Here is a 60,948-nt window from a genome sequence, read left to right on the forward strand (position 1 = left end):
CATCTCGCCAGTGTCACCTACAGATTGGCACTTGCCATCTGCCTCTACAAGGATCAAATTAAGAGCTGCTGTAGCTGCTGACCTTCAACACCCCCTGAAAGGAGTTCAGAGTGGAGATCAGGAATGAGGCACTCTGTGCTCTGGGAAAAACTGGCAGAACAGGTTTTCAGACAGATATTTTCAGGAGACGATTTTATGAGCCCAATTCTTCATGTCCTCGTATCTAGAAAAGCATAAAATCCTCCATGGTGACATCTGCCCCTCATGACTAGCAGTAACCTTCTGCAAGAAATATGTGCTTGATTGTGTGTACTCCCCCTTCACCAAAATCACATATATACTGACCTTCCCCCCAGTCTCTTTGGAACAGTTTTTCAGATCTATCTGAAATGCTGTCTCCTGGGCTGTAGTCCTCATTTTGCCCCGAATAAAACTTAACTCACAACTCTCATGTTGTGGATTTTTTTCAGTCAACACCAGGCACTTTTCAAAATCACAGTGCTGATCATGCTGCTTGACCACGGGAGAGCCTACAATGGCTCCTCTTCATCTACACCTGCAAAATAAGGCCCAGCCTCGGCACTGTCACCCCAGGCCCTTCACAATTTGGCCCAACCTTCACCTTTTCAATCCTGTCTTACAGTCCCTGCTGTCTGCTGCTCTGTACTCCTGTGTTCAGTTCCACCATTCAGCCCCCTTTCTTTGGAACAGGGATCTTGATTTTACCACTTGCTAAGTCTATGACCTTGGGCAAGTGATTTAACTTCTGAGTCTCAGTTTCCTCAGCTGTCAGAAACCAATATGTAAAGAGATCTGAAAAATGAGCTTATGGCACCTGTTCATGCCCAGACTTGTGCTCAAACCACTCCTTTCCCTGAACCAGCAGCCCTCCCAAGTCCAGTCCTTCAAAGCTCAGTTCCAGTCCCATCCTGCACCTAGCCGTCCCACATTCCCCGCAGCTCCAGAGTTGGCCACGCTCTCGCCTGCCTCCCTGTGCACTTGGTACTGTCACTGTGCTATATTCTAGCCTGCCTGTACAAGAGTTCTCTTTGATATGTTTCCCAAAACCTGTTCCTCTCCTTCATCTCCAAAAATCCACCCAGCCTCTCAGGCCAGAAACCTAGGATCATTCTTGTGTGGCCTCTGTTTCTCCACATACTCTCCCACCTCCCCGTGCTCTAGTTCAAAAATAGACCCACATCTGCTCTTTTCTCCAGGTTTGCACTGTCACCCTAGTCCAAGATGCCATCATCTGTGGCCTGGATCATGACCATAGCTTCCTGATCGACATCCCTGCTTTCACTCTTTCCCCCACATTCTGTTTTTCACAGTGCAGCCAGAATAATTGTCTTAAATATAAATCAGATAATGTCACTCCTGGGCTTAAACTCCTTCAGAGGCTTCCAATAACTCATAAGAACATCTAAACTCATCCTTATGACCTTTATGGCCCTACATAACCAAGACCCTGCCTGCGTCTGCAGCCCCACTTCCTGCCACAGCAGTCCTCAGGTCGCTCCAACCGTGCTGGCCTGGTCTCCACCCCTGGAACGTACCAAGCTCATTCCCCCCTCTAGATTTTGGATTAGCTCTTCCTTCTGTCTGGAATGCCATTCCCTGGGCTCTTCACTGGCTAGCTTCTCCTTGCCATCCAGGTCTCAGTTCAAATATCTCCTCCTTGGGTGGGGGAGGGGGACATTCTTTGACACCACAAATACAGTAGCATTGCCCCTACACACATTCTAGTCATCCATGGTATCACTATGTCTCATTCTTTCGTAACACTTGTCATTACTTGAATTGTCCTCTTTAAAGTTTACATGTAAATTGTAGGATTGTCCTTTTCTTATTCACTCCTCTATCCTCCGTGCCTAGAATAGTGCCTGGCATGAGTTCAATAACTATTATAGTTATTATTAGTAGTAGTATCCTGTATTGAATGCTTACTAGGTGCCAAGCATTGTGCTAAGTACAGTGTGTTTCATTTTCACCACAGTCCTTTGACATAGATACTATATTACCCATTTATAATCAGGAGCTGAGGCTGAGAGAGGCTAAGTGACTTCCCAACTATCAAAAGGAAATGCAGAAGGCAGGATTTGAAGCCAGGTCCACAACCTTTTAACTACTCAGTACTTAGGAGTTGGTAGGTCTTATCTTCTTTACCTTTGTAAACCAGCCTACCCCCACCCCCGCCCACATAGACAGTTCAAAAAACTGGTGGAATCGAATTGCAAAATCTCAGAAAGGAAGAAGCCCTGTAGTCTGGGTTGAAGGTCAAGGGAGAGAGAAGAGTGACACCTGGCTTGCAAACTGGAGCCGTGTGAGGCACGCTCATTCTACTCCACAAACATTAACCTGTTGAGTTCCCACCATTTGCCAGGCTCTGTTCTAGGTGCTGAGGATTAAGCTATGAGAATTTCACACCCCAGCCCCGGGCTCTGCCCATCACAGGGCTCATACGAGGACATTCTATTGGATGTCTGTGCTATTTGGGGGCAAGGGTATCCAAGTCATCTCTCAGGCAGTCAGAGACCAGCCAAAGCCAAGTCGAGGGCTGTGCCTCGGAAGACCTGCAGCAGGACCAGGTGTGTTGATTTTGGAGAGGGCTGGGTAAAATGGAGATCAGGATCTTCCAAAGACTGAAAAACAATTAACTCATTTCCAAAACCTCAGCTACCTGAAGCAGACAGAGGTGGGTGGAGAAGTTCCTGTTTCTGTTTCAGCTTTAGCCAAAGGGGGAAACTTGGATTCCAGCCCTTTTTAGAGCACAGAGTACTTTCCTGAGTTCATGGAAGCCCCGTGGTGAGGCATAGCTTGGTAATGGAAGGACCATCCACTGGAAACTATGGCCACCCATGGAGACACATCATTCCCTCTAGGCCTCCTGTCTCAGCACCAAGCTCCAGTATTGCTTACTGAGAAGGAATACCAATACCCACTTAATTATTATGGAATTAATTCTCTTTGATTCTGACTAGATTCAGTTCCAAAATTTAAATTCCAGTTGCATGCCTTGGATCAGAGCGTGATTTGTAGCTTTCCACAGAACCAACAGAAAAATGAGAACAGCAGACAATTGGCCACACTCCCCTTCCATTATAGGATCATACGGAGGCTGCATTGATACGTTCTATTCCCATAAACTATTCAGGACAACGACAAAAAGAGCTAGTCTTATAGGGGGGTTAATGGACCACATGTGAAGAGTCTAAATAGATTCTGTTGAGTTCTGTGACAGGGAAAAATATTATGACAGAAAAGAAGACAAATTCCAGAAGGCATCAAATTCGGGGGTTTTTCTCTGCAGAATAAACATGCAGCAGCCTTTTCTGCATCTTACAGAGCAGAGGGTTTCTCAAATTAAGAGTTCCCTGTTAGGCAAACCTGGCTCGACACAGCCTCACGTGAAACCCTTGCTTCCCATGTCTCTCCCGCTCTCACTCCACATTCCAACCACATGCACTGTCTCTCATCACTCAGCGTGCTGTCCTCAGTCATCTCTGGACCTTGACGTGTGCTGTTCCCTCTGCCTACATGGATCTCTGTCTAGACAAGGTTAGGTCTCTCAGCTCTGTACTCCCCTGGCGCCTGGTACTGCCCCATCATCCCACGTTATTGTAACTGCTTGTTTAACTCTCTGCTCTCCCCCTAGACACCGTGGAGGGGGGGATCCTATCTGTCTAGTTTGCCTCTGAATCCCCAGAGCCTGGTACAGTTCCGAGCACAAAGTAGAAGGATGAAATGGACTCGTCAAGTTAGATATTGCCAATCTGAATGATCTGTGTGTTGCCTTCAAAGCCTGGAATAAATACACTAAGAAATGAAGACAGGTGGGAAAGTGAGAGAGCTGCCTGAAAGGAGGGGAAGGGGTGCACCCCTCCTCCCTTTCTCTAAAAGCTTACCCAGCTCCTGAACTTACCAGCAAAATCCATGGATTTTTTTTTTTTTTTTTTTTTTGCTGACCACGGTAACAGAGACTATAAAATTCAGCTTTCCATCTGGTTCTTCATGGTCCAAGAGAATACAGCAATTTCAAACTCCAGGGAGACCAACACTCAAATCATGAAAGCTTAAACCTAGCCTGTCTCAGAACCCCCTAAGAGTAGTATGAATTTGACTCAAGAAGAAAAGTGAAGAAAACATCATTTACTCTGTAAGGATCGGTTCCCTGGTGGTCCTCAGAGGGCTTGAGTTTGATGTTTCCTCATAGCGATTTTCCCCCTCTGGCCTTCAAAGCCAACCTGCTCAATTCAACAGCTGGTCCTTGCTTCCCTTTCTTTCTACTCACACCAACGTGCTCCTTATCATGAGGCCCATCATCGGTCAGTGCTTCACAGACTGGGTGGAAAGGAAGCTGGCCTTCCAATGGGAGCACTTTAACATCTGTCCTCATCCGCTGTCCAAAACTGGCTGCTACTTCAATGCAAAGAGGATGAGTTTGCTTTTTAATGTTTTATGTTAGAATCAGGGTTAACTGAGAATTGCTGGTGAGAGATAAAATAAGAATTGGCTCCTCCTTTATCTAGAAACATCATGTGAGGCACTTGGCATACTCAGGAGTCTGCCTGATTGCATTTCCCTGGCCATCGGCACACCTCTGCTCCTGGCAGGAAGAAAAACAGGGCAAAGGTTCTGAAAAGCTCTCGGTATTTGGGGCTCAATGGGAGAAGGGAATTTTCAAAACTGTGCTGGAAACGCCAGCTCAGGAGAGATTTTACGGCCAGTTTGAAGGCTTCAGGCAGTTTGGATAAGCATCTGGACTCTGGGTATATTTCTCAGCCTGCTCTGTGATCCCTTTGAAGTTTATCCAACTTGAATAAACCTTCCAGAAAGCTGGGGCCAGTAAAAAGGCTTTCTTTGGAAGTCCCTCTGGATGTGCCCTGTTGATTTCTCACAGAGCAACCAGCCCATCAGGACAAGAGATCTGAAAAGCGGAAAAGGAAGAAGCTTGAGATAGAACGTTTCTGTAATATTCAACTTGCTGTCTTTTTTTTTCTCTTCCTAGCCTTTTTACATATGGAGAAGGAGGCAGCAGATAGATCACCAAAGTCCCAGTGGACTTTGAGGACAATGAATTCAGATCTGATCGTGGCTTGCCCATGACCCCTTTGCACTGATGCAATCTGTTTCTGAAGGCCTAGACTGAGAGGTACAGGAAAAGCACCACACGAGCTAGATTAACAAAGAATAACGAAAGATGTCATGCGCCATCCAGGAGAGCTGGTGACAGGGCCATGCACTGGTACAGGCAGGAGTTTCCATGTCATTTCCTGGAGAAGCAGCAGTCCCTCGTTGCCTGGGCCAGGGGCTGCGGCCTATTGTTCCTCCTGTTTGCACAGGCTTTCTAATCATGGAATTACTGGAGCCGCAAGAAGAGACCGTGCATGCTTGGAGGTGCCGCCAGGCAGATGAATGCACCTCAGCAGCAAGTGGCAGTTCCCAAGGGGCACCTGGATTGGCTTTGGGTCACACCCAAGAAGAGATGGGTGGGGTACCAAACACTGGTTTCTTTAGGGAAGCAAATAGGGAGGGGCCTTTATGAGCTGCAAGCAGGGTCTTCAAACCCGCCTTTGGCTCACCCATGGGAAGAGGCTGAGTGATGCCCCGTCTCTGACTTGGAGAAGTGTGCCATGAAGGATAGGACACAAGGTCCAGAGGCCCAAAGGTTGACTCAGAAGTATCTGGAGAGGAGAGCTGAGCTGGGGGCCCCCTATATAGCAGCATCCCACAGCTTGACTGGTTGACCACAGACGATGAAGGAAATGCCCTCTTTTGACCCTGGGACCAAGTGACAAGAGGAGGATGACAGGGAGATGCAGCTGCAGCCCCAGAGAAACCCCACTGGAAGTGAGATTGCAGATAGTTTTGTTTCTTTGTTTATTGATAAAAAAATATTAATAGCAATTGAAAACCCAAAACATTCACAACCCATCCAGAATCCTATAAGTTTTAGCCATTTGTTCCCAATGGAGTCCTTCATCTGATGGAAATGGTGATTTCAGCCAAAAGGCCCCTTCATGTTTTTCATGGGTGGGTACTGTTGCTCCATTGGCATGGCCCCAAAGCAGTCAGAGGGGCTACAGTGGCCGGCCTTGCCCGGCGGGCCCATGGAGCCTGGGGGGCCAGGGATGCCAGGAATGCCTTGCTGGCCCATCGGCCCAGTTGCACCCATCTTGCCGTATCCTGGAGGACCTTGAGGACCTAGGGAGGAAGGAGTCAGAGAAGGAAAATCAGGAAACCCAGACAAGAAAAGAAAAGATAATAGTCATGGTAAATAATACCTTACATTTGATAAATATTTCTCCGGTTACGCCACATTTTCATGAAGACCTGATCTGATCCTTACATTAGTTTAACGATAACAATAATACTACTGGCTAGTTTTATTCAGAGTTTCCACGTGCCAGGCACAAGGCAAGTGCTTTTTCTGCATTATTCATCGAATCTTCACAACAGTTCCATGAGAAAGAAACTATTTTCTCATTTTGGAGACGAGGACACAGGCTCAAAGAGGTCACCCCCCTGGTAAGTGGTGAAGCTACATCTCAGAGCCAGGTTATCAAGCTTTAGTCATTTCTCTCTTAGGCTCGTCAAGGTCACAGAGCCAGTAAGAGGATGAGCAGGACCTGGACTTGCATTCCCTGGCCCCACCACATCCAGCTCTCTTCCACTGCGTGGTGCTAGCCCAGGTTAGGACTTGAGGGCAGGCACTGGGTCTTCCACCGCATCTCCAACACCCGCCCCCCTCCCCACGCACACTCACACACACGCCCTCGTAGAGTATCTTACACGCAGTGGCATTACTCTAAATGATGGTTGATAGGCCTGTGGTTACTTCAGGTTCTACACAACTATGTTATAGAAGGAACATAAAGAAAGGCGATCTCAACTGCTCCAGATTCATGGTCTCAAAGGCTGGCTTCTCCTACCTGGGGGGCCGGGGAGACCAACTTCTCCTGCAATGCCAACACCAATGTCTCCCTTTTCACCTTTGGTACCAGGCAATCCTGGAACAAAAGAAATAAAATAAGAGGCCCCATCCCTGAGTAGAACAATGACACACCCAGTAGGACTATTTGAAACACACGTATACACGCAAATGCCATATTCACAACAGACCTCATGCAATGCTCGTGTTTGCCCCCAAGAGCTAGGTATGCACCTCAATAACCAGACGGCAGACCTACCTCTCAACCCGGGCAAGCCCTGCCGACCTTCTCTGCCAATCTGACCAGGGAGCCCAGGTGATCCCGGGGCACCTGGCCGGCCCGGGGGACCGTCCTTCCCTGGGGGCCCTGGTCGTCCCGGAGCTGCTGCCATCTCCATGGGAAACTGCATCCTGGAGGTGTAGTAAGCCATCCTCTCTGTAAGAAAGGACGGGGACAGGTCACAGGGCGCCCCCAGGGACTCAGAACGACTGCAGATGCTACAGACAGGCCCCCAGCATGGAATCCAAGACAGCCTTTCTTCAGAGGGATGTCAGAGCAAGGAACGTGTGGGTGGATCTCTTAAGTGGTCTCCTGTGCCCTAGCCCCACCTTGCTCTCCTCCGTGAGCTTCCTGAAGCAGAGATCTGATTACAGCATCTCTCTTCTCCAGTGGCCTTCCTGAGTTCACCACTGGCTTCAGAATAAAGTTCAGACTCCTTGCTTGGCATTCAAGGTCTGCTTCCCAAGCAAGATGTCTAGCCCCTTCTGGAAAGGTCCATGTTTTCCCCAGTCCCTAGCCTGTCAATTTTGGACAAACAAATGAACAGGAAAAAAAGCTTAAAATGAAACCACAGCAGCCTTCTTAGAGCTGCTGCTTGCCCCTTTATTTAGAGCTCACTCTATGCGACTCATTTGATATCAATTTTCTCGGCTGTCTCCTCTGCTCCAGTGGGGGCTTGGGGAGGGCAGAAGGGAATCATTCTGTCTCTGAACTGAGCAGGTGACAGGAAAGGCTGAAGCCTAATTGAGCATATGCCTATAAGTGGGAGAGCAAGGTAAGTAGGGGTGGGGGTGGGGAGGAGGATATTGAGCTTTAAGGAAAAGGAGGCCGGGGCGGGGTGGAGAAGCAGCTGGGAAGGGCGAGCAGCGCCCACTGCCACCCAGCCGGCTGCCAATTACCATCAAACATTTTAATGATCTCTTGTCTGATGAACCTCTTGATTTCATCATAATTCACCATGTCTCCCTGAGGAAAGAGAAGAAACCTGCCTCAATTATACTTCCAAGCCTGGGGCTCATCTCCCCTGGGGATGGACTTCATGGAAGTAAAGGATGGGAAGGGAGGCAAGGGTCCCAGGAGCCTCCTACAGATACTTAACCCACTGTCCTAACCCCCTAAAGTGGTACAAAACATTTCACAAGTCAGTGCATTTTTCTGGGGAAAGGGTCCCCAATCCCCTCAACTCGCCCACACAGTTAAGAACCACCCATAAGGGGCTCATGCTCTTTCCTGTAGAGTGTCAGCAAGAGCTTCTAAAATGGTCCACGCTCTACCCCGCATGCCTGCTCTGTGGGCCAGTGCCCATGGCTGCCAGCCTCCCCGCCTTACCATGGAGCCAGGTACCCCGGGCAGACCAGGGCTCCCTGCAGGTCCCGGAGATCCAGGGTGGCCTCTCTCTCCTGCAGGACCCGGCGGCCCAGAAGGTCCCATGGAGCCACTCTTGCCAGGCCCGCCAGGCATGCCAGCTCTTCCCTTCTCCCCTGCCTGGCCCTTCTGCCCGGAAGGTCCCAGGTCACCCTACAAGGACAGGAAGCACAGTCCAGCATTGCCGAGTACTGTCAAGCCTCCCTCACGATGTCTCAGCAATCTGCTCCTGTCTTCAGCCCCCTACCTGGCCCCCAGCGTCTCCCTCTGGACTGTGGCCACAGGATCTTGACAGGTTGCCCCATGTCGCTGCCCCCAAAGCAGTCCTTCTAAAGGACAGTTTTCATGTTGTTACTCCCTACTTAGAAATTCTGATGGCTCCCAACTGCCCTCAGGATAAAGGTTGAATTCCTTGGCCAGGCATTCAAGGCCATTCATGATGCGGTCCTGACCACATCTTCTCCAGCCTCGTTGCACCTCCAGCCACACCTCACTGGTTATGATTCTGACTCGGCCATGTGTCTTAGTCCTCCCTGCCTGGACTGCCTTCCCCTCCTCTCTCTGCGGTGCACTCCTCCTACTCAGCTGAAATGTCCCTGTTCCCTGTGCAGCCTCCCTGACGCCCCAGGCTGAGCTGATTGCTCCCTCCCTCTGATCCCACGGTGCTACGTCTAATCTTCTTCGGTAAAACCTGCCACGCTCCAGTGTAAGTGTGACTGGACTAAGTGGGCACCTATTGTTCAGGGACCTCTGTTTGCCCAAGGTTAGGACAGAGGGCCTGGCGGGTAAGCAAGGCCAAGTGGATGCTCGCAGAATGAATGAATGAATCAGTCAATCAGGATTGAATGAACCTTGGAACAGCCCCACGAGAGAAGTTGTCAGAGACGAGGTTGCTCCAAGTTCTGCGCACTTTCTTCCCTGCCCACTGGCCTTCCTGTGTCTCCCCTCCATGGCTAAAGTCAGAGCTTAGAGTTGGGCTTAATCAACTCATGAGCTTCTCCTCTCAAACCCGGCCAGTGCCCACTCACCTTTGGACCAGGGGGTCCGTAGATTCCCTGTTTTCCAGGGGGTCCCTAGAAGAAAGCAAAAGTCAGGGATCAAGTCTGGGCAGCGTCTCCAAGCTGTCCAGGAAAGACAGGTGCCGTGAAAGGACCTCCCACAGTGTTAGGTCCCCAGGCCGTGTCCACTGGGCTCTGTGTGAGAAAGGATGCCAACCTCCCTGCCAGCAAGAGCGGGGACATCTGGAAGGGAGACTCATGTTCCTGGGGTGTGGCCGTGTATGATCGTGTTGGTTGGGTTTCTTGTCACAGACAAAAAGAGGTGAGAAATCAGAATGAAAGGTAGGGCCTGGCTAGAGCTGGTGCCCAAGAAATGTTTATTTGGAGTATTATTATTATTATTGGCTCTTTTTGACCAAGTATATGGTAAAAAAGAAAAAGGGTGAAAAACAAGGCTCACTCTCATCCTTCTCCCCTAGTCCCCAATCCCTCTCCCCAGAAGAACAAGGGCCCCGGTTTCCTGTATATCTGTCCAGAGATAGTCTGTGCATACAGGGAGCATTTACTGAATGAATGAAGAGGGGTCAGGGCAAAGCTAAGAGCAAGAAGAAGCATCCCCAAGAGAAAAGGAGAAGCCCAGCACAACGGTACCTCTTTGCCAGCTGCACCATCTGCACCAGGTTCACCCTGGGGAGTAGAGAGCAATGGAGCTGTGGTGAGTGCCAACCCAGCTTGGCATTTCATGCCTCACTTCGCCCACCAGGCATGGCCAGCCCCAGTTCCACCAAGGAGTCACGATCCTCCCCACCTCCCCCCAACACTCTAGGCACAGGCTGTGGAAACTCAGACCCCACCCCACCCTCCAGCCTGCTCCCGGCCGCCCCACTGACTGAGCTCTATGGGGGAAGAAGAGCAGACTGCGCCTGCCCTGCTCTTTGCTTGAGATCCTGGCGTCTCGCACATTCCCTGGCTCTGAGTGTATGTTCAATGTTTGCTGAATGAAGATGTGAACTCTGAATCTCTGGCCTTGATGAGGTCCCAGAGATCGGCCAGGGCAGCCTCAGTGTCCGCTCCCTCCCCAAAACAGGAGAGGCTGCCTCCAGGGCCCTGCCCATTTCTAGTGGGATGCTGGGGAAGAGGAATCTGTGATTGCAAGGCAACTGGCAGATTCATCCCGGGACCCTGGAGGCTCCTGAGCCTGTAGGCAGGAGGGATGGAGGGTTGGCGGGACCTCCCTGCCCGGGGTCCGCAGCAGGAATCAGATGAGTGGGAGGCAAGGCTCGGCCCTCTTGGCAGATGGGCCGACCGATTACTCCTGCATGGGCTAGAGTCATCCGCCCCCCATTCCAGGGCACCAGCCCCAGGGGCATTGCTACTGCTCCCCAGAAGGAAGTCTGCTTGGGTGGAAAACACCCTGACCTGGGGGCTAGGAGACCTGGGTCCCTGCCTCAGTCCCCGGGGAGATTTTTCATCCCTGAGACTGGCAGTCAGTTCCACCTGATGTGGCCACCCGTCTGGAACCTTTGAAAGAGAAAGTGTCGCAGAGTGGCTCCGGACACAAGTTCTGGGGTCAGGCAGCCTCTTCCACTCACTAGCTGTGTGACTCTGGACAACCTACTTAACCTTGCTGAGCCCTGGTTTCCTCATCTGTAAAATGGGGACAATCAGACCTACTAAATAGGGTTGCGGTACAGATTAAATGACAAAATGTCAAGCACGTAGGTCACCATTCAGCACATTGTCAGTGACCAATATATCACAGCTCTTAGTATAAACTCTAGCTGAAACTAAGGAGCGGTTTCTGAGCTGTTGCAAGAGCTCCAGCAGTAGCGCAGCGTTTCTGGTGCCTGACATTTACAGGTTTTCTGTGGTTACCAACAAGCTCCCCTGGGGAGGGGGGCAGGGGTGGAACAGGGGCCAGTCTCCCCTGTCCGACACCTAGTGGGGGGATCTGTACAGCGGTGCATGGCGGGAAGCAGCGGTCGGCTGTGTGGTCGGCCCAGTGCTGGCCTGTACAGCTTGTCCTTTTTTCCAAATAGGACATGACCCTCAGGCACAATCTCCGAGCTGCCATCGTCCGTGCTAAATGCCTCTCCTTCCCTGGAGACCCCGGAAGTGCAGGGCTGCGCGCAACTGACAAAGCCCACTGGCCCTTTCCCCCGGGCTGTGCCGCAAGATGTAGGGTCTTACCGGGGGGCCAGGGTGTCCAGGGGGACCAGGCTGGCCCGGAAGACCTGAAAGGCCCCTTTCTCCAGTGGATCCTCGGTCTCCTTTCGGGCCCTAGGGAAAAAGACAGGGATGGTGAGAGGGAAGAGTGAACCCCACGCAGCCAGAGGCAGACACTGTGCGCCAGGGACCATGGCCCCCACCCTAAGGCCGCACACGGGGAGGTGGCGCTGCCCGAACTTGGGGAAGGGCCCTGGGATGGCCTCCAGGCTTCTCCAAAGGTCTTCATGACAGGCCAGTGAGGGAGATGTCTGGACGCAGGAGAGGCCGATGCCAGGGAAGGAGGGGGGCTGGGGACATGCTGCTCTCCAGCCCTCACCCCCCACCCCACGCGGCTCCCTTTGCGAGGAGCCTGCAGCAGAGCAGGGCCAAACTCCGGGGAGGGAGGGACAAGGGGAGCACGCCACTCACCACTGCAGAGATCCCAGCTGGGCCTGGCTGGCCTGGAGACCCCGGGGGCCCCTAAAGAGAGCCAAGTCAGTGGGATGGAAAGAGGCTCCAGTAATAAGGCCCCGGAGGCAGCGAAGGACCAACAGCAAGAACACGTCCTAACCTTGTTATGACTGCTCCATTCTCTTCCCCGAACCCTCCTTCCTTCTGCTCTTGCATTTGACCCGTGCCAGAGCTGAGGCCTGGGGGGCCCTGAACACACAAGACCCTCATGCCTGCCGCAGGCCGAGTGGTACCTCTGGGGCCTGCACGGAGGGGATGATCTGGGAGCCAGAGCCAAGTGCAGAGGGCGTAAAGTACATGGTACGTGGGCCTGGGTGTCTTCTGAGTTCCCCCCCCACCCCCTGCCGCCTTCCTTCTGTTCTCTGGGAAGAGCAGAGACCAGGAGCTTTCCTCTGCGCAGCAGGGGTGAGGGGCAAGGGCTCAGCACCAACTCCAACGTCCTCGCAGAGAAGCCCCAAGCTCCCTGGTCTCCTGCCGCTCACCTACCGCTGGAGGGCCATGAGCCTGAAACACGCAGGAGGGCTCCGGCCTGCCCCATCTCTCCACATCCTGCCCCTGAGGCTCAGCTCAAATGTCACCGCCCTGGTGGTCAGAGCTACACTTTCTCTGAACCCCAGGGCACCCAGGTCTCTCTCAGAGCACTTCCCTCCATGCTCCCAGATGGAAAGTTCCAGAGGCACAGGCTCTGTTCTACTCATCTCAAGCCTCCTAAGGCAGGAATGTCCAGCACTGGGACTGGCACACAGCAGGGGGCTGGGCTGGATGGACAGAGGTGGGAAGAGGAACCCTGCACAGCCCCAACCCCCCAGGGGGTCTCCGATGTGGACACAATTCAGAGTGTGTGATTCCTTCTTTCATCTGTAACATGGAGGGGACAGGGCTAGACCTGGGGTCCCCAATCCAAGGTCTCTGGACACCTTGAGATCCATAAAAATAGTGATGAGGACCCGAGAATTCCTTTTTTGGGGTTCTGCACTATTCTTAACATTTCCAAAAGCCTTCTGGAAAGTGTACAGCCAGCCTCAATAGGGCTCTCTGGAATCCCACCCAGCTCGGCATGGTCACACTGATCAAAGGCGCCCACTGGCAGTCATCTGTGTTGCAGATGAGTGAAGTAGACGGGAAAGCCATTATTGCTTAATAAACATCCTCTGCAAGTCACCCTTTCTCAGTAAATACACCACCCACTCACCCAGCTGCCCAAGCCGAACAGGAGTCACCCTTGATTCCTCTCCTTCTACCGCCTCCTGCCCCCTCGCCATCCAGGTCATGAGCAAGTCCTCTATCTACCTCCAGACACTTGCGGGATCTGTCCACTGCCACCAGCTCCACCGCCATCATCCCTCCGCTGACACCTCTGCTGTCATTTGCGCGCCCTCCCCCTCCTGCCCATGCCCCCGAGGTCCTCCACCATCTGCATCACGTCCTCTCCCAGCTCAGCTTTCCCGTTCCCACTCACACCCTCCTCGGACTCCACTCCCGCCACGCTGACTCTGGGGCTCCCCAAGCCCTCCCTGCCTCAGGCCCTTTGCAGCAGATGCACCCCTGCCGGGATGCTCTTCCACCAGACTGCTCGACATCTGGCTCCGTCTTGTCATTCGGGCCTCTGCTCAAAGGCCACTTCTCCGGTAAAGTCGCCTCCCAGGCCCTCCCTATGACAGCACATCACCGCCTGATCCTTCCGCGTTAATCTGTTTGCTGTGCCTGTGTGGAAGCGCTGGGATCAGGGGACTTGTCTATCTCACTCATCACCGTAGCCCAGGGCTTGGAACAGTGCCTGGTATGGAGCAGGTGCTCAATAATTACTTGCTGAATAACTGAATGATCTTTGTTTGATAAGCAAACTCGAATGTGCCCAGAAAATAAGAAAATGGCGAAAAGCCGGGGAACCGCTGGATGGGTGCGCCCAGAGCCCCTTACTGCTCTACACGGCTGGCACTGCTGCTGCGGTCAGTTCTTTTGGGTCATCACCAGCTTGCCCACCACCACCCAGCCCAACACAGCCTGAACTCTCACAGAGACAGAGAGGAAAACAGATTAACTCACAACGTGTCCAGGGGGGCCGGGTCTTCCCTGGGGTCCCATGGCACCAGGCTCACCCTGCAGGAGGGAGAGAGAGGAAGAAACAACACAGAAACAGACTTACACACACAGACTGTGAGGTAGGAGAACGCTGAGCACAGCAGGTGGAACACCAATGGCCAGAAGAGCTGCGCTGAGCCCGGGCCTCTAGGCCTAAGCCTTCCGGGGACAGGGGACCAGCACTGCCCATGAGTATGGCTGGAGGGGGAAGGTAGAGCCCAGGCCTTTATGGGTTAATGACCCAATAGCCCGTAGGGAGAGAAAACCGGAGGAGGAAGGTCAAGATGTGCAGTGTTGGGCAAAACCTCCCCCAGAAGGCAAGGAGAGGAGGCTGCCACTTCGCCAGCGAAGGGGGAGGCAGTGGCTGCGTCCTGGACTCAGCAGAACCCAAGGGCTGTCTAAAGGCAGCACGCATAGACCCCAGGCCCTTACCTCTGCTCCGGGGCGGCCACTGCTGCCCGGGGGACCAGGCTTTCCACAGTCACCCTGCAGGAGAGAGGGGCAACTGAGGCTCACCAGACCTCCATTTGGCTCCCACACCCCAAGCTGACCCCACATCAGAGGAGTCCTGCCACATGCCCCGGCTTTGGCCAGGGGCCCTCTGATGCCCTCGGGCTGGCAGATGGCAAAGCCCCAACCCAGTCGGCCAGGCACCGGTGGCCTCAGAAGGCCTGGATGCTGGGATGGCATCTTAGCCAAGGGTCAGGTGGCACTCCACTCCGGCTAGACTGCCACATCTGCCCGGGGTCAGACCTTGAGAAAAGCCGAGAAAACCCAGTTGGCAGAAGTCACCAGGCCCTTACCTTCAGTCCTGGGAGGCCGGGATGGCCCGGTTTTCCCTTGAAGCCCTGGAAGAAAAAGCAGGAGCTGCCACGTCCCTCACCTCATGCAGAGGCCACTTCCCACTCCTCTTTCCTCAGGTTAAACAAGTCAAATCCATCCAAAGTCATAACATGTCCACAGGGGATGTGGATTTGAGCTGCCCCACCCATCAGGGCACCTGCCCAGCTTTGGAACCTCCCAGCTCCCCGCTCCTTCCTGCAGCTCAACTTACCGGGGGTCCCATGAGTCCGGGGGGGCCAGCAGGACCAGGGTCCCCCTAGGGAAAGAGACCAGGGGCACTGAGACAAGAGCTTTGTCCAGCTTGTACCCACTCATTCATCAGTCTCCCCCTTTCTCCAGCCCCTCCCCCAGCTCTCCAAGGATGGAGGGATTGTCGCATGGGGCACAGGGAAGATTCCAAGCCAGGCTCAGCCTCTGACTGGCTGTGCATTCCAAGTGAATCCCGGTCCCTTTCTGAACCTCAGTTTTCCTTCTTTTGGGTGCAGAAGGGGGTTGACCTTGATGCTCTGCCCTTTGCCATGGCCCCGTCCTTTTCAGATGCCCCAGAAAAATCAGATCCAAGGAGCCAGGGACACTCAAGTCCTTCCCTGTCTGCAGCCTATTCTTTCTGACACCCAGCCTAGTTTCTTCAGCTGATTGAGTTTCTGGGTATAAATTTACTCCCTTCACTGCCTGCCTTTGGTGAGACCCAGCTCATCCAACCTGGTTAAGGCAACTGGGAGAACAGAGAAACCAGGGGGCTCTGGTGCCATCAGAGAAGTGGGGTGTGGTGAGAGGCAGACCGAGGGAAGGTGGGGCACCTCCTGAAAGAGGTGTGGGGCAGTGGAATTCAATTCCCTTCATCAGGGTTCCCTTGACTTTGGCTCTTGGAGAAGGAAGGAGAAGGAAGGGGGTGCCCTCCTGGGCCCACCATCTCACCCTCACGCCAGGCTTGCCGTCCTTCCCATCCAGACCATCCAGACCGGCAGGGCCCTGGAAATGGGAAAAAGGCATTCCTGCACGCCTGTGCTGGAGCCCTAGGAGGTGGGAGGCCTAACCCAGCCCCTCCACCCTCTTCACCCCCTCCACCCCTCACCCAACTCCCACCCCTAAAACACACACACAGACACACACACACACATGCGTGCATGAGCACACACACATACTCACACACACACACACACCTGTCAGGCTAAGCGCGCACATGCTCACCTGAATCCCGGGAGATCCTGGTGGTCCAGGGGGACCAGGCAGGCCTGATGGACCTCGAATCCCTTCACTGCCCTGGAAATGAGCCCCCCAGCAAGGTCAGCGGGGCCTTGCCCCCCTCCCTCCCCCTGACACACACCGGCAGGACAAGAGACCCCGGCCACGGGGCCCGGTGACTACTGGAAGTCAGGACAGCTGGCTTCGAACCCCAGCTCGGTTCTGGCCTAACTGGCTGTATCCCACACACCCCTCCCCCAAGAAAATCTGTCTTCATCTGCCAAGCATCCGCCTTTCTGCACTGCTCCACGAGGAAGAGACAGAGCCTACTGGGTCCAGCGCCCTCCTCAGGGCTGACCAAGGACTGGCCTGGTGGGTGCTCGGTAATGTGGGCTGAAGTGAGGGCACACATTCAGTTCACGTTGACCCCAGCCAGGTGCCAAGCACTATGTGGCCTCTGGTTCCCCCAGATGGAAAAAGGGTGGGCCCTGCCCTCGAGGAGCTCACGGTCCAGCGAGAGTCACAGGCCCAGGACCATCAAGGGCATTGCGACAGTCCATGTGCCTTGTGTGAGAAAGGGGCCCTGGGAGTTGAGGAGAGGGAGCAGCTCACTCTGGTCGGGGGCAGGGAAAGTGTCACAGGAGAGTTAGCAGGTGCTGGGCTCTGAAGGACGGCTGGGATTTGGGTAGGTTTAGGAGAAAAGGGCATGCCACAGAGGACTTCAGAGAAGGATAAAGATTGGGAGGTGTTCACATGCTTGGTCTAGCTGGGGTGTCTGGGGAGCCCGTGTGATGTGGGGGTGGGGGGCGGAGAGGAGGCTGGAGGAGGGCCCTGAAACCCTGTACTAGATTTTATCAAACAGACCGTTAGTTTTCAAACTGTACTTCTCAGGGCCTGGGGGTTCCTGGAGGAGCCTGGAGGGGCTGGGGGCACAAAGTGGAGGCCAAGGGGGTGGGACTCCAGGACCCCTACCCTTGCCTTAGCCAGAGCAGCTCCACTTGCATCTGTTTTAGAGACTGAGCGTTCATATGAGATTTTGTGTGACAAAAAGCCTTGGGGACTACAAAATAAAGTCTGAAAAACACCACTACGGGCACTGGGGAGCCACTGATGGTTCAAAGCAGGGGAATGATGAGAGCGAACGTGTGAATTCAAATGTTTATCGGAGAAGAGAGGGGGAGGCAGGTAGCTAAGTGGGGAGGCGGCAGCATTTCCCCAGTGGGGAGAAGGTGGCTTCCCTGGGGCAGTGGCTGTGGGGGTCACCAAGGGGAAGGGATCCAGCTAGAGACCCCACGGGGGCGGGGGGGGGGGAAAGGGCTCTGGGTGGCATTGCCATGCCACCAGCTACCAGGAGGGGTCAGCACAGCCCCAGGAAATGGCAGCCCCACAGGGAGTCAGGATGGAGAACCGCTGGCCAGAGGTTTGGGAGTCTCTGCAATGACCGGCCTAAGGAGAGCAAGCAGCACTCGGGCACAGAGGCAGCACGGAAGACTCTGGCAGGGGCCGCCACTCAGGTGCCCCACAGAGAAGGGAAGGGAGGTGGCACCCGCCACTGCCTCAACCATAGCTGATAGGTGCCGGCTCTGGGGTGGGGGGACGCAGCCAGGGGCTTGAGGGTTCTCCTGAGCTGGGAGGGAAGTCTCAGCTCCGTCACTGTCTCCCTGTGCATCCCTGGGATGCCCTCAGCCTCTCTGGGCTTCATTTCCTCACCCGAACAGTGAGAACCTAGACCAAGGTGGCCCTTCTAGAAGTCCTTTCCAGCTTTCAGAGGAAAGAGGCTCCCCAAGAAGCTGCAGATCTCCTGCCCCTCCCTGTGGGCTATGATTCCCCTACCCCAAGCTTAGAAGTCAATTTGGGGCCTCATTACACTGCCCACCTGTCACACCTGGAGAGCCCAGAGGATGGGCTGAGACAAGGATGTCAGCCTCCAGAGCAAGGCATAGCTAGTCCCAAAGTTTATCTAGCCAAACCCAGGGGCGGCCAGTGCGGGGGCCCCCCAGCTGCTGCTCCTTCCCACCCTTGTCACCAGGTCACAGGCCACGCCTGCCCTCTCTGGCCCTTGGGGACACCCTGAGCATGGCTTCCCAGGAGGCCCATTCCCCTTTCCTGCTGTGGTCAGACCCAGAAGGCAAATGCCCAGACCTCCTCCTGCTGAAGGGCCCGGGGTGCCCAGTCTTGGATGTGCTTCCCTCCTTCCCTCAACTCCTCGCCCTCCCCTGGAGGAGCTGCAGCTGGCCGGGGCTGGCCTGTCGCATCTAGTGGCCCACCTCTCACTACACCCCTCTGCCTCCTCCCCACCCACGCTCTCCCATTGGGTGGGAACCTCGGCGGCACAGAGGCCAGTGGGCATCCTGGGCCCAGCTGTCAGCCCTAGGGGCCCACTGGTCTGCCCCGGCCCTGTTGCCCTACAGCAGCTGCTGGGCTCATCCTGGAGGTCTCTTTGCCCACCCTTGATGTAACTGAATTAGTCCTTGAATTTCTGATGGCTCAGAGCTGTGACTGTGGCCAACTTGGGGTCCTGCTCACCTTCTCCGCTTGGGGGCCAGGTGGGCCAGGTGCTCCAGCTTTGCCTGGGAATCCAGGGGGACCCTAAATCAACAAAGAAGCAGGCAGGAATGAAAGCGGGGCTGGAAAGCAGCTCCCCTTCCTTCTTCCTCCTGGGTGTGTTTCACCACTGTTAATGTGATGCGTTTTTGACTTCCCAGAAACACCACCCAGGAGCATTACGTCTGGCTGGGCGGCTGGGCTGGGGCCCACGCAGGAGGCCCTGCTCTCCAGGTCCTGGCTCCTGGAATCAGGCCTGGCCACCCAGGCCATTCCTCTGTTCTTCCCGTGCCTCTTCCCTCCCCTCCCTAGGCGCACCCTCACCCAGCCTGGCCTGGCCAAGCCTGCCCCTCACAGATGGGATCACATCGGACAGAGCTGGCTTTGTGTGTGCACTCACCGGTGGGCCTGGAAAGCCTGGCTGGCCTTGAAATCCCTAGGGGAAGAAAGCAAGGGACAGTTTGCTGTGCCACCCTCTCTCTCCTGCCTGGCTACCCAGGTGGAAAGAATGACAGCGTGAGGCTGCCTCAAGTCACGGGCCTTGTCCTCCACTCTGCCCCAAATGGCCAGCAGGTGAGGCTCTGGGCACGAGGTGAGAGGTTACAACTCAAGGATGGTGGGGGGTGGGAGGCTAGAGCTGGTCACTGCGCCCCCTCCCCCACCCCGCCCCGTACATGAGGGTGACCATCGGGGGAGGACAGCTAGATAGGTCCCTGCCACCACTCACCTGGTCACCTTTCTCACCCAAGTTCCCTTGGGGTCCTCGTTCTCCTCGGGGACCCTGTCACCACAGAGAACAATGCATCTAGAACCCAACCTTCCTGTCCCCAGACCCCAGGGCAGGATCAGGGATCCCCATGTCCACATCTCCCTGTCCCCTTCCCCACTCACTGCTGGGCCTGGGGGACCTGGGAGGCCTTCAGATCCTGGTGGGCCCTGGTGACAAAAAGGAGCAGAATCGGTCACTCTGACTGGGGCAGGCGGGAGACCAGGGGATGGGGCAGGGGACGGGGCACAGAGCAGAGGCAGGGACGTGGTGGGATGCCCCTCTAAGCTGCAGGATTCTTCTCCCTGGTCTGTTCAGGCTTCCCTTCCCTTGCCTGAGCTACTGAACCAGCCTCTTAACTAGTTCTGCCATCTCTTGGTTTGCTCTAATCCAGCCAGCAAGAGGCTGCCATCTCCTCTGCTTCAACACAGCTCTGATTATAATACTCTCTTGCTCCAACATCCTCCATGGCTCCCCTCTGCCAACTGAATGCTGGGTTTTGAGGCATCCTGTGATCTGATACCAACCACCCTTCCCTGCTTCACCTCCCTCTCCTTTTCTTACCTTCTGCCTGGCTTGGCCAGACTGCAGTTCCCTGAACACTATACAATCATACCACTGGGCATTTGCACAACTGTCTCCTCTACCTAGGATGCCCACCATCCCCCACCATTTCTAGGTCTCTCGAAACCTTACCAAATCATTCGATGGCTCGAATCTGTCCCTGAGGTACCCTCACCCGTGGCTTCTCCCTCTGGGATTCGCCAGCACAGACAACCATGTGCTGGTTGTCTGTGCTCCCACACACCCCCGCAGCTCCATTCAGGGCTCAGCTCAAATGCCGCCCCCTCAGAGAGGCCTCCCTGACCCTCTGTCTAATGCTTCCTGTTCATGGCTCCAGCTCCTTACCCAGCTTGATTTTCTCCACCGGTCCTACCTCTCAAAATTTATATGTAGCTGTTTACTCATCTGTTATCTACCTGGCCCACTGGAACGTGAGCTCCCTGAGGACCAAGGGCTCAACTGCCTGTTTTATCCACCAAGGCATCCTCAGAACAGAGCCTGGCACCCAGAAGGCCCACGAGAAAGACTTGTTATTGAATAAATGCACAATGGGGTTTGCTGCATCCCACCGGGGCCTCACCAGCATGTGCGAGGGGGAAGGTAAGACAAAAGACTTGGGAGGTTTGTCACAGACTTGGGTTCGAGTCCAGGCTCGGCCCTAATTCACTAACTAGCTGCAGGACCCTGGGTGAGCCACGTCACTTCGTGAGCCTCGGTGTCCCCATCTGATGACCGCCCCAGCTCCTGTGCTCAGTGTGGGGGCCCTGGCTCTCCGGCCTGTGGGCGTTGCGGGGGGAGGGAGGAGGTCCCCTGCCCGCTGACTCTGGCCCCCTGCCCCCAGGCGGCCCCTCTGCCGGTCTCCACGAAACCTGCCGGGATTCTCCTCCTCGCAGCTTCTGCCCCCGCAGCAACCAGCGGGCAGCGCCGACTGCTTGAGACGCAGCTGGAGCGAGTCAGGGGGCCGGGAGGCCGGGGTCACGTCTCCCGTTCAGGGGCGGTTGGGAAGCTCTCCAGGCGGCGGACAGGGACCGGCCATTTGAAGCCCTTCCTCCCGCCCCCGCGGAGGGAGCTGCCCTCCCGCACTCACCGATTCTCCCTTCTCTCCCGGGGAACCCGCGTAGCCGCGCTCCCCCTTGATGCCCTGACAGGCAGCAAAGAGAGAGGGAATTAGCCCCGTGGTCCGCCTGCCACGGCGCCGATGCGAGGGGTGGAGACTGCAGCAGGCACACAGACTGGCGCTTAGACGCAGAAGGCGCCCCGGACGAGGCTGGGGGGCCAGAGGGGTGGGCTGCTCCCGGAGCGGAGCGGAGCGGAGCGGGGGCGCCTCTGCGGCCTCCCACCGCCACTCAGTGGAACGGGGGTCACGTCCACCTAACAGGCGCCTCCGCTGGATCTCCCCAACTCTCCCCCGCCCCCGGGGAGGCAGACCTCTGTCCTCTCCTAGTCTGGGAGGCTCCGGGTGCTCTGAGAGTCTGGCCCTTGATGTGCAGCGACTGTGGTGGGCCCCCCAACGCGGAGAGGGAGGCCAAGCTCCACCACCAAGGGGGCTTATGGGGTGGGGGCTGCTCTGGACAGACAGCCTGGCAGAGACACCAGCTGAAATGCTCGGAAAGGAGGGAGCCCGCTGAGGATGCCCAAGCCTGGCTGGTCCTGATCACCACCCCACGGCTCGGGTAACCCCAGACCCGGCTCCCCTTACTCACAGGCAGCCCCGGGGGGCCCATGGCACCTGGGTAGCCAGGTTGCCCTGGAGGACCCTGCAAAGAAAGGGAGACATGATGGGCCAGCCCCCCAACATTTCTGTCCCCATCCCTGGCTGTGAGGGCGGCCAAGGCCCGACGGTCTGGAGCTGCCCCTCAGCAGATGCCCCGGTTACAGCCACCCCCTTGGGCCATTTCCCCCAGACCCAGCTCCCCTCGGTTGTGATCACCACCCCAGTCCTGGACGCTGGGAGCTGAGCCAGAGGAGAAGGCCCAGGGCAGGGGATGATGAGGACCCGGGTGGGGGCAGTGGAAGGGGCATGCTGAACGCTGCAGGAAGAGGGAGGGAGAAAGCCCCCAGGGATGGAGGTGTTTGCCCCTTACAGGGAGTCAGGGCACGTGGAGATCAACTTCCTTTGATCCTGAGGGATCCCCCAATACTGAGGGAATCAGGGCTGAGGGGCAAAGAGTTTCAAAAGAAGGAGTCCACCTCCCGTCTTCCACCCAGCAGCCATCCCGGGGGTCCCAACCTCCGTCTCCCCAGGGCTCTTCATCTACCTCCATCCCCTGCTGCCTCCGCTTACCGGTTCCCCCTTCTCTCCTGTCGGGCCCCTGAGGCCTCGCTCTCCTTGAAGACCCTTGGAGAGAAAAATCATGAGAAACTGCAGGGGAGGGCAGTCTCCACGCAGCCCCTGACTCCTCCCTGCAGCCCCCCAGCCCTCTGTCCCCGTTCTAGGCAAAGGTGGGGGGCTGCTGGTGGCCCCCCCTAGTGTCCCCAGAAAAATGACCATAGGGGGTGTGCCCAGAAGGGTAACTATCAGAGGTGTAAATTCCCACGTAAGGGTGCCTCTCAGGAGCATGCCCCCCGAGACAGGTCACCACAGAGATATGCCCGCCCAGTCGGGTGACCCTCAGAAGGTACTTCTCAGGCGGCTGTCATTGGTGTGCCCTACTGTGACCACTGTCTGGGGTGCACCTTTAGGAGGGTGGCACATGTGCTCCCCCTGAGGGGCAGCTGTCCAGAGAGGGGTCCCTAGAGTGATGCTTCCCAGCAAAATGTATCACCCGACTCCCAACACTTACCTCTCCAACCCCCCGCCCCAGCCAAAAACCACATTCTTTTAGGGATGCTGGGGAGGGACATGGGAAGGCTCCCTCCAGAGCAGTCCCTTCACTTTCTAGGTGGGAAGGGATATCCACTTCAATCAAAGCCAGAGCCCCCATCCCTCCTCACTCCTCGCCCTGGCCTTCGTGGATGCACCGCACCATTAAGGGGCCGTGTCTGCCCCTTCTCCCTCGTGCCCTCAAGAAACGGCACCCAAACCTTTCCACAACACAAGACAGATGGCTAGACGGACAGATGGCCCCTTCACCCAAGCAAGCAGAAACAGACAAGGTCCGGCCAGGATGAGGACGTGGGGACAGATGGAGCTGTGACAAGGAGAGGCCTTGCTCCCTGAGCCTCCATCACCAGGCCTGGGAGGAGAGGAGCTAGGCCCCAGGGACACGAAATCTGACAAACAGGAGGTTAGTTTCCATGACCCAGGAGGGAGCAACAGTGGGGATGAGGATGACTCAAACATACTTGTGACGATGACGAAGGCAGAGCAATTAACGACACCTGGCAGAAGGAGGCGGCCAAGACACTGGTCACAGAGGGGCAGGGCCCCACGACACCCAGAAGCCCTACTGCTGGCATCACGTGCCCAGCCTCAGAGCAGACTGGGACCGGAGCCAAAGAAGAGGAAAGGAAGAGGAGGAAGTTTCCTCTAGGATGATGGGAAAAGTTGCAAGCATGGCCGCCTTGAAATCCCTGGGGCGCCTCTGGACAGCCCTGCCAAGCAGCAGGGCAGCAAACCTGTGCCAGCCTGCAGTGTGAAGCCCTAAAGCTTTGGCGTCTCTGCCGGGCTCTGGGCCAGGTGCCTGGCAGGGCCCCAAGAACTACTTTCAGCAAATCTTCAGTCAACACCAAAGGTGGGAGAAGCAGGAGGCAGAGTGAGAAGGCAGGGATAAAGAGGGCCCTAGAGGCACCAGCTTAAAATAAGAAGGTAAAATAGCTCCAGAGGATTTAGGGGGAGTGATGTGTGACTGTGGGAGAGAAAAAGGGAAACGGAAGGGGGGAGAAGAGAGAAGATGAGAGAGGGAAAGCAGGAGAAGAGGGAGAAGGGAGAAATGAAAAGAAGTCAGAGACTGGGAGGCCGTCCAAGCTGCTGGGACCTCAGGGAACCTGTGTCGTTAGCTACCGAGCCTGCAGGGGGACAACGACAAACATGGAGGAGGGAGGCCAGGGCACGACAGGAAGGGAGACAAGCAAAAGCCACAGAGACCTGGCTGGCAGGGGAAGGGGAGGTCGAGCAGCGCTAGGTTCTTACAGGCAATCCGGGGGAGCCAACGGCACCAGGAAAACCTGGGGGGCCCTGGTGGGAGAAACAGGCAGGTCACATCTCACAAGCACGGTAACCCTGGGTCACAGTCTGGGGCTGAGAGGTCACGGGGAGAGGAAGTCACGGGAATATTTTCAAGGCAGCTGGAAAAGAGACTCATCCCAAGTCTTGGCCCAGAAGACATCTGCTCCTCGCCTCGGCTCCAGGAAGAATGGCTCTGCCATCAGTAGAGATGCGCAACAGCCCCCAGAGTCAAACCACCTGCCCAAGTCTTCCCGAGTCCGAGTGAATCCTGGTGCCAGAGTGGAAGCCCATCATGCCTGTTACCTGACCTCCATGGGCCCCCAGGTGGGGACTCCCTGGTTCTAAGAGGCTCCCACCAGCCATTTTTTTTTTTTCCTCCAAAGAAAGCATTTTCAGTTCTTCCAGGCTTTCCTAGTCACTTCTATGTTCCTGCCATATCAACACCACAGAGGACTCCAGGGTAGATGCTCCTAGTCTAGCCTTTGTAGGCTTGTCTTAGAGATGGCCCTACAGAGCGATAGAGGGCCGCTCCATCTTAGCCCCTGGCCCCTGTCTGAAGGTTGCCACACGCTTTCCTGGCTGTCCAGACCATGAGCCATGGGTGCAAAACACAGCAGGGACAGGGCTGCAGAAACAAGGATGCGCCCTGAGGGCCTCCTCTAAGCAGGACCACAGGCAGAGCGGGGCGGAGCAGGCCTGTTCTGGGGATTCGGTGGCGGGAGGCCACAGTCCCCGCAGATGCTCTGACGAGGGAAAGGAGAGGGAAAGGAAGTTCCCTCTTTCTGTCCTGCCCAGCTTCCCGGAGACAAGGCAGCAGAATGGTGTCTGGCTTTACAACCCCTCTGAGAGCCTCTCAAGCAGGCCAGGAAACCCACAGATACTTACAATAGGGCCTGGAGGACCCGGAGAGCCCCTCATGCCGGGCGAACCCTGCAAAGGAAGCCAGGGAATATGGATGAAGAGGCTCAGGCCCACAGCGCCCCGAGGTCTCCGCAGCCCTCCTCCCAGCCTGCCACAGACCCAGTCAACAGGCAGTGCTGTCAGAGCAGGATGTTAAAGCTGACGTTAAACCTTTCATTCGGTTCATTCAATCATCCAACAAACATTTATCGAGCAGCTATTATGTACTGGGCACTGGTCCAGGGGCTGAGGACACAACGACAAATGGAACATTAAAATCCCCACCTTGTGGCGCTTACATTCTAGGGGGAGGTGGACAGTAGTGCATGGAACAGAGGCTGGCACACAGGCGGTGCTCAGTAGACACCTGCGGCGTGTTCCCGAATGAAGGGAATACACAGGGTACCACACAGTGAGGAGTGTGGGGCAGAGAGAGGGACTGGGCATCGAGCACGGGTGTGCGAGTTCTATTTTAGAGAGGGTGGTCAGGGAGTGTCTCACCGAGAAGGTGATATGTGAGCAAAGGGCTGAAGGGGTGAAGGAGCGGGCCTTGGAGGGGAGTTGCAGGCTGAGGGAGCAGCAAGGCCAGGGGAGGAAGAGTGGCCCGGGGCCCAGCGCTGCGAGGAGGCCCGGTGCCAGGAGAGCAGGTGAGGCCAGAGCAGCGCGGGGCGCCGGTGACCTAAGGCCTCGAAGGCCCCTGAAAGACTCCCAAGAGAGGCAGGGAGCCACCGGAGGGCCCGAGAAGACTTTTGGCAGGAAGGAAACTGCCCTCGGGAACTGAGAGTTGTTGAAGCGGAGACCCCAGCCGCCTCGGGGTCCAGCCCAGGCGAGGGCCCTGCTCTTACCTCTTCTCCTCTCTGGCCGGGCAGTCCCGGAGCACCGGGCAGGCCGGGGCTCCCTACACAGCCCGGATCTCCCTCGTTGTTGTCCCCCTGGAGCGGGATGGACGGTGAGTGTGAGCAGCCCCGTGGGGCCCGGGGCAGGGGGTGAAGAGAAGACGGAGGCCCACTCACCCGGGCCTCCTCAGCTCTCGGGCGTTCCCGCTCCATGAAGCACTGCGGACGACAGCCAGAGGCCCGGTCAGCGGGGGGCAGCCCGGAGCTCGCCCTGCACCAAGGCCAGCCCGAGCCCAGCCTCCTACCCGGGCGCAGCTGTCGAGGCCTGGCACGCCGGGGATACCCTGGTCTCCCTTCTCTCCACTTTCCAGGAGGGCCGCCGGGTGGGCCGTCTGCCCCCGGACACAGTCCCCGCAGATGCTCTGATGAGACAAAGGGGGGGGGGGGTGGTGTGGCGTGGGGCCCGGGTCGGAGAAGGCCAGGGTGGGCCTCATGGGGGAAAGCCACGCCGAACTCAGCCAGGGGCACCCTGCTGGCCGGCACCCACCCACTCTCTTCCTCCCCAGCCACGTGTCTGCGGCGGCTCTGCTGTATCCTCAAGGGGACCCGATCCCAACACGGGCTTTGAGTTTCCTCCAGGAAGAAGCTCCGGTAGGGCCAAGCCAACGCCACTTTCCAGACAGGCGTGTGGGAGGAGGCAGAGGGGCCCAGGGAGGGACCATCTGTCCCGGCTGTTCCTGCAACCTGCACCCAGTGTGAGGACATGCCACGAGGAGTTAGACTGAAAAGGCCAGCTCCGAACACCAGCTTCTCTGCCCAAGGGAGCAAAGGAAACAGCTGCGGGAGGAGCCAGGCCCTTCGCAGACAGCCTCTGGGATGGGGCCTGCCCTGCACTTCCCAGTGGATCACGGCTGTTACAGGCTCCCCAGTGGGCCGGGCCTGAAGTCTTCCTGACGAGAAAGTCCTCCTCTTACCTGGAGGCTTTAAGCTCTTTGCGTCACAGACCTCTCTGAGGGTTTGATGGAAGCTGTGGGTCCGCTTCCCCTCAAAATGAAGCCTACTGGTGAAAACTAGACTACGGTTTCAGAGGACTCGGGAGCCTGGCGTCTATCCACGGCCCGGCGGGATGTCCACGGGCCCCTAGAGGAGACACTGCTCCACCTCCACTGTTCGCTGCAAAGCTCAATGATAATGGTTGTCAGTTACTCAGCCCCCACGATGCCAGCAATGGTGGCAGGCCTTGCACATTATCACATTCAACCCTGACACTGCAATGAGGCAGGTCGTCTTATAAGCGCTCTGGAGATGAGAAAGCTGAGGCTCAGAGAGACAGCATGACTTGTCTAAGGTAAGTGGGACCCTGGATCGGACCTTGGCCTGTCTCAGGGCCAAGGAAGCGCTCTGTCCACAGGCCCAGGCTTCCTCTGGGCTGTTGGTGCCCATCTGACCCCTTCCCCGGCCCACACTCAGTTCCTGTTGGGGGCCCTCCGTGGTGCGCTTGATCAAGAAGCCATCAGACAACATGTTACACAGAGAAATGTCGAATCCTGCATTTGGAGTCGCCTAATCACTTGCCCAGGGGCAGGACTTGGGGAACCCTGGCTTGCCAGAGGCCTAGGGCAGAAGAGCGGGGGTTCACTGCCACAACCCTGCCGTGATCCAACCTGTAGCTGCCGCCAGGAGGATAACCCGACCTCAGGCTGCTTCTGGAGATGACTGCTGTCCAGAGCAGCGGCGGGGCAGGCGGTCCCCATGCTCTGTCCTGACCAGGACCACTGGGGTCGTGGGAGCTCCAGGCCACTGACCAGCCAGCGCTAGAAGGGGGTGACCAGGACAGGGGCTCTGGAGGCCAAGGCGTGGGAGGGACCCCAAAGGATGCTGAGCTGGAGGAGGGAAGAGTCCTGATCTGGTCTCTAGAGGTAACTGAGCAAGGAAGCGCTGTGGCACCCGTGGTGCCCAGCGTGGGAGATCAGACCAGGTCACAGCCCTCGAGCATGGCCTTAATGCTACTGACAGACCCTGGCACAGGCCGGCTCTCCCTTCAGGCCCCAAGTCCTCTTTCTTGCCCCACTAGAATCACCTCTCAAATCCCTTCTCCTCCCTGGATTCTTTCTGGCTTGAGCAGAGGACAGCCGGAGCCTTCTTCCAGGCCCCTACCCAGCCCTATCATAGAACATAACCTTCGCAAATCCCTGCCTGACTGCCCTCCAAGTGCACTTTCACCTTCCCTGCCCTGCCCCCGTGCGACCTCACTGGCAACTGCTGCGGGCAGGTCTCCGTGTTACCACTGCCCAGAGCACCCATGGCCACCTATCTGGGTGCCTTCACAGGATTCCTTCAAACACTCGCTCAACAAACACTGACTGGGAGTCTGTTCCGAGCCGGCCCCTGACTAGGCCCCCTCAGCTAGATGCCTGGCATGCACGGTTCCCACAAACAGCTCCATCTGCAGCTCTCTGTGTGTGGTGCCATGCAGCTGAGCGCTTACTACAGCGATCCCCTTAGGGGAACCCCTGCCAGTTCCTAGGCCCTCCCTCTGACTCTCTTACCTTAAGGACATGCTGTTCAATGGGCAAGGATCCCTGCAAGAGACAGACACGAGGGCTCAGAGGGCGAGCGGAAGGGGGACGGAGACTTACGGCACCAGGTGGAACCTCGGGAAGCCACGTGGCATCCAGGTTTCTCCCAGCCTCGGAAGACGGAGGGAGGAGGGACCCCCCACAGCAGCTAGGGGCGCTAGCATGGCAAGCTCAGCCCTGGGAAGAGCAGGGGGGACGCAGGACAGTGAGTCCAGGCCGGTACCTACCAGCTCTGCAGTCAGCCCAGGCTGTCCTGGCAAACCGTTGTTCCCCGGCACTCCCTGCAGCCAAGAAGAGACACGGGTGAGTGGACACCTCTCTCTAGCCTGTAGGTCACCCAGATTCTTTCTCACCATCGCCACTGCCTCTCCCCCTCATCCTGAAGAGCTGAGAGCCCTGGCTGACGTCTATTCTCAGCTCAAAAGTCTCCAGACTGTTTGTAGGAGGAGCTGAGCAGACCCAGAGGGGTGACCCACCCCCCAAAACCAGTCCAAATGATTTCTTCCCCTACATGTCAGGGCAGTGGGTCTTCTATATAGTAAATAACTATTATTTCTTTCTGTGCTAAGTACTTTTCCTATATTTTCTCACTGTATTTTCTCATTTAATCACCACAGTTGTTTTGGTGAGGTAAGTGTTATCCCCATCTTAAAAACAAGACGAAGAACTCAGAGAGGCAAGCAACTTGCTAAAGGTCACAGGACGAGCAAGGCACAGCGGTGAGATTCAGATTGAGGACCACTGGCTTCAACCCCTCTCTTAACCACGATTTCTGCATCATTCCTCAAAAGACATTCCCCAGAACACTCAGGCACACACAGGGTGGAGGCCTGGGAGTCATACCCATCTAGGTGCAAATTCTAACTCACTACCTGTACAACTTTTGTCAGGTTACTTGCGGGGAGGTGGGGGGAGAATCTCTGTGCCTCAGTTTCCTTTTCTGTAAAACAGTGGTAGTTTGTGGTGAGGCTTAAAGGAGATCACGGCTATAAGGAACTTAGTACAGAGCATGGCACGAGGGATGCTCACGTTAAACGTTTACCACCCAGACTCTGTTCCCCTTACAGACTCACAATGCACATCTGCATATTAAGTACTCCATGGAGGCAGGGAGTATGTTCGGTTTGAAACCCCCAGTGCCCCACCCGGAGGAGGCATGCCTCAGATACATGCCGAGCGGACGCGCTGCTGCTCACCTGCTGCCCCGACACAGGATTTCCTTGGCCCGCTCTGAGAGCTGGCCTCCCTTCAAGTCCCAGCTCCCAGCAATAGAACACGTTACCCTCCCTGGCAGCCCGCCCGATTTCAGGCCAGGCTCCACCAGGCCTGAGTCAGACCTGGAGTCCGTCTCCCCCGGCCCCTCCTGCCCCTCCACGTGCCGTCACCCAGCCCTGCTCATTCCGAGCCCTCAACGAGTTAAGAAGGCAAAGTGCTTAGAACAGCCCCCGGCACAGGGGAAACACCGTGACCGTGTTAATTCTAATCATGCCCCTAAATGATCATTCATCCCCTGCCCCACTCTCCATTGTCTGTGTTAGTTCAAGCCTGATACTTTGTGATTTTCTTTTTCTGCGCGCCCAGAACTATACCTCCCACTCGTTCTGCTGTAGAAGTGAAGAGCTACTATGCACTGTCTACTAGCTACCGAGCCGCACACTTCTTAACGTCTGTAGGAATGGATGGGGATTACTGGAGCTCTGGATGCTGTCCATCTCTGAGCCTGTTCCTGCACCTGAAGAGAGGAGCTGCTGGGCCCTCCCTTCCTTGAAAGGACTGCAGGAGACGACCAGGGAAGGGGACCTGCACCCTGCCTGGCACGGGGCAGGTGCCCACAAGCAGCCGCCTCGGCTTGGTCTCCAGCACTGGTGCCAGAAGAGGACTCTGGTGCCTGGGACCAAACTCGGTGGCAGTCACTCTTTTCTGCCTCATTCCCCCAGCATGCCTTGGCAGGGTTCACATGACATCTGCATGCGCCTGTTAATGGGTCACTTTGAAATGACTCTCACGTTTCTCCAAGCAAATTGCAAGCCCCCTGCAGCCTGATTCCTGTTTCCTGGCAGTGCAGCAGGAAGCCCGGACACTTGGTAAAGGTGTGGCTGGCCTGTGGGGGACCCAGAGTTGGCTCTAATTCTGAGCTCTCAATGAGACAGAGAATTGGAATACTGAGAGAGGCTCCCATCAGCAAAGGGGGCCCACCAGAGCAGATTCTCAGCCCAGGGTGAAGGGAGGTATATATAAAATCATCAGGGCAGTGGGGGGAGAGTAGTTTGTAAAAAGCTTCCACGCAGTTCTGCTCTGCCTTTTCAGGTGAGACTCACTCTTCCAGGAGCTGGGAGCCAGAAACACAGAAGCTACTGTCTGTGCCTCCTAGGGCCTCTGGGAAGTGTGGCCTGGCATGCAAACCTTGGGGAGCCACCCTGCAGGGCAGTGGAGGGCAGAAGAAAGTGCCCTGCACGGGAAAGCCCCAGTCCAGCACTGCCAATTTGGAGCCGATGACTTCAGACAAGATATTTCACCTCCCAGAACCTCACTGTGCCCAGCTGTGACTTAGGGATCCACCACCTTCCTATTGGAGTTGATGTAAGGCTCAAACAAATGCGAGAGAATGGATGTAAAATCATAACAGTAGTTGTTGTCATAATGATGGCTAATGCCTTCCGAGCGTTCACTATATGCCAGGCAAGGTTCTACACATTTAGCAAGCATTAACTTGCTTAATACTCACAAAAGCCCCATGAGGTAGGTTCTGTAATTACAATATCTCCACTTAACAGATGAAGGAACTGAGACACAGAGAGGGTAAGTAACTTACCCAGCATCACAAAGCTAACACGTAGCAGAGCTGTGATTCAAAGTCAGGCTGCCTGGTTCTGGAACACACACTCTAATCATGATGCCACAAGGATCTCAACTCCTACTGCTCGCCCCTCACTCCCTGGCCTCCTTCCTATTCTCCAAACATGGCAGGCACGTTCCCACCCCCAGGGCCTTCGTACCTGCTCCCTTGTCTATCTGTCAGGAATACTCTCCTTTGCAGGCTCTCTCCTCATTTCCTTCAAGTCTTTTTATTTTTTCTTTTTCCCTTTTTTTCCTTTAAGTCTTGATTTAAACATCCCCTTCTTTTCTACACTTTTCTCAAATATCTTCCCTGGGCTCCTCCCATTTTCTATCCTCACTCCCTGCTTTAACCTTCTTATCAGGACATATCACTTTCTAACATACTGTATATTATTTATTTCTCTTGCTTACCGCCTGTCTGTCTTACTAGAATGCAAGCTCCCAGAGGGCAGAGATTTCTTTCTGTCCACTGCTGTATTGCCAGCACCTAAAACAGTGCCTGGAAAATACTAGGTGTGCAAAAATCTCGTTGCATGAATGAATGTTGAACGCTGCTCCAAAATGGTGAGCTCTGCACCAGTGTCAAGGATTGTCAGCTGACCCAGGTTCTGGGTTCCTGACAGCTGACCAAGGCCCGAGCTTGACACAGGTGTCAGTGGGGTACCTGGGCTACAACAACAGGGCATTCCTCAAAAAAAGGTCTGGGAATACACACAGCCTGCCCTCAGGGACCAGTGCGTCCTCCGTACCACTTTGGGAAGCGGGAGCACAAGGAGTGAGAAATGACACATACAAGCGTTGGGGCAGGGGAGCGGCACACTTGGGGTCCGGCACAGAGCATGCGCCCTGTTGCCTTGCCCCCCGGCTTCTCTTCTCCCTCTTTACCTGAAGCCCAGGCATTCCAGGGGGGCCTGGTGGTCCAGGAATACCCGGAGGACCCTGAAGGAGAGAAGAAACCATCAGATCCAGAAGAAAGTTCTGCCCCATCGCTGGGGGCGCCGGCGTTAGGATGGGCAAGCCTCGGGACGCTGGCGGACAAGAGGAGAGACAGAGGAGACAAGCGACACACACCTGCGGGCCCGGCTGCCAGGAGCTGCCCATCCAAAGTCCCGGAGCACCCTGGGTGGGAGTGGGGATCGCAAAAGAAGGTTATAGGCAATGTCCACACCAAGCACAGGGCTGCGTGGGGACGCAGTTGGCTGGGGCGCAGGGGCCTGTGCGTCTTGGGCACAAGGCCGGAAGCCAGGCCTCACCCCCAGGCCGGGGGGGAAGGCTCTCGGCACCACTTACCGGCATGCCAGAGAAGATGGGGTCCCCTCGGGAGGGGCAGGAGCACTCCCCTGGCTCACCCTGAAAAGAAAAGAGCCTTTGTCAGCAGGGGGCGAGGATGGAGGACCCTCTGGAAATCAACAGCTGGGAGGCAGGGTAGGCTCTAGAGATGGAGAGGGCAGGGTTTAAATCCAGGATCGGCCTCTTTCGACTGTACCCTTGGGTAATCTGTTCAACCTCTCTGAACCTCGGTCTCCTCATCTATAAAATGGGGATAATAATACCAAATGCACAGACTGTCATGAGGATGGAATGGATGAATGTATATAGAGTTCCTGCCATGGGCCAAGCACTCAGCCATCAACAGCTCCTGGGGTTACTGCATTTTTCGCTTCATCATTGTCTGCTGCTGCATAAGTATTCAGCCCCATTCCCCTTGGCCCAGCCTCGCTTCCATGCCCTTCTCTCCTGGTCCCTCATATCCCTGTCCTCTCACTAGTCCTTCCGAACTCAGTTCCTTCCCCTGTCCTGTAACTCAGCGTCCATCTGAAAATGCAGCTGCCTCCCATGGGGGCCTTGGAGCTCTCTGGGTCTCCTGGGATCCTGGTTGAGCCCTGGGCCAGCAACCAGGGAGCTAGTGGGTGGCAAGGAGACCAGGATGACTCCTCAGCACCCATCCTTCAGCCCAGAGCCACAGCCAAGTGCAGAGGGTCCCCTGGGTGGCAGAGCTCCAGGGGCTGCTAATTTCCCCAGAGTATTGGTCACAGGTCCCTGGGACTTACCTTTTCTCCCTGCGCTCCCTTTTCACCCTGCAGGGAAGAAACACAGGGGGATGAGTAGATAGGGGTGTGGAGAAAGGGCCAGCTGTGGCTTCCTGCTGCCCCACGACACGGTACTCACCAGCATCCCTCTGGCTCCTGGAAGTCCAGTCTGTCCTTGCTGCCCATCAGGGCCCTGAAGGGAGAGAGCCCAGGGTCAGTGGGTGAGGCTGGACAGCAGCCAGCCATCTGGCCTGCCAGCAGGGGAGGGTGATAGGACAAACAGAAGCAGTGCCAGGCTCCCCTGGAACCCACATCCCAGTGCCCATGTCCTAGAGTAGGAGACTGAGGCCCAAGAGACAAGGCGAGGAGGAAGGAGGAAGAACACTGGCATTTCCCGAGCACCTTCTTTGTGTCAGACACTGGGCCAAGCACCTGTCAGGGAGCACTGGATGGAATCCCCACTCCCAGCCCTGCAGGATGGTATTGTTCCATTATACAGGTGAGGAAACGGAGGCTTAAAGACATTTTGTAATAGAACCAACAGCACGGCTGCACCCAGGTCTGTGCAGCCCAAAGTCCCTGCTCTGTCCTCTTACCCTTTAGTGTTTGACACAATTCTCTCCATCATAAAAGTTCTCTCAGTTGATTTAAGGAGGAGACGGGAATTTCAGCCCTGATTTGTCAACAAGGAATTGAAGGCCCTGAGAGGCTGTCACTGGCCTAAGGTGACACAACTAGTAAGTGTGGCGCCAGAATTGGGAAACCTCCCGGATGGGATTCAACTTGAGGGAAGGCGGTCTGGAGAAGTCAGCAGGGCTCTCTGACGGCTGCTGTCCTGTGGGACAGGCCACCTTCGCATGTGGGACTCAAAGCTCCCTGAGGACCAGGGCCGGCTTCACCTTCACCTTCACCTCTGCCTTTACTGGGAGCTCCCTGGGACAGGCGGGGACCCTGACTACCTAGCCGTGCTAGGCAACCACACGGACGGTGGGGACCTGGGCAAGGCCGCGGCCCCTCTGGGCTTCAGCGCACCCTCAGGAGGAATCCATCTGTGATTCCCAAACTGGGTCTGGAATTGCTCTAGGGATCCATAAAGACAGAAAAGATACAGTTCACAGGCTATTTTCAACATTACCAAAAGCCTAGGAAAAATTATACATTTGCCCACAACCTGGCATGACACAGGCTGGCTGAAAGGTAGCATTTCTTTGATTTAGGCTAGAATTATATCATCTTAAAAAATTCTAGTGGATTCATGTGGAGTCAAAGCTAGCTATTATACAGGTCTTTGATGAATAAAAATGAGGAAATGCGTATATTATTACCTAATCTATGCAATTTGTTCAACAGACACATCTTTCAGAACATGGGAATCACTGGTGGGACAGCAATAAAGGGAGGTCCTTGAGGGTAACAAGGTTGAAAGTGTTGCTGGTCTGGATAGATCTGTGCGGGCCAGTACGGTAGCCAATAGCCACATGCGGCTACTTAAATTTAAAATAATTAAAATTAAATCTAAAGTTTAGTTCTTCAGTCACACTAGCTACATTTTGAGCGCTCAACAGCCATGGGGGGCTGGTGGCCACATCTCAGGCAGGGTAGAGAGTTCTATTGGGCAGCACTGTTTTAGATGATCCCGAATGACTCCAAGGTTTGAAGTGGAGGGTGGCGGGCAGAGCATATGGGCTTTGAGTCAGACAGACCTGGGTTCAAGTCCCGGCTCTGTCTCCTCACTCTCTGGCCTTCAGTTTCCTCATCTGTGAAATGGGGATAATCATAGCCCTTCCCTTACGGGACTGTTGTGAGGATTAAGTGAATCTCTGTTTGTTTAGAGCTTAGCACAGGGCCTCAGCACGGTCACTGCTCAGAAACTGGTGGTGTTCAATACTATCACTCTTCAGGGGCTCCCCCCAAACAGGGCGGTCTTCCTTCTCCCAGGCCGGGCCAGGCTGAGGCCTCTCTCCTCCCATCCCCCATGCTGCTGGGACGGGCAGGGTCAGCCCCATGCCCTCTTCCTGGCGGCAACGCCCTTGGTCCAAACAACATCCCCAGTGTGGAGCGTGGGGGAGGGCCCTTACCGGAGGCCCAGAGACACTGGCACCAGCAGGTCCCACAGGCCCAGTGGCTCCTTTCACCCCTGGAGATCCCTGTGGAAGAGAGGGTACAAAGGTTGCAGGGCCAGAGTTTGAAGCTAGCTACAATCCAGCAGGTGAGACCAGGCCTTGCACAGCCCTCTGACAAACATCCCTCCGCTCCCATGTCCCCCGTGCCCACTGCCAGGACATTCCGAAGTGTTACAAGTCTAGAGCCCAAGCAGGCAGAGGCTCACCTTGGCACCCTTCTCTCCAGCAGGGCCAGGTGGCCCCCGAGGTCCCAGGAGCCCCTGCAGATGGAAGCACACTTAGTTATCTCTATCCTAGAGTGGCCCCTTCACCTGCCTGTCTCCTCCAGGCCCAAGGCAGACGTACCTGAATGCCAGGCAAACCCTGGGCTCCAGGCTCCCCCTGCAAGTCAGAAAAGGCAGACTGGGCCACAGCTGCCCAAGCCAACCTGCCCCGCCGGCAGACCTGGTCTGGGGTGGGGTGTCTGCCAGCCCAAACTCAGGAGAGCTCCACAAGGAGACTCTGAGGGTCAGAGAGGGGCAGGGGGTCAAAACCAAAGTCCCCAACAGAAACAACCGCAGGCCAGGGCTATGCCCTTGAGCATCTGGGGGCAGGCAGAGCTCTGAGGTTTGGGGGGCAGGTGGGAGTGAGCAGCTGGTTAAGGGAAGTGCTGGGAGGCAAGCAGGCACGCGTAAGGCTGGAGACTCACCTGGGGCCCCTGGACTCCCACTCCTGGAGGCCCTGGCTCTCCCTGAAGAGGCAGAAGGACAAGCCTGCGCTTGAGATTCCCCACTCACCCTTCTCCCCTGTCCCAGCCCCTCCTCCTGGACCTCCTCCACCTCCGCCTCCTCCCTGCTCTGCAGCTGATCTCCATTCCCCCCTCCAGGCCCACCGTCCCCACGCATCTCCGCATCCGCACCCTCACCCACACAGAGCTGCAGCCCAGGCCCTCACGCTCACACACACCTGTATGCCCTTCAGTCCTGGGGGTCCTTGAACTCCTGGTAGACCAGGCTGGCCCTAAAAGACACAGGTGAGCCCTGGGTCCCTCAGGGGAAAGGGGGCAAGAGGAAGAGAAGGAAAGCCCAGGGAGGGAAGGACAAGAGGGCAGGTAGCCAGAACTCACCGGTTTACCAGGCCGGCCCACGCCTTCTGGCCCCGGATCTCCTTTCAGGCCTGGCTTCCCAGGCGGTCCTGCCCTGTCAGTCAATGCCCCCTGCAGGCTGGGGCAGGCAGTGCAGCCATCACCCTGGTCAGAGATGGGCACAGCCAGGAGCTCATGAGCCAGGCCTGGCAGCCAAGCCGGGAGGAGACATCGGAAAGGGGATCCTTGCGCCCTTCTGAAAGCTCTGCCCCTCCACTGACCCCTCCTCAGCCTGGGATATCAAAATGGGCCCCTGACACGCCTAGCTCTCCTCCCTGCCTCGGAGAATAGCCGAGGCGCCTCCACCCAGTGATTCTGGCATCCCCTGAGGCTCACAGCCTGACCCCAAGTCCTTCCCCTCACTAGCTCTCAGCCTAATCTCTTTCTGCTCATGCAAAAAACTGCCCCCTGCCTGACTGACCTTTTCTCCTTTTGGCCCTGCAGGGCCCCGAACCCCAGGCTCTCCCGACAGTCCCGGCCGCCCCATGGTGCCCGGTGTTCCAGGATCTCCGGGATTCCCAGCATCGCCCTGTAAGGAGTAGGGTTCAAAGAGGGCAGGGGTGATCCAGCTGGAGTAGGGTTCAAGGAGGGCAGGGCACGGTGCCCTCTTGGGACCTGCAGGCACTCAGAGCCCTTCACTGGGGCTGGAGGCTGGGCAGGGAGTGGAGAGTGGGCACAGGGCAATCAGGAATAGGAGGTGGGGAGGGCATCTGAGAGGAGGTGGTGCCCACCCGTGCCCACCAAATTATCTTACCTTCTGCCCCTTCAATCCATGCTCTCCAGCTTTGCCCTGAGGAGAAAGCATTTCCAGCACCCATTCACTCATACTAGACACCCTTAAGTGTCTGGCACTGTGTTAGACTCCGGGAATACACAATATACAAGACAGATCAAAATCTCTGCTCTCATTCTAGTGAAGCAATATTCAAGAGAAGAGACTTGAGCCAGGCTCCCTGCCTGGGTGATCCTGGGCAAGTTACTTAACCTCTTTGTGCCTCGGTTTCTTTATCTGTCAAATGGGGACAATAAAAAGAGCACAGGCTTCTACCTCGTAGGGTTCTTGTGAGATTAGACAAGCTGATATAGCTGATATATGTGAAACAGTGCATGGCTCATGATGTACACTATGTCAGCATTCACTGCTATTAGTAAAGCAGTAACAATAATAATCGCCACAGTGGTAATTATCATTTCTTGAATGCCTATTGTGTGCTGCTAAGTTCTTCACACACATCGTTCCTAGGCTTTACAACAACACCATGCACAGGAAACAGAGGCACAGAGGGGAAGTAACTGGCTCAAGCCAAAGGGCTAGTAAAAGGCAGATCTGGACTTCGAACCCAGGTCTGTCTGGTTCCAGGTTGGTGGTCTTTCTGCACACCCGGCCATGCTGTGTCCCAGGACGAAGGGCAGAGGCCTGTCAGGCCAGCTCCCTCTGGGGACAGAGGCACTGACCCCTCCACACACTCTCACCTACTCCCCACTGCACAGGGAGCCTAGAGACCCAGGCAGCCCCTGTCCCCCTCAAGCCCTGCCTGTATCCCACCTCCACAGGCCCCAGAACTCACCTGTTTTCCTGGCAGGCCAAAGCCTGGATGCCCAGGCTCCCCCTTCTCTCCGGGAGGCCCAGGCAAGGCCACCACGTGGCTGTCCCCATCCTCGTGCTTGGACAGGGCTCCGCATGACTCACAAGGCTCCCCCTGCCAAGCAAGGACACAGAGTTGGGGGACCCCAGGCAGGTTTGGAATCTGGGGCTGGGGCACGTAGCCCAGCCTGACATAGCACCTGTGCTTGCCAAGGGATATCTCAGGAGACATTGTGGGAAAACAGGTAAGAAACGAAGGTGGGGGCCAAGGCCTCAGGGGTCCTGACATCATGCTAAGGAATCAGATGTTACCCTCAGGCAGTGGGGAGCCTCGGAGGGTTTGAAGTAGAGCAGGATAAGTGTGTGTTTGGGAAGCTGGCACTGGCTGCAGCGTGGGGAACGTCTTCAACTCACCTTCTCCCCCTTGATGCCTGTGGGTCCCACTGGCCCTGGAGGCCCCTGTGTGATAAGAAGCCGTGTGTGATGCCCGGCAACTGCCTGGGCCGTGCTGGGGCCTCTCATCTCCCCGCGTCCCACCTTGTCCTTCTCCCCAGAGCTGTTGCCATCCAAAGCTCACTTACCAGACTGCCGGCTGGCCCTGCCTCCCCGAAATTACCCTGCGAGCAAAGCAGAGGACACAGGGTCAAAGTGAGGAGGCCACTCTAGGTCATTCCCAAACCCCAAACTATACAAATAACCCCTTGTGACCCCCAACTACCCCCCCTCATTTCCTGGCTAGGGAAACCAAGACCCAGAGAGGGAAAGGGATTTCCCCAAGGTCCCCAGGGGAGTCTGTGGCCAGCCTGTTTCTGTCCCCAGCCTCACTCTGCAGAATCCCAGCCCCACCCTCAGCTCTGGCCCAGCACACAAAGATCACGAATTCATTTATCCAACAGTCACTCGCTGGATGCCTGTACACACTGTGCACTCAGCAAGGTGCCAGTAGGTAGCAGTGAACAGCACAGACAAACACACTTGTGGAGCTTACACCCTTGTAGGGACACCAAGAACTTTTAAATAATTGTAACTGAATAGCGATGAGTGCTGTGAAGGAAATAAACAGGGTGATGAGACAAAGTAGGCAGGGGAGGCCGTTTTAGACAGGATGGTCAGAGAAGTGTGAGCCACAATTATTATCAGAAAGACGAGACAAAGGCCAGCCAATGAAAGAATAGGGGGAGGTAGAGAGGAAAAACGTTCTAGACAGTGGGAGCCACAAGTACAAAATCTAAGAGGTGGGAACATTCTTGACATATTCCAGAAAGTAAGGAGGGCAGCACATCTAAAGCACAGGAAGTGGGGAGAGGAAAACCAGATGAACCTTCAAGGCAGGCAGGGCCAGGAGTCCAGGGTCTTGTTAGGCATAGAAGGCCTTCAGTACAAAGTCCAGTCATAGAAGGATATTAAGCAAGGAAATAATATAACCTGAGGTTTTTATTTGTTTTGTTTTGTTCTTTTCTTTTCTTTTTTAACAAAGCCCCATTAGCCACTGGATGAAAAAGTTTAAGAGCTTCAGTGGCCACAGGCAGGCCAGCTAAGGGGCTGCCGCCACCATCCCAGTGAGAGATGATGGGACCCAGACGAAGTGGCGGTCATGGAGGTGAGCAAAGGAGGTGGAATTGAGAGAGGTGCTGTGGCAGAACTGTCAAATGGAGGAGATGATGTGGAGATGGGAGGAATCAAGGATGCTGCACGGTTTGGGGTTTGAGGAGGTTTGAGGAACTCGGTATATGCCATTTACAGAGATGGGGGGACCGGAAGAGGAAACAAGTGTGGGGTGGTGGCACAAAGCTCCATTTGAGAAATGACAGGCGTGGTTTGCCTGGTAGAGCCGAGTCTGAACGTATATTCCAGTGTTTCTCACGCTTGAACACTCGTATACCCACAGGACCCCTCATTTAAGTAACACTGCATTATTAATTCAACGCTGTCATTCATCTCCAATGCAACCACAAATACAAAGGTTCACATGGCACTGAAATTGAGTAACCCAGCTGAGTAGGGAAGATGACAAACTCTGGAGCCACATTCCCTGGGCTCAAATCCCAGATCTGCACCCAAACACCCATGTGACTTTGAGCAATTTGCTTGGCCTTTCTGGACCTCCGTTTCCTCATCCATAAAATGGGAATAATGGAGTACCTACCCCATGAAGTTTTGAGAGGAGGAAACAAGTCAATACACCTACAAGCCCTTGGAATGCTGCTCGGCACAAAGTAAGTGGTAAAGAAGGGTTATTATTATTTTATTATAAGGTAGTCTTGCATGTACTTAATTGTTTTGGATTATCAGTAAATTAAAAATACAACACTAAGGAACTTTCTTGGAGAACATGTGGGCTCTCAGAAATCAATTCTTTGACTCCAGTCTGCAAAACACTGATGAATCTATTTCTCTGTGGATTTACAGTTTGATCTCTTGTCTATGTTGTCCCTATTCCCCGTCCAGGGGCCCTCTCCCCTGCCTCCCGGCCAAGAAGACCCCGGTGTTCCTGACATCTAACCAGGTCTCACCTTCTCTCCTTTCAGCCCTGTTGGCCCTGGAGCCCCAACTTTCCCCTGAAAAACAATCAAGTCATAGTCACTGCATCCCCCCACTCCCATCCCTCCAAGACTCCATGGGTCCCAGTGTCCACCCAGAAAGAGAAAGGCCAGCTCAGAATTACAAATCCCACAACCCTGCAGGTAGCAGGACAACTACCTCTGTTATACAGATGGGCACTCAGAGGTTCTAAGAGGGAGTCCCAGGGCAGTGCAAGGGTGGAGGGAGGCCTGGAGAACCTGCCTCAGGGCCTCCTTCCTGGTCTCTGCCTTGAGACTCAGAGCCTAAGGAGCCAGGGAGGCCACCAGTGTGGCAAAGATGGGCTGGGCTGGCCTGGCCTGGCCTGGCTAGGAGGAAGCAGTCACTCACCGGAAGGCCAGGCAAACCGAGGCCAGGAGGGCCCACATCTCCTTTGGGCCCTATAGCGGGCCCAAGATGTTGGGCTGCTATGGCTGAGCTGCAGGACAAGCAGGACTCCCCCTGGGGAAGGAAGAGAAGGGATCAGAAAGGCTCCCAGTAGTCAGAAGGGGTCAGCCAGAGAATAGTGTCCCTCACCTTTTCTCCTTTGAGGCCTTGGATGCCAGGGTCTCCCTGCAGGGAGAAAAGGTGTATGGGCTGAGAGACTGGGTATGTTGGGACACCCCAAATTTCCTAGCCATATATGAGGACAGCAATGTCACACACCACAAACCCTTCAAACACCCAGGGGCCCCAGGGGATTCAAGGTCAGCACGCCAGAGCCGGGGCTCATCAACCCGTGTGACAGATGGAGGAAATGAGGCCAGGCTAAGCTACCCCGCCAGAAGTGCCGGTACATACCCGATCACCCTTTTGTCCAACAGCTCCCAGGCCCTCCTGAAAAAAAGGGTCTGTGAGGGAGTGGGGTACAGAGTCCAGCCCAGGACCATAACCCAGCCCTGCCCGCTCCTTTCCTCCACCTCCAACCAACACCCAATCCCAGGAGGAGGGCACAATCTCACTCACTATAAGGGTTGGCTCCACCCCAGCTTGCCCAAAAGGCATCTTAAGCCTTGGCTAGGAGAACCCCGGTTGGTTGCTATGGAGACCTGGGGTGGCCTTCTAGCCCAGCCCTAAAGTCTATGGTTCAGCCCCCACCCCACCCCACCCCCATGGAGCTAAGAGCCTAGACTCTCTGCCCACAGTGTCTCTATGGCCATGAGAAGTTTCCAGCCCCTCTGCCCAACTCCTCTCCATGATTATGCCCCCAGGTTTTTTGGTGGAGTCCCACAAGGGCCACCCTGGGCACTCACCCTGGCGGGTGCAGGATCACCCGGTTCTCCCTTGGGCCCTGGCTTTCCAGGGAGCCCCACAAAGTTCTGGAACCCTTCAGGCAGCGTTGGGCACACTTCGCAGCCGTCACCCTAGCAGAAGGGAGAGAGCATGAGTGGACAAGTTGGGGCTAAGACCCTGGGGAAGACAAGGAGCTCTAGGCACGGGGTGGGCCGGGGCAAAGTGCACAGCAGGAACACCGAGGGGGCTTTCCGTTCAACCGACTCAGTCATTCAGCTTACGATTCCTGGACATCAAGAACTACATCCTCAAAAAAAAAAAAAAAAAAAAAACTACATCCTCACAACAAGCCATAAGAAATCACTGTGTCCCATTTAGAGGTGGGGAAACTTGGGCAAAGGGAAAAGCGCATTGACTTGCTGTGTTCATGTGCATGGTCGAGGTGGGATTTGAACCTGTCTGTGTAACTCCAAAGCCAGGCCCTTTATTTAGTAATCACACGCACACCATAGGAACAAAGAAGGGGTGGGGGTCCCCCGAGGAGGGTCCCAGGCCCAGCGCCCTTGATGCTCAGTGTCACCTTCAGAGAGAAGCTTGCCCTCCCATCCCAACCTGGGGTAACCAAGCCTGGGACTCACCTTCTCTCCCTTCAGCCCTGGAACCCCTGGCTTCCCCTGTTGGAGAAGCAGTGAGCGTTAGTGCCACAGCAGAAAGGGCCCGAGGACCTAGCCCCTCTCTCTCTGGAGGCCTTGGTAGACGAGGCCTGGGCATGGTGGGCAGCGGCTCCCCTCCCCCACCAGATTGGGGTCACTCACAGGTTTCCCACCAGGACCTTCCTTTCCCGGCACTCCGGAGCTGCCCTGTGGTCAGAAGAAGGGTTAAGGGGGAGGCTTCTGGCCGTGACCTCAGCCCATGCACCCCTTTGCCATCCAGTTCCCTCTCTGGACGGCAGGACAATCTCGCCAAATCTCTCATCTCCTCTTGGTCGGTTTTGTCAACGAACACTCCCTTCCTGTTGCCTGTCCCTCTCCATGTCTAACCTGAGTCCTTCTGGTTGCAAAGGAATGGAGAACAAGAGGCCTCTATGTGCCCCTTCCCCAGTGCAGCACGTTTGGAGGTGACACGGGTGACCCCAGAGGAACCACAGCAGAAAGACATTTCCAGGACTTTCTGCTTGTCAAGGCATAAGGGCCTAAAATGAGCTTGGGCCCTCCAATGAGGCCACTCCGGTCATTACCAGACTTAGGCCTGTCCGTCCCTGTGCCTGCAACCCAGGCCAAGGCTCCCACGTCAGCAAGCACTGGGATGGGGACACTGCCCACTGAGGGGCCCAGCCCCCTAGCCCCTTCCCCAACATGCCGGCCGCCTCCCTCCTCCCCCCTGCTGTCCCTGCTGCCCCAGCCACCCCAGCCCCGTTCTCCTCTCTCCTCTCCCCTCCCGCTAAGCAGGGGGGCTCCCGCATGTGCCCCTGCTCCTGCTTGTGCTTACCTTGTCTCCCTTGGGGCCTGGAGGGCCACCTGGGTCCCCCTGAGGGCAGAAACAGGGTCAGGCAGGGGCTTCCCAGGGCCCTCACATTACAGTGAGATCCACTCTGGCCCCTTCCCCCAACCAGGCCGCCTGGGACCAAGCGTTACCTCCCCACCCCTGGCCAGGAGGGAGAAGGGTCTCTGAGGAAAAGAGGGCAGGAGGGGCAAGGGGTACTCACCGGGGTCCCAGGAAGTCCTATCCCAGGGGGCCCAGGGAGGCCCGGGGGCCCAGGCTCTCCCGCCAGCCCCTCAGGTCCAACAAAGCCAGGGTCTCCCTGGCACAGACATAAGGTGGGTATGAGAGAGCCACCGCCTCAGCCCCACCACCCACTCTTCACCCCTCAGATGCCCACAACTCACCTTCTGCCCTTTGGGCCCCATGACACAGATCTCTCCTGGCCGGCCCTGTGGGCAGGGTGAGGGTCTAAGAATGGCTGAGGCCTGGCACCTCCCGGGGACAGCAGCCCCACTGGGACGTGTAAATACCCAGCTGCCCACCCTCCCTGCCCTGTCCCAAAGCCTGACTTCACCCAGTGCCCCGAGGTCATTAGATGTCAACATCAGGACATTGGAGGTCAGGGGCTCCCAGGCTGGGAGTCAGGATGCCCAGGGTCAGGCCCTTCTCTGCCCCCTCCTGGGGCGCAGTTCTCCCCTCCCCGGGTCTCTGTTCTGTCTGAGCAGCGTAGTGGGTTAGATTCCCAAGATTACAGTCCAGCATTTCAGGACCACGTGCTGAGGGATGTGGGGGTCGTGCTGAGGAAGGGTCCCAAGCACCGTACATCTCGGCCTGGCTTTCCTGGCGAGCCCTTGATGCCACCGTCTCCGTTCTCGCCTTTCTGGCCCTGAAGAAGGAAGAGGCAAAGTGACTGGGGCTGAGAGAAGGGGCTGGAAGAGCCAGGACAGCTCCATCTGGGGAGGGACAACTGCTTTCTAGATTGGTGGTCTCAGCCTCCCCAGAGATTAAATGGCTTCACAGGAGGGGAGACAACAGGAAGAACTGCCACCAGCCAGGCCACTCGCTCAGGGAGTCTGTGGCTTTTCTCTCCAGGTCTAGCAGGAACTTGGACAAGGCAGGAGGACTGGGAGGCTTCGGGAGTACTACCAGCTCTGGGCCCAGTGACACCATCCCCTAGGATGACTTTGGACACCTCCCTCCTCCTGTCTGTAGGGTTCGCAGACCTCCCTGGCACACACCCCTCAAAATCCTGGCCCATTACCTTCTGGCCTGTGGGGCCGGGGAGTCCTGAGGGTCCCTGAGATAAGGAGGGGACACAAAAGAGAGGTGAGGAAAGGAGGGGGAGGCTGGCCAGGACCCCGCTGCCCTGCCCTGTCTCTGGTCCCATACTCACCAAGGCTCCCGACTCCCCCTTCTCTCCCTTTGGGCCTTCTGCACACTGAACAGGGAGATAAGGTGTTGAGAGGGGCCCAGGGTCTCCCCCATGGGCTCTGAGGGCACAGCCCCTTCCTCAGGGGCTGACCCCATATCGGCCCTAAAGCAGGCCTCTCCTCCAGGCCTTACCTGAAGTGGGGCGTCCGGCGAGATTCGAACACAGTCATTGCCCTAGAGGTAGGGAGCAAAGGATCAGCCTCCTAGGGGAGCCATCCTAGACCTGTTTTGAGGAGGATGGGCCCAAGAATCCCATAGTCGCAGGTGCCCCTAGAAGATGCATGTTTCCGCACACTAACCCCTAGAGAGACCCTGGCCCTCATCCCCTATTTGGACCAGGCTGCAGGTTTCCATCTGAGATGATGGGATGATGGCTCACATTCTGGCCCAACCCCAGGGCACAGGTGGGAACGTCTTACCATGGGCATGGCCGGGGCACTTACCCGGGCTCCCTTCTCTCCCTTGGGTCCTGATGGACCAGGCAGGCCCTGCTCACCTTTCCCTCTCTGTGGATGAGACCAAAACAAGGGCTGGGACCAGAGGAGCACATGAGAGCCTTGAAGAAGCTCTCCCCATCCTGGTCTTCTCCACGCATCCACCAAACACGGGTGTGTAAATGAGCACAGCCCTGCCCCACCCCACCCCCCCGCCCCCACACACACAGCATATGGATTCCATACGCATTCATCCGCCTGTCCCTCCCACCCCAAAGGACCATATTTGGCAAATCCGTAGTTTCAGGCAGAAGGTATCTCTTCTCCCACACTCCAACCCAAGCATGCTAGCTCACACACAGCACACCCAGGGGCACAGGAACACATGTGCGTGGACACACACATGTGGAGTGGCAGACACCCATGATGGTGAGTGTTAGGCTGCCCTAGTTCAAATCCTACCTCCACCGCTTACAAGCATGTGTCTCAGGGCAAGTTATGTGAACTGTCTGAACCTCAGTTTCTTCATCAATAAAATGGGATTCATGTCAGCACCTACCTCAAGGGGCTGCGGTGAGGAAGAAATGTGACACTGCAGGTAAAGTGTGCACCACTTAGCACGCACATGGAGGTGGCTCCAAGAATGACATTATATACTCACAGGCACACAGAAGTGTGCAATCTCACATTTGCACATCACCCACAAGCTCTGCTGTCAGGCCCACAGGTATATGGGTTCACCCCCCTGCACATGTGCAAACATGTGTCCAGAAATGCATGTAGTCACACACACACACACACACAGACACACACACACAAAATCACACCAGTCACCCACGTGGGCACAGCTGGATCTCGGTTTTCCCTGAAATAAAATGATAGTACCCACCCGGCAAGATGCCTGAGGGGGTTCAGGAAGGTCATGGTGCCAATGGGTGGCCCAGTGCCTGATGCACAGTAGGCCCTCAGAAAAGGGCAGTTCTTAACATCCTCACATACACACAACCCCCTACTCTCTCCAACACACACACACACACACACACACACACACACACACATATCTAATCACCCCACACATATGCAGGCTTGGGTAGCCCTGATATATACACACAGCCAAGGGGCCACATGCCGTGAGATGGACTAGCACCACTGAAGAGGGCAGGGGTGTCCTGTTCTCCATCTGGGACTCACCTGGGGGCCAGAGGGACCAATTGTGACCTGAGGGGACAAAGGAGAGAGGATGTAATCATCTCAGGGAGGGAGCGGAAAACAGACCCAGAGAGGGCAAGCAATTCAGTCCGGGTCACACAGGGGTGGCTGAACCAAAAGCCCAAACCCCAGCCCCTGCTCTGTCTCCCAGACCAACCAGCATGCTGATTTTATATCCCAAAGCTGTCAAACTTACGGAGGGGTTTGACCTTCCTTCTCTAACCTGCCTGGCTTTGGCTAGCTCCACCCTGCAGTTGCTAGGATAATATGGCTGCTTGGTTGCCATGGTAACCCCTGCATGTCTGGGGACCATCAGCCTTACTGGATTTGGTGGAGGACTGGACGGAAACAGGGGAGGGCAGCAGAGGGGGTACTTCCTGATGTCCCCCAAGGCCAGGGGCTTAGAGCCGAGGGGAGCGGGGGTTGTGCCCTTTGTGGATCAATGCAGAATGTCAACTCAGAATGTCAGGCTGCGGGAAAGTGGTGACTCATACTGCCCACGGAAGAGACACAGTTGGGTACCAGCTGGGCTCGCACTGAGTCCCTTTCCCTTGTCCTTCTGGACCCCAGAGGGAGGATGGGCCAGGACCAGCTAGAGAGGGATAGGAGGGGAGGCCCTGAGCCAACACGTGGTTTGGGGGGCCATGCTGGGCTGTGTCACCCTGAGCCAGCCCTTCCCCTTCTCTGCCTCGAAGATGACATGGGAAGCCTTCCAAGCAGACCAGGCCTGAGTCTTTGAGGGGAGTGCCAAGCTGGGATCAGCAACCAAGGCTCTGATTCTGCCAGCCGCCACCCCGTCCCCATTCCACCCTGGAGCCCAATACATTGCATGAGGCTTCCTTCCCTGGGGCCCTGGCTTGGTGGGACTGCGGGTGTGGGTCAAACCCAGCTCTGGGGGTGGGCAGGCAGAGAGTGTGAAAGTGCACAAAGACCCCCTTGTCCTGAACCAGGAAGCCGCCAAGCCAACCTCTAGGCAACGCCCACTCCCAGGCCCCGTCCACCCCACCCAGCACACTCTCTCTTCACTCACGTTGCTCTCCCGGGCACCATGGACACAGGGTGGGCACTGAAAGGGAAGAATGGGCCTGGAGGTCAGGTCTGAGAGCCCAGGACCAGCCCTCTCCACCCCACTGGCCCCCATACACACACCAAGAACATCACAGGTGTCTGGGTGGAGTTGAGGAGCATAAAGATGGAAATCCTATCAAGCTCGCCTCTCAACTCCCACCAACCCAGAGCCAAGCCATTTCTCAGATGAGGAAACTGAAGCCCAGAGAGGAATAGCAGTGGGCCCTGGGTCACACAGCATGTTGGAGCAGAGTGAGGCCCAGAATCCAGGGTCCCATGGCCAAGGCCTGGGCTCTCTCCAAGATACCCGTGGCCATTTGCTGCCAACTCAGCAGGAGTGTCCAGGGCTGAACACCCCGCTCCTAAGGAGAAGCAGCAGGCAGACAGGGTCCAGCATCAGGTCCCCAAGGAATGCTGGGAGCTGTGTGGTCATCCCACACCCCCATGCCCAGGCTCCAGGGCCCTAAAGCCTTGTCCGAAGGGCTCATGCTGGCACCTTTCCAACCAAGCTCTTTTTGCCAGTCTAGATGGGAGGCTTACCTCATCTACTGCTGTCTCCTGGTGGGCCTGAGAAGAGGGAGGGCATGAGAATGGGTGGGGAATGGAGGGAACAAAGCACTGCTTCCAACACCCCTACCCAAGAACCACCAGGAGCGGGTGCCCTAGTAGTGCCAGGTACTGTCTGTCTCGCTCCCGTTCATCCTTCTTTCTCAGAGCTGGCACCTACAAATCCTAAGCTCTGTCCAGGGGAGTGGGGGCAGGTAGGAAGAGCATGGGCAGAGAGTCTCTTACTCGAGGGGTTTACGGAGGACAGGGAGGGCAGACTGAGGACACTGTGGGCTCCTCCGCCCACGCACTGTCTCTACCTTTGTTCCCCTTTCTGCCTTCTGGCTGATTCTTCCCGTCGGCTGGGCATCCACCTGAGCAGACAGAATAAGGGGGAAATCTTGAGGAGGGGGCAGTTCTGGGGCCCACACTAGATAGGGGCCCCCAGGCAGGGGCATGGACCCCTGGGATGCCTCAGCCTGACATCTGGCAGCTCCCAGGTCATCAAGAGCCTGCTCAGGCCCCTGGCACCCCAACAGGTCCCCCCCTTCCTTTTCACCCCACCCACGTGATGTCGGAGAAAACAAGACCGTGAATCAATGGGATCCTGTGTTCCTGCAGCCAAAAGCTGGGCAAGATGCCCGGTAGGCAGGGAGGCTGCCCTGCCAGGGTGTGGGGCTATGGGAGGAACTGGGCTTCCCTGCCACCCCTAAAGAACCTAAAGCAGGCAGGGCAGCTGGCCATGGTGCTGGGCATGGAACCAGCCTGGCACTTGCCCGGGCTGAGCCCAGGAGAATGAGTGAGCCCCAAGGCAAGCAGTGTGGCACCTGGCCTCTGATCCCAGATATCCCTGTCCTGGAGAAACTGCCTTTGGGTGCCAGCCTGGTCCTTCCCTCACCAGGGTCTGGGACGGTACCAGTGAGGGTCTGGGTAGTACCAGAGCTAGATGGGCACAACTCTCAATGCCAGCAGGCAGGCAGGCACAGGGTCGTACAGTGGGCTGTCTCTCTGCCTACCAGAATCCAATACGGGTGGGAAGCAAAGAGGCAGGGCTTCCAGTGCCCCCCCTGCCCGGGGGCACATGGTCAACTGACCCTGGGGGCAGGCCCCAGTCAGGTCAGGGGAGGGGCAGGCCCACTTGTGCCTGCCTGTGCCCATGTCTGCCTGCCCTGCCTACCCACCTTGCTGTTTTGCGGCTCCTCCAGGCAGAAGCAGCGGGTGTAGACCTTGCCCTCAGTCTGTGGATTGATCTCGATGAGCTCATTGCTCTGGGTGTCCCGGCGGGCCTTGGAGGTCTCTGGGGGACACTGCCCAGTGTGGGGGAAGGGCTGGGGTCAGTACAGAAGGCAGACCCCTCCCACTTCACCCACTCATCATCCTAAGATCTCTAGGCATCCCCTTCCTGGTCCTCCTCCTCCAGCACACTGTGTCCCTGGGCAGTGCCCCAACCCCTCCCAGCTGTGCTGGGGCCAGGCCACTCACCCCGCCCGGTGAAATCTCACAGCAGCCCTCCTCCAGCACAAGATCCGGGTCACAGTAGATGTGTGCCTGCTGCAGGTCAAACTGCAGGGGACACACAAGTGTCACTTCATTTTAGCAAAGAGCTCTGAGTCCTGGCCCTTAATGAGGCACAGAGATGGCTCCATCCCAGAGTTTGCCCTCAGAAGGTTTCCAGTCTGGCCTGGGAGACCATCAAGAATACAGCTGTCACAAAAAGCAAAACAAAACTATAGGCGAAAGAAAGAGGGAGAGGGGGGAGAAATGTTCGCTTTGGCCCAGAGGAAGAGGGGAAGAGGAGATTTCATTCAAGCTGGGCCTTGAGGACCAGTAGATGTTCAGCAGGTAAGTATGCAAGGAAAAGCATTCCAGGTAGAGGTAACAGCATAGGCAAAGGCTGGAGGTGTGAAAGTATTAGGTGAGATGGATGTCTGGGATGGAATCAACCAGAGCAAAAGCTGCACGGAAAGATGGAACGGAAGATGTTGCTGCAGTCATTCATAGGGACCAGATCATGAAAGACCTTGAATGCCAGGTTAATATGTTCAGGCTGCATCTGGAGGTCAATGGGGAACCATGAGAGGATTCTGAGCAAGGGAAAGCCCTGGTCAGATATAGGTTCCCGGGAGCTCACTCACGCTCCCAGAAAGTAGGAGCAGAGTCCAAGCCTGACCTAGCACTCACCGAGACAGGTTTGCCCCGCTCAGCATCCAAGCCCAGAAAAACATGGCCCACAGGCCGCATGGGTCGCCAGGGCCCCAGAGGCCGGGAGGAGACTGATGTGCAGTCCACATGCACAGAGGCTACGCGTTCAGCCACGCTCAGCACCAGCTTGTGCCAACGCAGGTCAAAGAGCTGGGGCACTGAGAAGATGCAGGACACAAAGTCGCCATCTTGGCCCCGGGCCCGGAGCTCCAGGCTCCGCTCTTGGCTGTTGACTTCCAGGGAAATCTGTGTGGAATTGGGAAAGGCAAGGACAGAGAATCAGAGCCCCGCAAGCCACAGCGTGACAAAGGTAAGGGCTCTCAAGCTCATTTCACAGGAGGGGAAACTGAGGCCCAGAAAGGGACGAAAGCTGGCTGGGGTCACAGAGCAATACCTCCTAAGAGAATGGGATAGGTGGAGTGGGGGCGGCCTTGAGGGTGGGCACTGGGATGGAGCAGGGAGGCCCCAGAAATCACAAGCTGGGACAGAAGCTGGTATGGACTGGTACTGCTCGAATGCCAAGAGCAATGGGGGTGGAGCAGGGGGTCGGGCTCACCTGCGGGTACCCATTTCCATCGGTCACTTGAAACAAATACCACGTGTTCTGGTGGGTGTGTTTCTTCAGCGATAGTGTCAGCACCAGGGCAAACTCACTGGGGAGGCCCCGAGGGAATACGCGTCTGTGGGTAGAGCAGGGAGGGTGCCTTGAGGCTCAGGTAAGAGACCACCTGCTGCCCACCCTGGGCCCTCAGGACTGTTGAACCTACACGAGACGCGCACAGGCACACACCTCCAAACTGCCACACACGTACTTATACACATCCATTCATTCTACAGATGTTTATTGAGGGCCTACTATGTGCCAGTGGTGGGTCTGGCTGCCGGGGGTAACAGGGGTGAAAACACAGAGAAGAGGCCTGTCCTCAGGGAGCCTTCAAGTCTGACGGGGTGATGTGGGAGGTAAGGCCGTAAACAAAGGATCCTCAGAATGACTGTGGCACTATTTCATTAGGATTGTGGTAAGTGCTGCCGAGGAATCCAGGATGCCTTGGGGAGAATAACCGGGCCTGGGGGAGGGGAAGAAATACTGAAAAAAGATGAACAGGTTCAGCACGACTGGAGCAGCAAGAAAGAAAGGGGGGCTTCCCTGGTGGCGCAGTGGTTGAGAATCTGCCTGCCAACGCAGGGGACACGGGTTCGAGCCCTGGTCTGGGAAGATGCCACATGTCGCGGAGCAACTGGGCCCGTGAGCCACAATTACTGAGCCTGCGCGTCTGGAGCCTGTGCTCCGCAACAAGAGAGGCCGCGATGGTGAGAGGCCCGCGCACCGCGATGAAGAGTGGCCCCCGCTTGCCACAACTAGAGAAAGCCCTCGCACAGAAACGAAGACCCAACACAGCCATAAATAAATAAATAAACACACACACAAAAAAAAAAAGAAAGAAAGGGAACATTTTGGAAGATGAGGCTGGAGAGGCAAACAGGGGCCAGACCACCCAGGGACTGTGGGAGTTTGGACTTCGCACGTGTGGGTGCACGCGCGTGTGCGCGTGCGCGCGTGCACCGACACACACACACACACACACACACAATTCTTGAAGTTTCCCTCCTCCATCCTGGAGTCCTCAGAACTGGTGCCCACAGGATGCAGACCTGTCCTCACCCACTGCTAGCCAGAGATGGGGAAAGGACACAGGGTGGGCCTGCCGGTCCCCTTCTCTCTGCACGCCCTGCAAGGCCCAGGAGTGGAGACCAGGCTGACTCCTGACAGGAAGCAGGATACAATGACCCACGAGTGCCCCTGAGCTTAGGCCCCACATGCAGAGTTGCTGGGAGTGTGGCTGAGGTCAGTACTGATTCCCAGTGGTCACACTGGGGCCTTTACCGCATGGGCTGGGTGACTGAGACCGCTCCCAGTCGCAGGATGAGAGGTCCCTTGGGGTTTCGGATCTTCTTGATGGCAGATGTCTTCATGAGGCTGAGTCGGCGGATGAGATTGAAGCCTTTAGGGGAGACACCAGATGACAAGCTCAGCTGGGCAGGTGAGTGGGGTACTGGCCACTCCAGGAAGATGGTGGAGGGGGGACAACGGGATGAGATGAGCACTCACCAGTCACGTTGGTCGATAAGTCGCTTCTGTGTTCCAACTTGAGTCCTTCTTGCTGTGAAGGTGGGCACCGCTCCCCTGGAAAAGAATTGGCAGTGGGGCATCTGGTGGGCTCAGGCTGAGGTGACTGCACAGCCGGGCTCTTGGGGAATCTGGGACGGAGCAAGTTCATGTTCCCCACACTGCATCTTTACCCAGGCTCTGCCTTGGGGTTGCTTTCACCTTTTGCCTTCTGACCCTGGCTACCCTGGGAGCCAGTGCACAGATGGGAAGACTGAGGCCTGGCCCAAGGCTACTAAGTAAGTTCACAGCAGAGCAAGATCAGAACTCCTAGAACCCAAATCTCCCTAGGACCCCCAAGTCAGGGGCCAGGCCAGCAAGAGAATGAAAGAAACTCTGGGCAGCCCTACAGCTCAGATGGGGTGGGGAGCTGTGTATATACATGTGCTCCCTCCACAACATACAACCAAATGGGAGACAGAGGAGCACTTCAGGGGCAAGGAAATGTCAGGTCCATGCACACTGTGTTATATACCAGTGCATGCGCATGTCTGCACATGTGTGAGTCGTAGATGCCTGTGCCACCAGGGATGCCATGTGCTGCTGGTACACATGTTCTCAGCAATGGGTGGGGTTCCACTTCCCACAGCCAAAACAGACAAGCAGGCCAGACACAAGTCTGAGTCAACAGATTGACTTTTCAACTGGATAACTACCTTATGAAACTGTGAGAAGAGACTGAGGGCCTGAGTGGACCACAAGCTCAAGGGACCCACCAGAACCTTGGGGCTCCAGACAGGGTATATTAAGGAGGTAAAGGTTCATGCAGAAGGGGATAGCTTAGTCAGGTCTCCAAAACCCTTAAGGGACAGGTAGGCAGCCATGGGCCTGCCTCTTCTCTAGGGCTGATTGAGCAGAAGTAATGAGAGAGTGCTACAAAAGGAGAGACGGAGGCTAGAATAAAAAAATAAATAAAAACCTTTTCATCAATGCAGATGGGGTAGCTGGGACAAGCCAGTGGATACAGCTCCTAGAAGCTGGGCATTGGACTCCCTGGATGCCTGGCTGGAAGAAGGAATCCTGGATTCCTAGGCCCAGTGACCCCCCTGGAATCTTTCTCCCCCAGGTTTGTCCAGAAAAACTATCACTGTCTTTAGCATCAGCAGCAGCAATGGGTGACTCACCCCTTGGCAATGGGCCCAAATTCCTTACAGATGTTGAAATTATCTGCCCCAATCCCCAGGGGACCCGGTGAGGGAGAAGAGAGTAAGGCATATATGCAAACATGCAAAAACACATATGTACACACACAACCCACAGACAGTCACATGTACCCCACTCACATCTGCATCTTGGTTTTTCTGCCTCTTTCGGCTGGATTTGGGGGTCTAGGAATTCTATTCCTGCTCAGCCACACAGCCAGAGGGCACCTAGCAGGGCAGGGCAAGCTGCCTGGTCAACTTCCTCTGGCTTTGGGCCCTGGAAAGCTACACCCTTTGTCCCATCCGGCGTCTGGGCCTTGAGGCGGGCCCTTTATCCAAGATCGCCGTGGAGGAGGAGGAGCACGTGGGCTGGAAGATGGATTCTCCACCATGGAAAGGACTGAAGAGGCCTGGCCTGTTTGGGGATGCAGCTTCCCTCTGCAGGGAGAGCTTGCTGCCGGCTCCTGCCCACCACGCTGGCCCCACCAGCACTTGGGGCACAGGTTGGGTTTATGTATTAAGGTGGGTGGTTCTTCTCACACACAGAGACACAGGAGTATGTACAGATGCACACAGCAACTCTGAGATGTAAACACAGAGAGGCCCAGAGACACACAAATATGTAGACAGAAACACACATCCTCTCTAGCTCACCTCACACTGGCTCATGTGTGCAAACACCTCAGGCTACCCTGAGCCCAGCCTCTGGACTCTCCTATAAATGCCCACGTGACCCAGGCCCGTGGTCACATACGTGCACAGGACCCCACACCTCAGAGAGCCAGTGGCAGGCCTATGGCACTCTGATCCTCACGTCATCTCACCTGTATCTGCCTCATGGCTGCAGATAACACAGAGACTGAGCAGCCACAAGCCAGGAGCCCAAGATGCCCACATCCTGGTCCAGAGAAGTCGGCCGCAGCCACAGCACCTGAAAACCATAGAGAGCAGGAAGGTGGATTCCTGAGCTCACAGAGCACAATTCCACACGTGGGCAAGCAGCAACCAGCCCATGGGGCCCAGGCGCTGGTACTGGGGTTGCAGGAGGTCTAGCCAGGCGTCAGTCCCCCTCAGAGGCCCAACCACAGGCCTTGGGCTAGGATTTGGGCCGAGGTGATATTCAAAATATTTAACCACCGGTATGGCACGGACACTGAGCAGCCAGAGCAGAATGCTGGCTGGAGCGCTGAAGCCAGGTCCAGGCGGCATCTGGCTGTGCCAGTGGACAGTTGCTGGATTGAGGAGAGATCTAGAGGGTCCTAGAAGGCCAGGTCACTCGGGATAGCGAGGAAGCTTGAGGCAGAGGCTATTTGCCAAGACACTTGGAAGTATTTCAATATTTTATCAACCTGTGCACTGCATTGGTATATGCTAGCCTGGTTCCTGGCCAGCCGCACCCAGCTCAGCCAGGCGGCCCTGTCTGGCACCCACAAGGTCAGGGGCTGACAACTGGGCTGAGTCTCCTGGAAGGCATCACAGGGTTGACTGGAAGCCTCCCCCATGGGTGCAGCGGGCGAGAGAACAGGTCAACGGGCTCAGGACCTTGTTGCCAACCTCCCCTGCTGATGGATGCTTGTCTTTTAGTTTTATTAAACCCCGATGGATGGGCCCAGATAAATCCATGCGGGCTCAGCAAGCGGCCAGCAGAGCCATACATCATCCAGCCTCCCCCGAGACAGGCAGCTCGCTCACGCACACAGTCATGCATGTGTCAGCATGACACACACAGATACACAGGCACATATACACAGAGACATATTTGTGCCCATGTGTGCATACAGTCCTACCTGCACACAGGCATGGTCACAGAGACACATGTTCACGGTACACTTAGACACACCAGCTAGTACATATACACGTGCACACAGCCAGCCTATGACTACTCCGCCATAGGCCCTCCTGTCGGGAAGTTCTTATGCAAGTCTGACCTCATTCCCTCCAGCTGTAAAGGAATTCTGTTTCCCCTCCCTCAGTTCTGGATAGGGAATGAGAGCAGGAAGGACCCCTCGCCTCAATATATTTGGAGATAGGGCCCCAATCTCCTTCCTCCTGGGGCAGAACTGTTCCCCCACCCTATTCATCCCGCATTCTGGTGGCATGCACATCCTATCTCTCAAACCCTATCCTGACCTCCCCCTCCTGCCAGTCAGTGGAAGGACTGCCAACTGTGACAGACATGTGAATGCATGTGAACTTCAGTGGTTCCCTGTCCCCTTCCTGCTCCTGACCTCTCGCCTTCACTCCTCTAGCCCCAGCCAGAGCAGGGGGCTACAGGAATAAGAGAGAAGCTTCCAAGGAGATGACCCCATCCATATACGAAGGCACAGATCTGGGGGCAGGGAGAGTCAGAACTGCAATGGAGGTAGAGCTCATCCTGCTTTAAAGAAGGGGACTGAGGTCCAGAGAGGGGATGCCTCTTGCCCCAGGTCACACAGCAAGTCAGGGGCAGAAGAGGCCCTTCAGTCCAGAGCCCCGAGGCAACCCGCTCCACCCCTACTTACCGTGGCTGGGAATCCCTGCCACCTCACTGAGTAATCCAGGCAGCCCAACGCAGCCAACCGCGGGAGGCAGGGCCTGCGTTCCTCAGACCCGCTGGAAGGTCCTCGATTACTTCTGGCCGGCCTCGGGTCCCCAGTTTCCCCTGTCCTGAGCTTTTGGGGCTGAATGCTGCCCCGCTCGCACGCCCGCTCGCCTGCCGGGGACTGCCGGCCACTCCGGGTGGGAGAAGAGGGGGAGGCTCCAGGGGGCTGGGGACTTGCCAGGGCCGCTAATGGAACACAGCTGGACCCGCCCGCCAGGCAGGAGGAGGGAGGGAGGACCGGGAGGGGGCTCCAGCGGTGGCAGAGGCGGCGGGACGCAAGGCCCGCTCCTGGCCTGGCTGCGTTCCCAAGCCCATCCCTCCCACTTGCCCCGCCAGGTGAGCGAGCGAGCAAGGCGGGACCCTGCGTGCCGGGAGTTGCCCTGCAAGGGGCTCTGGCGGCAGGCGGGTGGGCGGGGAGTCCGGCCCTTTAAGAGCCAGGCCTGGAGCTTGAAGGGCCTCCCCTGTGCCACCCCCTTCCCCTTCCCTCGCTGGGCCTCCAGAAGGGTGGTGGGGCTGGGGGGAGGGGGGGATGGAGACCCTCCTCCTCAGTTCCGCAGCACCCGTGACGTGGCTGCTGCCCAAGCCTCCTTGGTCAGCTTTTTCCAGTTTCCGAGCCTAACATTCCCAGTTAGTCTGTTCTCTGACCGTCTGAACTGGGGGGAGGGGGCCCCCTCCAGGAGTTGGGGGGTGTGTGCGCGTGGGTGGGTGCGCGCATGCTAAATTAACCCCTTCTGCTCTGGACTCAATTCCAGACAAGTGGAACCCAGCGGGTCCCCTTATTCCTCCTGACTCCGTGAGGTTAGAAGGGCTCAAATCCCTGTCCTCCGCTCTAGCTTTGTGGTTTTGAACTTACTATTTAACTATGACTCCACTTTCTCATCTGTAAGATGGGATAATGACTGCATATACCTCACAATGTTGTGAGCAGGAAACAAGTTAGTCTGTAAAAGTACTTACTAAGGGCACAAAAGAGGAGCTCAATAAATATTCACCGTTATTATCATTATTATTGTGGACGCTGGCAGGAGGTGAGGGCCAAGGACGGGGTGAGGGGGTGAAACTGGACCAGCCCAGCGATGGAGAGGGTTTTGCTTTATACTCAGGATCCAAGGAACCGAGAGGAATTGAGGTTGGATGAGAGATTGGACCTCTGAGGAGAAGGAAGCAGGTAATGTGTCCAGTTCTGTCCAGAGGCAGGGGGATGATCAAGGTGACCCTCCCAAGGGTCTCCCCTGGAGGCAGCAAACAAATTTCTTGGCCCCAAGGATGAGGAACTACAGAGAAGTAGGTTCAAGAGGCCCTTGAGTGGTAGGAATGCGTGTGGGGGGAGCACCTGGAGTGCCCTGATGGGGGGTGGGGGCTTCCTGGAGAAGCAACATGGTGGAGCCATAGCCCTGTGGCCCCATTTAACCAGAGGGGCGGCAAGCCTAGGGTTTCCCGCCTCCGGAGCCCGAGGCGCTGAGTCAGCGGAAACCCGCAACCACGGCCACGGAGACGCGCCACTGTGGTCCCTGCGCAGAACTGGCCCAGATGTGGCTACGACACATGGGGCCTGGGAAGCGCTGAGCTCAGCAGGCGGGAAGTGGAGGGGTGGGGCTTTCTGGGAGCTTTGGCCTGAGGAGTGGGCAGGCACCGGCTCCGCCTGCCCATACGGTGCTGCGCCAGTGGCGGGCCCTTGGGAATGAATAGACAGCACCCAAGGTCAGGCTCTGTGCTAAGAACTTCACACAGGCTAGCTCCTTTCATCCTCACAACAGCCGCAGAAGGAGAATTCTATGCTTACGGCCATTTTACAGATGGGGAATACTGGAGCCCAGGAACAACTCAACTTGCCCAAGTTCATATGGTTAGTGGATGGTAGGGCAGGGGCCCATGCCAGCTAGGCTGGACCCATAGCGCACGCTCTTAACCACTGTGCCATCCTGGGCAACTCCTATATCCTTCCTCCATTCATATCCCAGACCCTCCCGGGCAGGAGGGGACGGCTGAACGCAGTCTAGAAATGGGCCTATGCCCCTTCCTGCCCCTGACACATATGTGCACCCATCCAGAAGCGTGCAGTTAGATATGTTCTCTCACGACACATGTGTACAGACTCCACGTGCATATGTAGACACTTAGGTTCACACAGACACATGCACACACTTGATACTCCTCACGTAAACAGACACACAGAGACACATGTGTGAGCACAGATGAAGCCACAGAAATATATCCCTGGATGTACTCAAACACAGGTGCATAATTTTCAGAATGCATGTACTTGGCACTGCTTTTACTTGGATATGCACACATGAGACATACGCATGCACATGCAGACATGTGTGTGCACAAACATACACATAGAAACACACATCTGTGCCCACAGGCATAATTCTTCATATATGCAAACAGAGAAACCTGCAGACCTACAGCACATGCACATGTGTGCACTCAGACACAGGTGGCCACGCAGACTCAGCTCCTGCAGAAACCCCGACTCAGACACGTACACACCAATGCACACCCACACACACGCAGGCAGCGATGCTGACACATTTACATGCATTCAGCCCCAGAAAGCCCTGCATGCCAGCAAGCAGGGTATCCCGTGGGGCTGGGCTCAGTGCCCTAACCCCAGATGGCATCGCCACTAGGTAATCAACGCTGCTAATCGCCACCAGCTGCCCCGGAGCCTGCCTGCCGCTGCCGGGCGGGGCTCCCAGGCCTCCTGGGCCTGGGGTTGTGTGCCCAGATGTCGGCAGTGCCAAGGGCCCACCCACCCCATTGTTCCTGCTGGCCATTGGGGAATCCCCAGCTGGCAGGGGCAGCACCAGGGGCTGGCGAGAGTGAAGAGCCAAGACAGGGCCTGGTCCCAGGTCAAGCCCAGGAGCTCCCACCCAGCCAAGCAGAGGTGAGCTGAACCGCCACAGGCACACGTGCACACCTGGGCCCCGGCATATGGGCACACGGGTGCACACACATACACACACAGGCATATCACACTTAGCCAAAACAGACCTCTTGACTGTTCCCCACAGAGCTGCATCGCCCTGCCTTCCTCATTCTGATAAACACCACCATAAATCATTCAGATGCTCAGGCAAACAACCTAGGAGTCATCCTTGGCTCCTTCCTTTCCCCTGCCATCCCTGCTATCCTGTTGATTCTACACCCAAAATGCAGCCCGCATCCACCTACTTCTCCCCGGTCTCACCCAAGCCACCATCCTCTTTGCCTGGACTGTTGCAGGAGCCTCCCAACTCCCTACTTCCCACCCAGCAGCCAGCAAGACCTTTCCAAACCTGGATCCACTGGCTTCACTCTCCTGCTTCAATCTTCCAGTTTTCATTTCACCCAGAAGAAACCCCCAAATCCTTCCCTTGGCCTTACCAAGTCCTTCATGATCTGGCCTCTGCCTTCCTGTCCAGCCACCTCACCCCCAGAAGCTGTGGTCCCACGGGCCTCCCTTCTCAGTCCTGAATTCACCAAGTTGGCTTTCTCCTCCGGGCTTTTGTACCAAGTCATCCCTCTGGAAGGATTTGTCCCTGATCTTTGCGAGGCTGGCTCTTTGACATCCAGGTCTCACCTCATAAGTCACCCCTCAGAGTGGCCTTCCCTGACCACCAGGTCTAGAGGAGCCCCGAGTCACTCTCTAGCATGTGACTCTGTTTGAAATCTCTGCATAGCTCCGGCATTTGTTTGTGTACTGTCTTTCTTTACTAATAAGCAAGAGTCTCCAGGAGGGGTCTTGTCCGCTGGTACCCACTGCCCTGCAGAGGAGCCTGGCACCCCACAGGCAGCCAGTGGTGAATTAGCAGATGAACGCACACAAGCACTATCTGGGCACTCAGACACAGACGGCCCCCACAGGAGCACAGACATGAATGCTCCTGTGGGCAGAGATACACACACATGCCCAGCTTCTGGGTCCCAGAGGAGAGACTGAGATCAGAGGACCAAGGTCTTCTTCTGCCTCCTTGGGTTTCTCTGGGTGTCTCCGTCCCGTCTCTTTGTGACTCCGGCTTGTCTCTTGTGGTGTGCTCCAAGGACAAAGAACAAGATAAACTCAAAGGGCAAATATTGCCAGAACAAAGAGTTACAGCACTCCTATCACCCTGTCACAGTGCAACCATTGCAATGTCCCAGAGCCCTCCCAAGCAGCATGCCCTGTCCCTTTCCCATCCCATATAAGAAAAGATATTTGCCCCGTTTATCTCCGCTCAGCACACTGAAAGTATACATACTCTGCCCAGTCAGCAGATGCCAGGCAGCTTCCCTGGCTATAAAAACAGACAAGCAACCCATGCTCGGGGTCGACTTGCCCTGGCTACCAGGAAGTCGGCCCACTGTTCTTGCAGCAACCCTTCTCTTTAATAAACTCTATCTTCCTTACATTCTGCCTTGTGTCTGGAAATTCTTTTCCAACCCGCACTCAGACCACGACATCTCTCTCACTGAATCTGGCCTGCTTTCTCTGCATCTGGTTCTCTAGCTCTCTTTCCTTCCTCTCTGTGACTCCGGCCCCCTCTCCAGCTCTCTCTCATCTTTGTCTC

The 60,948-nt window shown here is 56.1% G+C and overlaps 1 protein-coding gene across 4 annotated transcripts; it reads right to left on the reverse strand.

Annotated features, from left to right (window-relative positions):
• Positions 1-5,863: 5,863 nt before the first annotated feature.
• COL16A1 (collagen type XVI alpha 1 chain) lies at positions 5,864-56,905 on the reverse strand. Of its 4 annotated transcripts, XM_068539366.1 has the most exons (72): positions 56,334-56,905; positions 54,657-54,763; positions 52,634-52,708; positions 52,409-52,526; positions 51,080-51,203; positions 50,503-50,769; positions 49,804-49,884; positions 49,503-49,628; positions 48,642-48,695; positions 48,316-48,342; positions 47,738-47,773; positions 46,690-46,716; positions 45,508-45,570; positions 45,197-45,238; positions 45,027-45,071; positions 44,895-44,930; positions 44,457-44,519; positions 44,038-44,082; positions 43,857-43,952; positions 43,640-43,678; positions 42,967-43,011; positions 42,790-42,825; positions 42,172-42,282; positions 41,720-41,755; positions 41,456-41,491; positions 41,270-41,380; positions 40,873-40,917; positions 38,941-38,976; positions 38,774-38,818; positions 38,343-38,474; positions 37,529-37,564; positions 37,196-37,303; positions 36,757-36,879; positions 36,597-36,650; positions 36,340-36,381; positions 35,997-36,032; positions 35,858-35,911; positions 35,607-35,675; positions 33,668-33,721; positions 33,550-33,576; positions 32,789-32,848; positions 32,570-32,617; positions 32,384-32,437; positions 28,888-28,941; positions 28,631-28,663; positions 26,387-26,503; positions 26,259-26,300; positions 26,091-26,177; positions 25,231-25,275; positions 24,310-24,354; positions 22,522-22,575; positions 21,941-21,994; positions 21,325-21,378; positions 19,799-19,843; positions 19,635-19,688; positions 19,308-19,343; positions 18,890-18,952; positions 16,370-16,441; positions 16,097-16,150; positions 15,390-15,434; positions 15,139-15,183; positions 14,768-14,821; positions 14,300-14,353; positions 12,212-12,262; positions 11,765-11,854; positions 10,226-10,261; positions 9,605-9,649; positions 8,541-8,729; positions 8,111-8,177; positions 7,191-7,367; positions 6,933-7,010; positions 5,864-6,204 (listed from the first exon to the last, which is right to left on the reverse strand). In XM_068539366.1, the coding sequence occupies exons 2-72, from the start codon at positions 54,727-54,729 to the stop codon at positions 6,002-6,004; spliced, it is 4,878 nt and encodes a 1,625-aa protein (XP_068395467.1). In that variant the 5' UTR covers positions 54,730-54,763; positions 56,334-56,905; the 3' UTR covers positions 5,864-6,001. The 4 variants fall into 4 exon arrangements, with proteins under 4 accessions (XP_068395467.1, XP_068395470.1, XP_068395468.1 ...); XM_068539369.1 differs by lacking the exon at positions 54,657-54,763; XM_068539367.1 differs by lacking the exon at positions 48,316-48,342.
• Between the last annotated feature and the right edge of the window lie 4,043 nt (positions 56,906-60,948).

This window comes from Eschrichtius robustus, chromosome 3 (genome assembly GCF_028021215.1).
Source record: "Eschrichtius robustus isolate mEscRob2 chromosome 3, mEscRob2.pri, whole genome shotgun sequence".
Lineage (NCBI taxonomy): Eukaryota > Metazoa > Chordata > Mammalia > Artiodactyla > Eschrichtiidae > Eschrichtius > Eschrichtius robustus.

Coding starts and splice junctions, on each gene's coding strand:
- COL16A1 (XM_068539366.1), bottom strand. CDS start 54,729: ATGTGGGCATCTTGGGCTCCTGGCTTGTGGCTGCTCAGTCTCTGTGTT. Junction 41,381..41,455: donor AAGGCCTCAAAGGAGAAAAG/GTGAGGGACACT, acceptor TTCCTTCCCCAG/GGGGAGTCCTGCTTGTCCTG. Junction 19,344..19,634: donor TGGGTGAGAAAGGTGACCAG/GTGAGTGGTGGC, acceptor TTCTTCCCCTAG/GGATTTCAAGGCCAGCCAGG.